This window comes from Strix aluco, chromosome 1 (assembly GCF_031877795.1).
Source record: "Strix aluco isolate bStrAlu1 chromosome 1, bStrAlu1.hap1, whole genome shotgun sequence".
NCBI classification, from domain to species: Eukaryota; Metazoa; Chordata; class Aves; order Strigiformes; family Strigidae; genus Strix; species Strix aluco.
Window position 1 is genome coordinate 86,004,471 of NC_133931.1, and position 72,089 is coordinate 86,076,559.

Here is a 72,089-nt window from a genome sequence, read left to right on the forward strand (position 1 = left end):
CAGGGGAGGTTTAGATTGATATTAGGAAAAATTTCTTCACCAAAATGGTTATTAAGCATTGGAACAGGCTGCCCATGGAAGCAGTTGAGTCACCATGCCCGGAGGTATTTAAAAGATGTGTAGATAGGGAGCTTAGGAATAAGGTTTAGTGGTGGATTTGGCAGTGTTAACAGTTGGACTCGATGATCTTAAATGAGTTTTCCAACCTAAATGATTCTACAATTCTATGAAATTCTAAGAATAATAGTAAAACAAGAAATTACAAAATGTAAATTTACAAAGGAACTAACTGTTTTTCAAACTATATATATGCCAGAATTCTTAAAATTCTGACCTTTTTTTTTTTTTATTTTAAGGATTGTGCAATATATGCTTGCAACCCAGAATGCCAACCATCTCCTGGGCTGCATCAAGAGAATTGTGGCCAGCAGGTCGAGGGAGGTGATACTCCCCCTCTACTCTGCTCTTGTGAGACCCCCACCTGCAGTACTATGTCCAGCTCTGGGGGCCCCAACTTAAGAAAGGCATGGACCTGCTTGAGCGAGTCCAGAGGAGGGCCACGAAGATGATCGGGGGCTGAAGCACCTCCCTTATGAGGACAGGCTGACAGAGTTGGGGTTGTTCAGCCTGGAGAAGAGAAGGCTCCAGGAAGACCTTATAGCAGCATTCCAGGACTTAAAGGGGGCCTACAGGAAAGATGGGGAGGGACTCTGCATCTGGGAGTGTAGTGATAGGACAAGGAGTAATGGTTTTGAACTGAAAGATGATAGATTTAGATTAGATATAAGGAATAAATTCTTTACTGTGAGGTGGTGAGACACAGGAACAGGTTGCCCAAAGAAGTTGTGAATGTCCCCTCCCTGGAAGTGTTCAAGGTCAGGTTGGACGGGGCTTTGAGCAACCTGGTCTAGTGGAAGGTCCCTGCACACGGCAGGGAGATTGGAACTAGGTGATCTTTAATATCCCTTCCAACCCTAACCATTCTATGATTCATTCTATGATTCTATTCTATGATTGGTGTGCTTGCTGCTTTCATCTATATAACAGTAGTCTCTAAATACTGTACTAGCAGATCATTAATGACTTCTGTAATGGTTGCTATTTAATCACAACTATTAAAGATTATGGGCCACTGAATCTGCTGCAGTAATTTTTTTTTTTTTTAAAGAGTAAAGGTGAAGATTGTTTGGGTTTTTTTATGATGAACTCAAGACAGATCAGCCTTGGGTTGTTATGATCCAACCATAAATTTTACATAGTTCAAAAAAAGGTGCACATTAAGAGATATCATAGATTGACTGTGATCTGTGTCACTGTTGCATACCATGTATCACTGCCATAGGAAATGCATTCCAAATCACCACTATCATATCGTGAAAATAAGAACAAATGTGTGAAAGTATTCAGGAAATTTGTGACTTTCTGCCAATGTTTTTAAAGGGGCTCTCCCTGATGCTTTCCTCTGTCTTTACCCATCAAAAGTCCCAATAGGAGTGTTTTCTCTCATACAATACGATTTCAAGCCCCTGAGGTTAAATCAAGTATTTCAATAATATAGTATCAAGTCCACAGTGACAAGCATATAAACAATTTTTAAACAGGAATCAATGAAAGAGCCAGACTTCTATTAAAAAAGTATTACATTACTTTTTCTTTCTAAAAAATGCTCACTGATTAAATAATAAGCTGATAAAAATGTAAAAAAATAATGGGGCATAGAGTACTTTTTTTCAGATATTTTTTATTTTAATTTCTAGAAAAATGATGACCATTCTATAATTATATGTTTAGACTTGTAATTTCTTACTATCACTTTGTTTTTGAAGTCATTGGCAAGTCTCACAAGCCATCACAGTCATCTGTATTCATCGCAGATGATTATACGTGAGGAGTCAAGAAGAAGCAGCCAGACTCTTCTAGTAGTATCCAGTGACAGGACAAGAGGCAATGGGCATAAAATGAAGTGTAGGAAATCCCTTTAAACCTTAAAAAGAACCCAAAAAAACCAAACAAAAAAACCAACCACAAAACAAAAATAAAAACCCCATGCTTTTACTGTGAGGGTGGTCAAACACTAGAAGAGGTTGCCCAGAGAGCTTTTGGAGTAGCCATCCTTGGAGACATTCAAAACTCAATGAGACACAGTCCTGGGCAACTTGCTATAGCTGACCCTGCTCTGAGCAGGGAGACTGGACCATATTATCTCCAGAGGTGCCTTCCAACCTCATTCATCCTGTCTGATTCTGTGTTTGCCTAGCTTATACCATTTTAGGCTTCAGCTTTCGTCCCTTGTTATAGATGGCATACCATGTTGGATCAATGTTTCGTTTTCCCAGATATGGCTACTCTGAAAAGAAGCTCTGCCTACAGATAATTCTTCCGCTTTAATCTATGTAACATTAGGTCAGATGTGAATATCCAGTGGCTGTTGGCTGCATGCAGCTCAAGCAGCTCAGCTGTGTGCCAAGGCTACAACATCAGACAAGGAAGGTGGTGTACAGGCAAAAGGGAATGAGTCATCCAGCTGTGAGAGAAACGAGCCAGCAATGACTGATGATAGCCAAACTGCCCATTGCCCTGGCTGCAGGCTAAACATTTGCACCTAATGTCGAGAAATCCAACCATGTCTCATTCTTCAGCAGAGTAGAGTAAGCTCTGGGAAACCATAGTTACCTCCTTTCTCTGAAATACTTCCGTATTTCTTTTCTGCCCATCTACATGGTATGAAGTAAGTCTTGTGTCTCCTGGTATTACAAAAACCTCAATACACAGCTCATAGGGTCAGGAGAATTAACTGATTAGGGACTGACAAAAGTGAAGTAACCCAAACTCCTTAACATTTCCCTCTTAACTCCCAGCAGATAATAGAAGATCATCAAGATGGAATAACTGTTTACAGTTCTAGAGAAGTAGAGAGGTAACCGGGAAATTTGACATTCAAGCTTAGGTCAAGTAAATTTATGCATAAACAGAAAAATTACACTCTTGGCTATAAATTTTACCTAAGGTAGGAAACTGGCACATCACTGGGAAAAAAAAAACAAACCAGACATTTTTGCAAGTTTGGAATATTAGAATAATTTAGCTACCAAGAAGCTACTTTAATGTCTGAATGCCAATGCTTTGTAGACAAATTCATAGCCATGATTGCTCATTTTACTGATCTACAATTATTGCACTTCAATAGATATATGTAATATATGTAAATAAATGGATGCATATATATGTTCAAATTTGCACACTATACACAAATATACGTACTATATATACACATATATATACATATGTAAATTATGCCTACATGTATATGCACACACACTTAGATAAGATGTAGTCTGATTAATACTAATTCTATCAGGCATTTTCATTTCCTGCATGCAGCCAGATAATAGTCTTGTGAAATATCTTCATTTTGAAAACAAATAAAATAAATAAACTTCATCCAGTTCCTGTAACAGATCATAATAAACAAATGATAAGTATCAGTACTAAAGCAAAATTATTTGTATATTCAATTTATCAGAAATTGGTAAATTATAACTGCTATTCACTAAAGCTGAATATGCTGAGTGTGCTAACAAAGTATATATTGAAATTACTTCTGTATCTCAGGTGTTGGTATTTTCACAGCATATGTATACCTACGGTCTTGAGTCTAAATCCAGTGCTTCTTGGATATGTATGTTTCAGTATTTCTTCTGTCTTGGCTTGCAGGCATATTCTTTTATACTAGTTGAATGATGAGGAAGTCCTGATGAGGAAATATTTGAATGAGGAAAGTATCCCTGGAACATCCAGCAAATTGTGCTGGTAATTCAGCTGAAAGAACACCTTGTAAGCTGCACCATACTTCCCATAGCTGAATGTGGGGAAGCACTGTGCTGAAGCGAATACCATTCTTTAGATAAACTTTTACCAATTCTATGCAGAAAAGCTTGAAGGGTGCTTTTCCTGACTATATAAACCAGAATAGCCCAGACGATATTCCACTTGGAATAATTATATTTCTCTTAATTTAAACCTCAAATCCCTTTTATAGTTTTAAATAGGTAAATTATTTTTGACAGGCCATCTTAAGTGCTAGAAAATCATATAATTTCCACTTAGACAGTGTTCATGTTAGTTGATTGAATGGGCTTATAGTGCAATTTGTGAAACTCTAAGATTCTTTGATTGGAAAGAACAAAATTCAGCATAAGATTGTATTATTGTTGGTTTTGTTAAGCAAGACAATTTTTTTTGTATGCACAGATTTTAATCTAATTTAGAAACTAAATGTGCAGTATTTTCCCCACACCCATACTTGCAAACCTTGAAATCCATTTCATCACAAGTCCAAAATGCCAGAAATTTAAATCTCCTAACCACAATAATTAGCAAAATAATTTAGATGTCACTTAATTTTTATTGGCTGTTGTTTCCTGTTTGTAGTACTCTTTAGTATCCATTTAGTATATCTGCTGTATCCACATAGATCATGGGAAATATTTGACATCTTGTTAAAGAATGAATACAGCTATTCTGTAAAGTAAAATAATTCTCCTGTCAATCATGATGTAAGGATTTTCAGTGCACTTTTCCTGAATTCTTCAATGTGTCAGTAATACTGTATAACTGACTTGTTTATACAGGAACTAATGCAGATCATTTTATCTATATGAAACTCCTGTATTTTAAAGAAGTGGAAGACTGTTTCCACCCCACTAAATAGAGCTCCCCAACCCTGATAAGACAGAGCCAAAACTTCTAGGTTAAATCTTGATTCAGATTTAACTAAGATTTTAGTCTGGAGTCAGAAACGCTTAACTGTCCTTTGAAATATTCCAGTTTGAGAAGCACCAGGCTTCCAGCATTTTTTGAAAGATTAATGGAGAATTCTACAGTTCCTTCTTGCCTACGCTTTCACTCTGCTTTAGGCAGAAGAGAAAAGCAGAGCTGTCAGATAAATATAAACTGTACTACTGGCCATCTTCTCCAATGCAGTGGAAGATCCAGAAAAATAAGAAGAATTTCCTCCAGGCTAACCTATGAACCTTTTTTCTGTCAATTTATATTTCTTCTTAGTTAAAAGGGATAGAACACCAAGATGAATCTGAAATATTGTACAGTTCTTGGAGAGGGAATTTTAATACTATTTTTACTTCCCATTCTTTTCCTAAAATTTCTTGTCCTTCATTCTGTCCATTCTTTTCAATGGGACTATTTTACCTGAAAAATGATCACTCCTGCTCAGTTGAAAATCACATTATGTGTGGGTATATAAGAACACCCCTTTAAATGTCTCATTATATAGATTCAAACTTGCATTCAAATGTTTAGTGTATTTCTGAAGCAACTGTTGATATGAACAAACACAGAGACACTGTGTATATGGAGTTTAGGTAGAGGCTTATCAAGCCTATGACCCGAGCCTTGAGTTTGAAAGACAGCACCAGGTTGCCAGCTGCAGCCTGAGCTCATCATATATGCTTTAACAACACTGTGCCACACAAGGGACTAAGTGCAGATCCTCCTGGATCATCAGGCCTTATGGGTTGTCAATACGGGGCTAAATAAGTACAACTCTTGGTCGTGACTAACCTGGCTAATTTTCATCACTCCAGCAATCAGCACTCTGAGATCCTGAAATTATAATACTATTGTACCCTTGAGAAAGGACAAAACATTAAACGGGTGAAATCTCAATAGATAACACTCTCTTAATGACTGCTGTCTAACAGAGCAATGTTACCATCCTGAACTGTTTCATCGTTGTCTGACCAATTCCCATTTTAAAGGCTATGTCATTTACAGTCTGCTGGTGTTTCAAATGTCTTGTTTTTAAAATCATTAAGACACTTCTGTAATTTGGAGTCATTCTTTTATTAATTTACCTTTATTATTATTTGTGCAATGTTTTCATCTTTACATAATTTGATTATATATATAATTTCTACCTATTTTAAATCTTTGCTACTGAATCCAACATCTTCATCTTAGCTTCCTGTTTCCTCTTCACAGTATCACATTTTACTACTTTACTTTGCTCTCATAAATTTAGAGATCAGTTATTCTTTTTAGATTCTGTATTTTGCCAAGACAGGTTGGATCGGATGATCCTTGAGGTTCCTTGCAACCTAGTATTCTATCATTTTTACAGCTGTTCCCCACTCACTCAAAATAATTTCCTTCTTTTCAGTGCCTTTTTCCTCCTTAGCCATTGTGGTACTACTTTCATATTTAGACTCCTGCCCTGAAAGGGCACCTTCTGAGGCCACTTGGATATGCCAGATGCTCTAGTTGCAAAGCAAAGCACTGTAACTGAGGACTTTATGAATTTAAGATCACAGAAAGCTTAGACAGGAAGACAATACCACAGAGAGTTTACATGTGACTTCATGATCAGCAAAATAATTCTGTAATTAATGGGGGAGATGGGGAGGAAAGAGTAAAGGAGTAATGTAACAACACAAAGTACTGCTGACATATATGGGAAATGATTATTGTTAAGTTAAATTCCACTTAAGAAAAGAGATTGAATTTTATATTTGGTAAAAGAAAATTAATGAAAATTTACAGACATTTTTTCTGAAACTACTTAGTATTCACACACACATACAAAATTCCAGCTAAGATGCATATATTCATTTTTTAAAGATGTACAAGAAATGTAAATGTTTGAAAAAAACAACAAAGCCATAAAAAAACCCCTACCAAATTACTCCTTTCTTTGAAAAAATTTCAAAATACATTTTTTGGGGGGAAGTTTTAATTTTGACAAATCATAAATAGTTCACTACATTTTCAAAATTTAAAGCTGAATGTATCTTTATCATAAGAGAAAACAACATGTATTTGATTGAAATTCTTGTATGTTGCATGAATTCTTCAAACATTCACAGTATGACTTACCTGTGTGGGCTACTCTACATTTCAAGTTCTCCTGTTTCCCAAAATGCTCAAAGTTCATTCATGATGTGGTAGCCTCAGTGTTGGCATACTTATCAAAGTTGAAAACACCCATTTTTGCTGCTCTTGAATGTTGTAGTTGATGAGACAATTTTTATTAATTTTTAATACTCAGTAACATTCACTAGTGTTATTGCTGTTTATCTGAAAATTAAGTTAGTACTGAGTTTTATGCTGGTCCTTACTGTATCAGAAAATAATACAGTTTGGTTTGAGCAGGAAAGAGAATCCTTTAGTTGCCCTTCAGCTAAAACCTGAATACATTCTCTGACACTGAAAAACTGTGTCTGTTTTGTAATTTAGACTGCTCATGGTCAGATATTTCAGATATAACTAGTCAACTGTCAGTTTATTACATTTCAAATCTGTTTATTTCTATCAAATTTATTTCAGCTTTCATTGAAATAAGAATGAATGCTTTCCTTACACAGTAAAGTGACTTTCAAATAGCATACCTTCTAGCACCATGAAGCTGTGTGAAATATTGGAGATTTAAAGTGGTGTGATAAACTGTCAGCTGGTCTTCAAAACATATACAAATAATAGATCGGGTTTCAAATGAGACTGACTAAAATTAGGTACTTAAACATCTATTTCAGAGATCTAGATTTTGAAGCACTTAGGAAAGATCTGAACTCAATATTTTTGTTTGCTGATACTAGAGCATAATTTCACACCAGCTATAAATTCAGACACTTCATGCTTCTTGAAACTAGGACAGCTACTGCCAAGAATCTGCAACAGTGAAAACTTAGTGCGGTTGCCCCAAAACAGTCTTTAATAATTTCTTCAGTTGAGGAAACAATTTGTTCTGCTTTCCTTGCTCATTTTCTTACTCATTACTGGATAAGCCCTCCTTAGCTTCTTTTTCCCTGAGGTCTACCAGGTCGCTTGGTCCCTGTCCTATACATGAATACATCTTGAACAATATAAACAACATCAAAAATTAGGAAGTGCTGCTATATGTAGAGGAGAAACTGATAGGGATCTTTGTGAAAGGAGGGAGAAGATCATTTATGTTGAAGAAAAAGCTGTGGGAATTTTCTACAGAACAGGTCAAAAGGGGGAAAATATAAGAAATTGAAAATACTACTGAATAATTAACAATTACATCAAGTGAGTTCTCAGAGTTTGAGTGTCACAAATGAGCAATGTGTACACAGAAAAAAGTGTGATACAGAGATGTGGGTATAAAACCAATAACAGAGTTTCACTGCTGATTCCAACATTACACATTTAATAAGCCAAAGCTCAGTGGACTAAGACTGATCAATGGACATACCATGTACTAGATGCCATTTGAAATTCTCTCACATCTTAGTATGAGTATCAGTGAATAAAGTGACATGTATAGCTGTATGAAAAACTGTATGCCAACTGTTTTAGACAGTTTGGTAGGGTAATTATCCCTCTTCTTTGGCATCTTTCTAAGGAGAATCTAGGGAAGTGAGATGTGCCACTCCAAGAGGCAGGGACATTCAGGTGTTTTAAGATCTTAATGAAAGTGTGCACAGACATTGTATCTTGCCTTTGTTAGGTCTGTAGGAAAGACAGATTTAAACTGAGCTCAAAAAAACTCTTTATATGTCCTCATCCAAGAAAGCTTCCCTGCTTTGTGGATTCACTTATTTATTATGGGCATTACTGTAGGGCTAAGTGGATGACCTACCATAACAAGAGAGATAACTCCTTATGCTGGGAACTGCAATATAAAAGCACAGGAAAACACAGTCCTGTTTGCTTGTCTGATCAAGATTCTTATTCAATGACCTAAGATTGGGTTTGCTGCCATTTGCACTGCCCAAAATTGAAAACTTACTTTCCTAAAACCATCAGGTAATACCACTGAAAAACTAATGCAAATAAACATAGAACCAAGCTGTATTTTCAGTCACCCAAAAGCTTTCAAAGCTATGACTTCTAATAATGCTAAACTTAAGTGATCATTTAGCAGCAGTTATTTCAAGGTAACTGAAATTCAGGTAAGGTGACCTAATGGATTTAAAAATAACACCTAATGCTGGGGGGGGGGGGGCGGAATACTTTTAGAGATAACCATTTTCTTCTGATTTTCTAATATCACTGAGCAGTGGTCACATTTATCTGTCCAGTACAGTGCCAGATGTATTTTCATTCTTCTCTTCCCAAGTAACAGTATAAAGTACATCATAGCATTATGGCAAATTGAGTACCAGTTCTATTACTTCACTTTAGCTATCCAGAAATTCTAAACTCTGAAATGCTAAATAACAGGGTAAGCACACATCAACAACACAGGGCCTCACAAACAACTGGATATTTACCCTGCAGATTAAGCACTCCTAAATGTATGAAAAAGAGAGTCTTGACATGTAAATTCATATAAGAAATATGATATGCTTGTGAAGGTGTGTGGTTCTAATTAAAAAGTGTAAGAAAAGGATTTTATCTAATATATTTATGCCCAGTAGATAAACAGCAGCTACCAGGTTCTTTTATGTGGCTTTGCTTTCTGACTTTTTTAGGAAAGCATTGCTCCAGAAATGGGAGGAATTCTTAATGACTGTGTGGTAAATTGCCTTAAAATGTTTTTATTCTAATTGTTTTAGTGTTAATTCTTGTTAAAACTGGTCGTTTTTACCAGAGACAATGTTGCACAAATGTACTGAGTGGATGTGTGCAGAGGTTATTGTTCACAGGAGTAAAATGCATCTTAGTCCTCCCAATAACAAGTTCCATAATAACTAATAATTAAAATCCAAATAGTCAACATTGCAGATAAAAAAACCTAGTGAGATAATTTAACTGTTAGGATAGCTTGAACACAAAATAAAGATTGAGAAGGATAATAAAATACCGACAATTTTCTTCACTTTCCATTTATTCTGCTCACTGAGGCTTGCACCCCCATGTGAGCTAAGGGAATAGGAACTTTTGTAGAAGTAGCACTTTTGCTGTTGGTTCATTATGGTCTCTACCTGTCTTTATTCCAGTGATGCCCTTCCAGGTGTAAAGCTTCAAGGGGCACGCACTCAAATACTGTTTTGAGGATAGCTGTGGTACAGTATTTGCTAACTGACATATTATGCCTGCAGAAGCACCCTCCCAGTTACTCTCTAGCTGCTGTACCATTTGTTCTGTTTCATTGCTACCTCTTTTTTTCTCAGTACTTGGTCCCCTGTAGAAAGAATATTATACAAATATGATAACAAGTATCAGAGAGAGAATTTCAGTTTGCCTACTGCTAATAAAAAGCATACTAACTGCTAATAAAAAGCATACTAAGAAAGTTATTTTAACTACCTGCACATTTGCATGGCAATACATACCGAACTACCTATAAAAGCCTTATTCTATTGCACAGAGGATAACTCTCACCTATAAAATGAACAAGTCAGGTAGTATGGAATAAGGAAGGTGATCTTAAATGTATTCCTTACAGAAGAAACAGATAATGCTTTTTTAGAAGTTAGGATGACCTAATTAAATTCAACATGAATGAAGTCAATGTAAAATGGAAACAGAAACCTGTTAGTATGGAAAAAGTGCTTTTTTGGGGAATTAAATACTATAGTAAGCAAGGGAAGGTAGAAATAACTATGACAATTATAGGTACAAAAAGGTATAATGAAATATAACACTACCTCTTCTGTGTTCTTCCTTTAATTTTTGAATTTACAAAGGTTGATGTTCAGTTGATTTGTCATTGTGACTGAATTATGAGTTCCCTTTCTTGTACGTAACAACCACTGTGGCATGTTCTCAGCACTTTTTTGAGCCTTCCTTGTGACCGAATCCACTTTTGCTTTGCCCCTTACCCAGACAGGCAGAAAACAGCATGAACTGTGGTTGCCTCAGACTATGTGTAAACTGGGCGGTCAGCTGGCTGCTCTCAACTTTTGAACAGGTGAAACAGAACAATCTCCTAGCTGTTGGAAGACCCAGTGAACTGGACTTGGAGACCACATGCTGCCTCTAACTCAATTTTTTTCCCCACTGCGAGAAATTAATTATTGTTTTTTAAATTTCTGCCCCTCTGTAAAATCATGTTAAAGATGCTAGATAATCTCAAACATAATAGGGAAATACATAGATGGATATGCAAAGACAAAATGGATGCATAAATCTAATTTTCTAAGGAATCTAAGCATAGCTTTTTAAGGAACAACACTGATTTCACGGTAGGAATTTGAATTCATTAGTGAAGAAGGTAAAGGCATAAAAACTACAGTGAGTTTGTAACTGAGTGCCAGCATATCACTGTTGCTTAAATTCTTAAGATATTAATGTGTCAGTTATTCCAACAGTAAGAAGATTACTGGATGATTAGTTTTGTTCTGCAGAGAAAAACTTATATTTCCTTTTCATAGACAGAACTTTTGTTTCAAAACCAAATCTTTTACTTCATAAGACAGCATGTTACCAAAACTTTGAAGAAATCACCAGGTTAGGTCTCCCTAAAAGTGGTGAAAGACATTCACTTCCGAAAGAATACTTAGAACAACACGTCTGTGGCTCAGAGAACAAAACCAATGCTCTTTCAATTTATCAAGACCAGAAAAAGCTACCATGTTTATGCATTTTTTTACTGTTCAAAGATATTGCGTTGAACTGAAGTTGCTAAAAGGGAAATTATTTTGAGAACTAAAAAGAGGAAATTGTTTGAGGCCACTTCTCTACATGTCAAATTTACTATTAACACATTCTTTATCTTTCAGGACACTGTGAAACCTATGTGGCATCTCTTCTTTCTCTTCACATCAGCCTGTCATCTTCTCTTGGGCCTCCCATCTAGTCAGGGATTAATAGTTTTCACCTAAGCAGAAATGCACAGGGAATTGGATAAAAGGACTATCTGACACATCTGTAGACAAGGCCTGTGGTCTTTGTCTTTTCAGTCTTAAGTAAGGCAGCAAATAAAGTGAAACATAATTTAAGGGAATTGGATAAGCGCTTCAGATGAACAAATAATTGTATAAAACACATTACAGACCATACTTTAAGTTAGGGTGTCCATATAGCCAGGGAAAGAATGAAAAACAAGACATCTTGAAACAATAAATTTGCTGTATTTCTAGAAGCACAGATTATATAACAATAATTAATAGACATATCTGCTTACTTTATTTAGGGAAGAATAATTCTCTATTAATAAAAAGTAATGAAAGACTCCAAGACAACATCTCTCTTTCCTTGAAATCACAGGTTCCACATAGGCTCTCACCTGCAGGCACAAAGATGTCATGAATCCTGATTTAGGATTCTGCTGACTATGCCAATTTTCAGAAAGAACATGATCTACAAAGTGTATATATATGATATAATGTATAACCCCTAGTAAAAAATTTGCTAATGTTATCAGTGTTAGGGTTTCTATCCTTTTAGCTTTCTATTATATATCCTGTGTAACTAATATCTTCAGCATCCATTCATGTTCATGACATCTTACTGTGTTGCTTTTCTCTTTACTTGCTCCCTGCATTGTGTAAATAAGATTTTAAATAAAATCAAGCCACATAAAGAACAGAGGACCTACTTTCTGTGACACTGTGCACATCTATATGGCCTCATGACCCTACCCTGCAGCTTTATTATTCCTAACTGCTTACATGTCTCAGGCTTCCACCTCAGGCTATGAAGCAGCATTTTCAGAATAAGCCAGTGTATATAAGTGGCAGCTGGCTCAACTAGATACTTTTTGTTTGGTGTCATGGGGACTCTACTATGTAAAAACTCATAGACACAAGGAAGTTAATCAGCTGCAGTCTTCTGATTAAACTGAAACTGGACAAAATCTGATTTTCAGCATATGGAAAAATAGTAAGAGTAATTATGTTACGAGTAATTATGCCAGATGGAACTATTAGTGGGATCTTTACAATACAGAATCAAATATATTTTGGAAAATATTTTCCAGCTGTTTTTAAGATATCACCAGTAAAAGTATTCTCCTCCTTTCACTGACTGACTTAGTTTGAACTTACTGTCCACAGGTTTTATCCATATAATCAAATGAAATATTATACAGGTCAAAATATAAACATATTCCATATGATGATCAAGCCACATTCAGAAAACTAGGATTTGGGGGAAAATAAACTGAGGATTGTTTTCCTTGGAGAAAAACTTTCACTGAAGTATCTGCCAGAACGCTCAATTAGCAATTTTAAACTTGCCAACTTATTTCTTTGCAGCCTCCATTCACATAGCCAAGTGTGCAAAACTAGATTCTCCTTCTCCATCTTCCCTATTTAAAACCTTCTTGCCCCATCCTATGTAGCAATACGGTAAACAGCATTTATTTGTTCATCTATACAAAGACTCCCTAAACTAAGAAACAATGAAATGGTCAACCTACTGGAACCATTTGTTAGCTATGTACTATTAGGTCCAGAATTACTTGGCTGAGGAGGCCACAGACCTCCTTGGAATCCACATGTTGTGACAGTCACGGTCTCAGTGACATGACATGAGAGATCCTGTGTGGCTCTGTAGCCCCATTTACAGCCAGGGGTTTTACAGTGTTAGGAGTACAATTGCAGCTAATATGGTTAGCACTGAAACAGTTAATCCTTTTCCAAGGCTCCTGGTTTTCAGTTAACATATTTCCAAGGACACAGGCAGATGGCATCACTTGCAAAGTTATTGTTTTAGTTAGTCATGAGACAGAGCAGCACCTGGAGAGCATTCAAAAGTTACCATCAAACAGCATAAATGCAGAGCCTGTATGTTTGACAGAAATAAGTTAAATACTTCAACAAATAAAATATTGCACATTTTTTAAAGACTGCTGAGATGTCTGAATCTGGAGATTTCAAACACATGAGCTTTCCTTAAACACATTTTGTAAAATCCCTCACTGCAAGGCTTGCCAAGGTCAGACAGGAGGTGCCTGAAATGAAAAAGTGCAATAAAAATAATTCTGTACCTTTTAAAAAGCATATCAAGGGTCTAGATAACAGGCCATCTTATTTCTCCTATTCTGGTTGCCTAATTAGTTGAGTGCCTTACAGCAACAAAAAATTCTTAGCAAAGTATGTCTTCTGTAGTGAAGGAGACATCTCATAATATGTAATGCTTTAATAGTCATCTGAATTAAGATTCAGCTTTGCACAATAAAATCCTATCAGAGCTTTTGAAGAAATCTGGTTACATTGACTACACATATCTGGGAGTTTCCACCTTGCTCCTTTAAAAAATTTTCTCATAGATCAGACCACACTATATGACGATTTTCATGTATTTACAGACAAAGATGTAGAGATATTGGATGTGTCTTCACATCCTCAATTCCATGGTGCAATGTGTATTGCTACAAAGTAGAGAAGTAAAAATAGAGGTGCAATTAAATAGCAGAGACATCTACTAAGGTACAAATATGATGAAAATGTAGATCACCCCCAAAATATTCCAGGTCTTTTTGTGCTACATAAAGCCTCAAGCTTCTTTCTCTGTATCTGATGTATTTAAGAACTATTGTTTGCTGCAGCTTTCTTGGAATGGAGCAGAAAGCTCCTTAAATCTAATATGGTAGCATTACTGAGCTACATTACCTCTTTTGAATGAGAGAAGGAAGATACAGAAAGACCAGAAGAGGTAGAAATTATTAGAAGAAACAAAAATATGCAAAAGAAAGAAAAAGCACAATTTAAAAAAAAAATCAAAAACTTAGGGGGGAAAAAAAAAAAAAGGGATAATAAGGACACTATCAGGATGGTGGGATAACACTCATGCACACATACACAGAGAAGATGCCCTGCACGTTATGGACAAGCTCTGCCTAAAAAAGAATGCAAGAAACAATCTTACTGCAGAAATAAACAGAGATAAGTACACAGTTTTCTGCCATTTTCAGTGATTCCTTGTCAATGACAGACTAGTGAATTAGTCATTTTTATGCGCTATTTGAAGCAGTAAGAACCAAAGGTGGCTGTACATAACTTGGTCTTACACATTGCACCTGCTTAATTACAAGGCATAGAATCAAAGGAAATTAAAATGAGTCTGTGGTTTGTTGCTTGAGGCCTCAGTGAGCCACGTAAGCTGCTCCTGTATGCAACTGTATTACAGAGAGATAAGCACTCTTCAATGAATTGGTTATTTTTTAGCCATAACCTCAAGAGTTTTTGCACCATGAGACAGATTCAAGATTACAGATCTTTCTTCATAGATTCCTGTTTCTTACTGTCTGACTTTTTTCTTGAACCATTTTAGGTCTACACTAATAGAGGAGAAAATAAATGCAGCCAAAATACATCACCTAGATTAGAACTTAAAAAAAAAGTTGTATGAAGAGGTGGTTAAAATGTACCTTTTGTCTATTACACTTTTTCAGACTTCAAGTGTTCCCACTCCTCACAGACAATATTGAATAATCTTTAAAGAGTCTGAAGATAAATTTTAGACCAGCTATTATCGCAGAAGGTAACACCTCCGAGATTTAGGGAGACCAAGGTTTAAGGTCTTTGCTTTGCCCAATTCAGAACAGAAACCCAGTACATCTTTTAAAGCATGGGTAAGTATTCCACCCACTGCACTACTGAGTCATTTAGAATTTCTGTCTCTACCAACAATCTTTTAATTTTTAATAAAAATTTAAATGACTTCCTTGGAGAGACTCAGGCTATCATAGCATGGAGGTGAAGTTAGTTAGTTACTTAAAATGAGAACTGGGTTAAAGTTTAAACCCCTATTTGCCTTGGCTTCATTTTCTTACATCCCAAAAGTATTCCTTAAGCACTGTGCTGACTTCTGCTTTGACGTCTTTCTTCCTATCTCTCTTTTCCTTCATCCTGGGCATACAAAACATCAGAAGAAGAACTAACTTTGACTAATCAGAATTCTCCACCCCTTGCACCACACGCACCTGTCCTGTTTGCCTCCATAGTTATCAGACTCCCATAAACAAATAAATACACTTTTTTCATATGTGCATGAATGTATCATGGGGATATAAGTAAACTTGATGTCACCCTTGCAAGAAAATAGCATGTACAAGCACATAATAAGGAAAGTTTACTTTCTCTCTCTGTCCTGTCTTCTTCCCCTAATATACATGTTCATTAAAACATAGACCAGGAATACAGGTAGTGGAAGCACACAACAGACATCACAGCATAACCAGACTGGTAAAATATAATTGACTTAAGACAAAAAAACCCACCTACATTAATTTTTGTACTCCATATTTAGACTCTGCACTGAAGCTACAACAACTTCAGAGCTGTGTTATTATCACCATTCATTTGGCCCATTTGATGCATTTTGATGTTAAGGAAAGTATGCAGAATGCATTTACGCAAGCCAAAACCAAAATAAAAGCATTGGTCTCGGGTGCAGTATTGATCTACTCTGGTACTCAAAAATAGAATATACATAAATATTGCACATTGAAAAAAAAATGTACTTTGTCATTTCAGAAGAGAAGCATTTCATTTGTTGTAATAAATTACTAATCTGACAGATTGCAGAAAGAGTAATGTTTACAATATTTTAAGGTTCATCTTGTTTCCTTGTTCTTTTGTGCTGCTTTGGCAGCGAGAGATAACCCATGCTTTCCTTTTTATTCCACTGTAATGGCAGTGCAGTAAATTATTTCTGAGGTTATTTTAGCCAATCAGAAACCCTGATTAGTTGTAGTCTAATTAAGAAATAATGAATGGGGAAGTGACAAATTTCCTCTTCCTCATTTATTCTTGTAATTAAATTGCATACTGCGCATCAATCAAATAATCTACATCATTAGAATTTGCAAACTTTTTTTGGAATCCAAGTGTTGCTTTCTTGGCGGGAGCATTTATCAGGTTTTATGGCCAGCTGTCAAGAAATCATAAGGTACAACATTAAGCTATCTATCTGATAAATGTTCTCAAAGAAAGATGGAAAATGATCAGCCATAGCTGCTACAAGAATGCTGGAACAGTGTGCAGTGTTTCCACTAAGTGGAGAATAGGGTCTGAGCTTGATGTTAAGAAAATTATTTAGGTTGTCAGAAGACAACTAAGGACTAATAATTCTCCCAAGCTCTTAAACTTCTACAATTTAGTTTGTGGTGTCATTTGTCCTTCTGTAAGTCTTGATCTGGAGTAAAGAAGTGATAGAATGAATTGAGTGCTGAATAAATTAGAGGTGAAAACCTCTATAAAGAAGATGGATAAACACAGCTTTCCACATTATTAAGTTCACAAGCAACAGATAAAACACACTTTGGGGGCTTAAATCTTATGCACAAAACGTGGAGTTAGGAAGTAATAAACAAGACAGTTTAGGAATGTTCAAAACACAGGGTTTTACTTTTGAAAACTTTCAGCTTTTCAGAGAAAAAAAGGCCAAATTACAAAATAGGATTTTAGCCAAAATGCTCGGTTGGAATATTTCCTTGATGTCATATGATCGGGGGAGTTCAAGATTTATAGAGTCTTCCTCTTGTTTTAATGGGACTTCTACCTGCTCCTATTTACTGTATTCCCCATGCTGTTACACAGACCAACACTTTCCTTAGTGAATGAGACTGTGAAGGACATTAAGGAGTATGTGGGGGGAAATGCAAACAGTGTTTCTGTCTTTCATTGAGAAGGAGCACGTGAGGAAACAACTATAACTTAAATGTCATGCAAACTTTCTGACGTAGAAGTTTTCCATTTTCATGCATTTGTCTGGGGAGTATTTTGTTTTGACTATTTATTTATTTATTTTGCATTTTCCATCATGAAAGCAAATTCTGTTTGCAAAATATTTTCTTCATCTGAAAATCAAATTCTCACTAGAAAAATAATTCTGTCAGGAAGGTTTTGACCAGGGCTTGTACAGCTCATCTTGAAGCTGACAAAACTGACTCATTCCCAGTAATTCACAACACCTCTCTTTTCAGTTACCTATCTATGAAAGGTGGACACTCACATCTGTACATTTATTTAGTATTATTAGGTAACAGTCAAACCTTTCTGGTTTTATGATTTCAATTTCCTTTTTTTAATAAGTATCTCATCATGCCAACAGTTATTGCAGGGGGATAAAAAATAACTAAAATTTTCAAATATAGAAATTGTCACATACAACATGGATGTACAAGGCATCAGGACAAGCTGCCTAGTGTCAAAAATAAGCTGATCTACATAATTTATATTACCTACAGCATTAGGTGCTGACTAGCCTCTCATATTACATAAATAAGTAAATTTAAGTGAAATGATATAGTGACATCAATCATCAGAAAACCACTACTGTTACTGAAATAAGGCAATTTTTTTCTCTCTTATCCATTCCCTTTACTAAGATACCATGGTACCATGTTTTTCTTGGAATTGTTAAATTATATCTGAGGCAGAAATAAACATTGTCCTTGTAATTTGAAATTAATTGGACAAGAAAGCCCCATGTTATAGTTCTAAACTAAGTTCATAAAAGTTTGAAAAGTCTTTTCTTCATAGAGGAAAAAGGACATGATATAAAGCAAACTCCAGGAGAAGCTGTGAGAGGAAGATCAGGTGTCTGTCTTAAAGTAGATCTAACGAGCTTCTTAACACGTATGACAGGGGTAAGTTTACATGTCTATGGGTATTTAGGGAAGACATAGGCAAGAGATATTTGATAGTTTCCAAAGTAAAAGCTTTGCACTTTGCATTTGACATAAAAAGAGTCATTTCTTGCTTTGTATTGATTCTCATCAAGGTTCAGTCTATATGATGGTTTAACAAATCCTCAAGAAAATCTGAGCACTTAGCTCCTACTTGAGAATTAGAATGCAACAGAAGGAAGTTATGGCCCTGAATTCCTCTGAGGATCATCTTTTTCTATTTAAAAATATCAAGAAATGAACAAGAACCCTAACTCTATCTTCTCAAAGATGATAAAAAGAATACTGACTTAAGTATGTATTCTCACCACATATTTTCATATAGCAAATAAATAAAATAGTTCACAAATTCCTATGTAGCTATTTTGTCATGGTGACATTTACAATTTCTTCTTCCTAGGGATGGATTCCACTAGTCTATATGAAAAATAAAAATAGAACCAAAGATTTCTTTCAAGCCATCTTTTCCACTGCAGTTTTTAACGTAAAGAAAATGACATAGTAATATAGATATGCCACATTATATTTACATATTGAAGATAAATATTAAAAAAAAAAAAAATAGAAAAATCCCATGCTTTTGCCTTATACCTGCCACACAATCTACAATTATCAGCATTAAGACAAACTTCAAAACATTAAAATGTCAAGCCTTTATGTTTCATTACAAAAATTACTCTGCTGTAAAATTGCTAGGTAATAGTTACAACTATGGTTATGGTTTGAATGACAATCTTTGCTTTGCTTGCAAAAAATGCCAATCGTTCACATGTTCCCTGGTATTAGTCTGCAGAGTTTGAAAGATGGGCCGTTGTAACAAGAATATGAACTAATTCTGAATGTTTCTTAGATACAATCAAAACACCAGAATTTTTTGATACATTTATCACTGGAAATGGAACCTGGGAAGGAAGGAGCAGGACCTTGGATTTTGGTCTTTGCAAATGGTGAGTTTGAATATCCTTTTAAATTTCAGTAAGCCCTATATGCTTAAGGAGGAAGAACACTTGAGAGAAATAAAATTGCATAACTTTAAGCTCCCAAACACAAGAATACAATATTGATGCTCGAGAATCATTATACTGTTGATGCAAGGGGAGGGAAACGGAAGAAAACATCTTTCTATTAATGCTTCAGACAGCTATCACAAGGGACTTCCAAGTCCTAAATTTGCTGCAACTCTCAGCAAATTAAAATATGCATAACTTTTCAGAGTTTTAGTGTAGTAAACATTTCAAAAGCCATTTTTCACTATTGCACTGTGAGTATATACCACCAAGCAGCTGGGAAATCTAATTTAGGTTTGAAATCTGCTTACAGTTTTGAGATCCTTGGCACTATTTCTGGGAAGGTCCTTGTATAATGCTTTTAAAGCAGAATAAAAATGTTATATAATGAGAGCCAATCTATTGTAAGGTAATGAAACGGCTTTACTCATTTATTATGAGTGCCCATCTTTTTCCCTTATTCCATGCCCGGCAGGTCAACACAGCGATATTATTTTAACCACATACAATTCTATTTCTAATGTCTGATTTAAGCAATCACCCCCCTGTATAGTATTTGAACTATTTAGGACATGTAGTTTTTATGTGTGAGTGGGTGAGAAAATAAGTTGAAGGAGTTAAAAAAAAGCATATTTTAAAATATTTAATCAGTACTTGACACTGTTGACTGTGGTTGTATTTGTCATTGTCTAGAAGCAGAAAAAGTGTAAAAAACAATGTTAACAGGTGCTTTCCATTTGGAACTTTCTCTATGAGTGTCTTTCCTTAGAAAAGTGTTGTTGAACCATGTACAACTATTCTCTCCTTAGTGACAGAAGCTGTTGAAGAATCTTTAAATTCAGCTACAACAAAACTAATTCACTTGAACAGCATTATTTCTTACAGCAATATCTTCTTTATCTAGCTTGCATGTGCAGATGGTAGCAAAGAAGTTCATTTTTTCTATTTCCCTAGGTCTTATACCTTTCTATAAGAAAATACAAGGAAACTATTATTCTGCCCACTCATGTTTTAGCTGTATTACATATTAACTAGAAGTGGTTTATGTTTAGGAAGGTTTAGTGCTAGTGAGGTTTATGACAGTTTTACTGGAGGCATTTAGCAAGATTCAGTGTTTGTCAGCAGCTGGACCAGTGAGCAGCCTGATGGTCATTGAGTATAAATGCAGTGGTAGGCAAGAAAAACCAGATCATCCCAACAAAAGAGAAATAAAAATAAACCTTAAGAACATTTTACAAGCATTTACAAGCACATTCAAAATTTCACTTCTTATCCTATCAATTAGATTGTTTTGAATCGCTATGCTTAAATGAGGACAATCCTTCAGAGTAAATGACAGTGTTGCAGTCCTGGAAAAAGAAATTACTGTGTTGGTACTTGCAGTGTATTCACAACTAGAAAACATACCCTTCTCAGTGTGGCTACCAGACTGAGTCTGTCCTGTGTGATATCTACAGTCAGTACAAAAGTATTGATGTGTTTTCTTCCTGTTGGAAATTTCTCCATCTTCAGATACTGAAGTGGAGAGGGAAAAAAAAAAAAAAAAAAGATCATAAGGCACTCAACTTGCAAATAATCTCTCACAGCAGGTCAGGGTCAGCTAACTTTCCTCACCAAAAAAAGAAAAAAGCAAAAGACAGAGAGAGACAGATCTGATTTCTCCTAATGTCCAGCCCGTCTGCTCAGCCAGATGGCCAATTGAATCACAAGAGGAAGGTGTCACAGTCACAGAGAAACCTGAGCCTTTCCTGCTTTATCATACTCTAGCCAAAAATAATAATTCAACAGCAGCCAACAGAACCCTAAAGGCTTTGTGTACTAGCATGCTGAGCTTTCCTGTAATCACTGTGATATCTCCAGGAGCAAGGGGTGGCATGAATCATTATTTGGATGTGATAACATGACCCATACAAACATTAGGGGATAATGGGCAAGTCTGCACTCTGCAAATCGAATCACACCATGATCCATCATTAACCTAAGTGAGCTATTGCTTTATTGAAGTAGCCCTGTAAATGAATAGGTCACAGTCTATTTAAAAGCTGAGAGATTTGTTAATGCTCCAAGGACTTATATTCTATTAGAACATACAGCCTGAGTATAACTGAGTATAATCTTAAAGGATAGGTAGGAAAGAAGGGAAAACCTAAGATTTAGACAAGAATAATTTTAGAACGTTCCATTGAAACATAGTTATTTACACATATATAGAAATGTATTCTTATATGTGTTTCAATCTAAATTTTGTCTTAAAGAGGAAGAAAATAACAACTAATTTCAACAAGTTTTATTCTTCACAAACTTTTATAGTGCAAGGAATTAAGACTTTGGGACTGTGCAAAAATTAACGCACGTCCAGTTAATCTGAATCAGCACTACAAGGCAAATTAACATTGCCCTTCAGAAAAGAGCTTCAGAACTCATCCTAGGAGGTTTTCAACATTAAGCCGTTTAATTGTTACTTTAGGAACTCTGGATTTTGCATAGACATAAGTTCAGGTGTTAATACGAGTTCTTTACTGTTCAGTTTAGATAACAGGACTGAGCTTCAGAACCTGTTAAGACAAACCTTTCAAAGATTTCCCCTCCTTTTTACTGCATCCTGGCAGCTTTACTTAATTGTGGATACAACAAAGAATTACGGACACCATCCTTTGAGACTGCTGAATCATAAATGAAGAAGGAATTATTTTTCTCCTAAAATTTCTTGAAATAAAGTTTAAATCAAGAATTATTTCTTTGCCAAAGAACATGGTTTTCTTTTTATCTTTACAGACATAAACTTATAGCAATTCTTTGCAAAAAGGGGAGTAAATAAATTAGTCTATCAAGCAAATCAGTATACAGTAGCAAACCAGTTTTGCCTGACAAAGGTAGTAATGGGCTTAGCAGTTGAGAGGAAGACTTCTTCTCTAGGAACTGTAGGAGTAATCTGAGAGGAGTGCATGCACCAGAACTTGCTAAATAGTGGAGAAACTGGTAATCCTAACACCTGAAAGCACTTTCATTTGCTTGCAGAAAGGAAAGAGTATTTGCTTTCACTTTTTTCACTTTCACCTTGAAAAATTAAAAAATATGTATGACTACTTCCCATGTGACTCTGCTATATAGCTGTTCTGAGTATCCTTAAGGTGTCTTAAGGGAGTCTGTCTTGAATTTTTTGTTAATTCCAGGGCACCCACACAGAATAACTTTGATTACATTTCTAAAGGTGTACCAGAATAAGTTACTAAATATTACTATACATGCTGTTTTGCTAATTTCTTTGTTGGGGCATACTTCACTTTTGATATGCTCAAATTATATATTCATCTCCTTCATACTTTCCAAGACCCTCTGAGACTTTTACCTGCTGGACTGAAATTCACTACAGCATACTACTTTTACTGACAAGAGCCTGAGTATAAGGGTAGACTTTTTTTTTTTTTTTTTCCCCCCCGTAGTCACAGCTTCAAGAAGGACATTCATATTCATGTTTAAACAACTCAGTTCACTCTACAGCTTTGGGAACCGAATCCAGTGAAATACATTTCCTGTGCATAATAACGAAGTCCCCAAGAACCACATACAGCTTCTGCTGAACATTAGACACCTGAGTAAACTACTGTATCAGACGCTTCTATTACTTGGAAGTCTGTCTTACACTTGTATTTCTGGAACGTACCTGATGATCTAATATGATTTTCTGCAAAATTTAAATAGTACACCAACTTTTATAGGTAGAAGTTGTTTACCCTTAAACAGTTAGGATTGTGTGCAGGCCACTGACAAGTTGTTCTTCCTGATTTCTATTTGATGTAGTAATTGAATAAAAATGCATTTTCTCAGTGTAAGGAGGCAACTGATACATTAGAGAAGACCATATAGAAATCAACACAACTCCTTAAGACAAAACTTAGAAATGCAGGACAAAAAAGCTGCAATCTATTCTCTGATCATCTCTCTCTGTCACAGCCAAGCAAATGACACTGATACTTTGTTCTTTTGAGTTACACACTGTAGAAATAATAGTTACATTGACCTGAAAAGTTCATTCTTGTCTCCTGGACTATTTGTACCAGTTCTCAGAACCCAGCATATTTCGTTGTTTTGGTTTTTTTTTTTTTTTTTTCTTCTACTACTGATACTAGTTTTTAAATGGATAGAATTAGTCTCTGCTCCTATCACTGAGAACAGATGTCATGCTATCAGAAGAGATAGAGAATGAATAGCAGTATTTTTATATGGTACATTTTCTGTAGACCTCACTTCTGTTTATATACGTCCATTACATACACCAGAAATCCATCTGTATGTCATGAACAGCTTTTGGCCAACCTTGCAGTTCATGAGAGTATCCAGTTTTCATATGTTAGCAGATCTCAACTAGTTCAATAGGTAAAAACCTAGGTTTCAGGCCACAAAGACACAATCTGAAAGACTTTTGAAGTTTCACATGGTAAAATGCATCCTTATTAAGTGGTATGTGGTTGAATGTGTCTGTCTTTTAACACAGAAAGATACTTGACACACCTTCCAGAAACTGCTGTTGGAAAAAATATAGGCACTCTCCTACCTACTTCTTTCAGTCTACTATAGGTGGATATTGTAGGTCTTATGCATGGGAGTGAGATATCCCTTTCCATGAATGCATGAAGTTCTTGACACATCGTGTGCTTTTGAGTCACACAGTAGCATCTTTAGATGCACTTGCAGACTTGCTTTCTCATTCATCTGTATGCTTGTGTGTGAAAATTCTTCTTCCGACAGTGGGCCAAAAGTACAGCTTTAGGCCTGAAGTAGGTTACCTAATGATTATGAGTTGTTAGAGAGAGAAATTACATGATAGGAAGGTCAAATCTTTGACCCAAAATATAGGTTATAAATTAGGAAAGGAGAAAGACAGGTGATAAGAAAATAGGAGGCTGGTATGAAACAAATCACCCAAGGCCATGCCTTACACTTTAGGTGAATTTTCATTAAGTTTACATGTTACTCTTAATTAGTGCTTAATTAATCCTTCATTTTTCTATATCAGCCCAATCAAGTGCAGATGTCAGACAGCAAAAATTTCACCGGAGAATCTGTTCTGACAAAGTCTGACACTTGAAGGAAGAGGGTTAGAGCCAGATCATTCTGATGTCTGTTGGTCCATTTCCAAGGAAATCCACAGTGCAGTTTCACGGCTTCCCTAAATCATACTAACTGCAGCACCCACGGGAGCTTTACCAGCAGGTATGTAATGAGCAGGACAGCAACATGGTAGCCATACTCTCTTGCCTGGCCAAATGCCTGCTATTTGCCAATAACAGAGCACTACTCTCTTTGTGACTGAGAGAGTCTCCAGTCAAGGTTAAGCCAGCTTTATTCCTGCTCTGTGCTCCCAAACAGGCTAGGATCAACCAAAACTGAAGCCAATTTCTACAGGAATAAATAATTGCTGCTGGAATGCAACATGAAAGATGCTGATGAATCAAGCCTGCCTTGCCTGTTCATAGAGCTGTCTCTTCAGTGAATCATGCAGCTTTATTTCTCTGACAAAGACAGAACCAGGGCTATTTCCATCAATGCCAGGAAAGTTGAAACAAAGAGGTTTTATTTAACTTTAGCTAGGTTTAATTTCTCTTTTTCTAGCTAAGTATTTTAAACCAAGAATGGATTCCAGTACTATCACTTCCCTATCTATCATCATTATTTTTTAAGTTCAATCCATCAGATCATTAACACATTCTCCATGAGACTAATTTTGTTATTTTGAACTGTTTACCTTTAGCTGAAGTAATTTTCAAGGTTCATCTCTAATTCCTCAGAAGTCCCATCATATTTCATGCTGTTGTCAAAGTTTTCAGTGGTTTGTCAGACATAATGTACAAAACAGAACTGAAAAAGAGACTACTTCTGTGGGTGAAAGCGTTGCATAGTCTGCCACTACCAGAGGACAGATGTTTGGTGAAAATCTGTCATTTGATAAGTGACAGTGGGAACTAAAAGACGGTAAGTGCAACAGAAGCATCTACTTTGAAGCTGTGGTCAGGGCACCTCAAAACTCATTTTATAAATAAATTTTGCTGTAGATAGTAAGAATCTATGTACTGAGACAAACCAGATAAGAAATGATGCAAAGCAAAAAATTAAGCAAAATATTTGTTACAGTATTTCAAAAAAGTATATAGCTATAAAAAACTATGAAAAGTTCACTTGATCTGTCAGGGAAATGCAACCCTTTTCTGGTGTTTAGCAAAGCAGCTATTTTAGAGTCCCTCACAATGGGTTTCACTGGATTAGAGAAAACAAAACAGTCAGGGTAAAACAATAAAGAACAATGAAATTAGGAAAGAGGATCCAATAAAACAAAGTACCCAAGACAGTATGTTTTACCCCTGTTTTATTCGGTAACAATGTAGGCTCTTCAATAATGAGAGACGATTAATATCTTGTAGTGCATTTCAGGAAAAAAAGACTACTTTCTTTAGTAGAGAGCTTCTTAAAACCATGCTGGTATAATATGGAAATTACCTCTTATTATTAGGCAGATTCTTAAGTGACGCCCTAAACAGAGGACAGACTTAACCATCTTTCTTAAACTGAGGTCTCTGAAGAGTAACTTGTATTAACAAGGGATGATGGAATCTGTAATCCTTTACCCTTGTTTACTTATCAGGTTTACTCTGTGGAATCTGATAGTATCACAATGCAAAATAATGCACATGTGAAAATACACCCCAACATTACTTCCACTACTATGACATGAACACTTATAAATATCATACAACTCCTAACTGTAGGCCATAGGAGTGAATATACTGAGACAAATTAATGTACCACAGCAGAGCCTAGCCCTCTCTGCCCATCAAAGACTTTTAGGAAAGCAAAATCTAGAGTGGAAAAAAAGAGGGGCCATCTTTCATATAAAATGTTATATTCCAGTCCCTTTAGTGAACAGTCAGTTGCTTAAGAAAAAGGAAAAATTACATCTTTTTCATAACACAGTGTTATAAAACATAACACTTCAGACAACATCCCTTCTTAGTAGCATTTGTCTATTAAGTCTCTGTTGCCACCATGCACCATAATTCATTTCTCTGTGATACCTTAAACTCGATAAGTGCTATAGAAACTCAACTTCTGTTCACCTTTCAGAACTGTCTCATAAAAACGTCTCCATTTAAAGGGTATGTATAAACACACCCAAACTTGTGTATACATACAAATGCTTTAAGTGGAGGCATTTTTATGAGTCATTTAAAAGCAGAATAGTATTTGGCTTCATGTAACAATTTTCACATTCAAGATCCCTCAAAGTGCTTTGCAAATGAATAGCCTGGAAACCAACCAATATACTGATGCTTAAGGTAAATACATATGATTTGAAGTGGAGCAGATAAATGCAGAGGTATTACAGTTTCTCCTCTTAACACATTAATAGAAACACCATGGTTAAATTAAGAAAAATCAAAGACACTATGGAATCTGCATTAATTTTTTTCTTGTTCTGTGTTTCTCACCTGCCTCTTCTTATTAATATTCTTTAATTTACAGGTTCAAACACATCAGCTGTCAGAAATGAATGACAATGTGGAAATGAGATTAAAATATGGCCATTTTACTCAGCAGCATACTGAAAAAATATCAGTCTATTTTATTGTTTAAAACAATATAATTTAGATCCTGTAGAAGTTTCTTTATGTATTTACACTAAAATATAACTGACCATGTTTCCTTTCCAGACTTTCACAAGATGATGACAGTTCTGCTGGAGTTACTCAACAATTTTTATTCATAGTTTATAGTTCAGTACATACACACACACATATATCACTGTTTGTCAATATTACAAAAAATATTCAGAAAACAACTGGTATTCCTAAAAGAAGGAAATAGAATTGTTTAATAGAAATGCATATAAGTGATTATTTTTCAGAATCTCATGACTGTGAATTGGACAACTGTGGTAACAATCAAAATGCAAGCTGTCACTGTACAATGACTTCACACTATACTCACATCTATACTATTAACTATGTATAAATAGAGCCAAAGCTTTTAATACGGTTATATAAAAATTGATATATAATGTTAGAATCAGAAGTAGAATGCATGACCAAGATACAGCTTTTAAAGTAAATATATCCAGACTTAAAACATATTACATTTCTTTTTTTTGTAACAGTTTCACATATCTAGAAAATAAAAATACAGATGTAAAGATTATACGTACTACCATATAATCTTTAAAAGCATAAAGCATAAACAATATATTCAAGAGCAAAAGGTATGATTTCCCTCTGGGCCGACACTGTCATCTTCAGAGTGACGTATGTGCAGAAATTCTTTTTATATACCCTCCTCAAGAAAGTTAATATTTATGATCAGTTATGCCTAATGAGAAAAATGTGTTCCAAATAACCTTTGTTCTTATATTTTCAGAGTCAGTTAACACATAGGAACCAAGAGTGATTAATCAGTTTTGTAGTAGAGCGTATGGTAAGAAAAGCCCCACTCTCTACCAATGAGATGGCTGCACCTACTTCTGTGGCTATATGTACAGAAGATACAAGTCTGTGCACCCACTCACTTGCCTATGTGCTTCGTTACATGAAAACAGTGCAAGTTTTTACCCTGACTTTATCCTCTCTGTTGTACTGTAACTTTTTACATTGCATGTGCACATCTGAATAATTTAGAAAGGTTAATATGGGACTAATAGATCCTATAAGCACATTAAAGACAATTTACCTGAGCTCTGGATGATTATATGAATATTTGAAAAATCTGATAATGATGTTTTGCACAGTTACATAAAACATACCCACTTCTCTAATTCTGTGATAATCGTTTACTTACTTAAACACAACTTCTTAACCTTTTATAAAGCATTTATAACCATACCTTTAATAGTGTGATAGTAATATCCAGATAAAAGCAATAAAGACAGAAACATCACACGATTTTCATATTACACAGGTGTCAATAATCTCTAAAACATTCTTATACAGGAAAGTATTTAAAATAATTTGAATAGTGGAAAAGCTGTCAGCCTAAAAACTACTTAAGGAAAAGCAATTTAGGAATTTGCTAGCCTACAAAATTTTTAAATCATCTCAAGCAGTACTATTGAACTAATGGGTTATTTAAGGTTGAAAGAAAGCAAAATAAGCATTTGCTTTCCTTCTGAATACTGATTACTAGTCATCTTTCTCTTCAGAAGAACAAAACTCCAACTGATGGCTGCAAAATGAGAAACTGCATACAGCAAGACAACCGAAACATTTATATTTGCCATTCTGTTCTCTATTCTATATTGTATGTCACTGCAACTGAAATAGTATTTCTTCTTATATATTTGGAAAAAAAATAAATACAAAGTATCAAACGTTTTGAGGGAATCCAGTCTATATGTTGTGAATAGAAAGGAAATTATGGGAGATAGTATTATCTCTATCTGGTATACCATTCAACACTGTAGGTAAACAAATACCATAGACCTGACATTCAGAACAGTTGGGGAGGGAAGGGGTGGCAGCAAATTAATCCAAATAAAGCAAACTTCAGGAAAAATGGCATAACTGTCATAAATGCAAAAAGACTAATAAATTACTTTTTAAGGAAGCAATTTCAAACTAGAGCATTTTGCTTCTTGGTTCCCCAAAAGTGAATCTGTTTTCCCTACCATCTCTAACAGGGACCCCAATCTCAGCAAAGAGCAACATCAGGTAACTAGTTTGATCAGAGGAGATGGAAGCGTTTGGTCTGCGTGCTAATATGTTCTGGAGCACTCAAATCAGTTCAGCAATTAACTGCTTAAGACTTCTGCAATGTAACCATCTGGCTTTCAGATCTGGGGAAATATTTTGTAAGAAGTCTTGAAACCTCTTAAAAACGTGCTGTGATCAATGAAAGGTCTAACAAGATGTTCAGAGCACTGAAATAAAGACATCCTCACCAATTTGTGAATTTCCTAAAAGCATGGTTTCATGGAAACGTTTTAATCCTGATTTATTTTGTATCTGAAATACAATCATATACACAGCAAAAGGTACATTATAAGACCTACTTAGTATTCCTGAATTGTTAGGCTTTTTGTGATTTATATTTGAACTTCAAAATAAGGAAAAAATGCCAGTAACCTCAACTGTTCATTGATGCTATCTGGTAATAAAATAGCCTGCCTTCCTATTTAGCTCTACATAGATATTTGCAGCTACAGAATAAAATAGTTAACCGTCACTCAATACACACAGAAATTATCACAAAGTCTATCACCACCATAGTGTGCTTTGAAAGGAATCATTAAAATACAAGAAACATGTATCCTCTTAATCTAGACTAAATATTTAAAACTGAAACACCAAAGTCACAAAGTCATACACATTAAAAAACATGTAAAATATTTATCAAGATAAGTACCTTCACACATCTCTGTTATAGGCACACTTGCAACATGATTTATAATTGAGGGCTAAACTCACCATTAAAATGTTTGCATGAAGATTATGTATGTTCTACTGCTCATCACATGACTAATTTGTAGAAGATCAATTGGAAACATTACAATAATAAATCATGTCTTGCATTTGAAAATCTTGTATGTCAGTGCTAAATTTTATTTCTCATCATTAAATTATTTCTGCAGTGCCTTTTTTTGGTTTTTCGGGTTTTTGGGGGGGGGGGGGTGGTGTAAGGGAGGAGGCTGTTCAGGTGCTTTCAAAGTTGCTTCAAGTCGAATTCCCATTCCTTACCTTCTTTCTTTTAATTGAACCTTATCACTTTAAAGGTCAATGCTGCAGAAATTCCGCTCCCCCCCCCCTTCCTGCCTTCCCTCACACACACACAAAAGACTGAGTGCTTAAAAAAAGGAAAAAAAAAAAAAAAAAAAAAAAAAAAAGAGATAAAATATGGCAAATACATTTTCAGTCCCACAAGTTTCACACCATCACTTATTTATTTTCCCTTTCAACTGAAACAAGTCTCCAATCTGGCACGCTGCATTTTCTTTTTTATCAGCACTGATCTTGCACATCACCACCAAATTACTTGCACCCGTACCTATGTGTTTCAGAGCCACTGCCCGACCTGGTGGAGGGCTGGACACCTGCAAAGCGGGAAGGGAACGGTGCAGCTCCTGCCTCTCCCTTCACTGCCCCCTCTTCCTTTAGGCACTGCGGACTTGCACACTTTGTTTAGAACTTAGGGAAGTTTTGCGATTCCAAACCGGGATAAGCAGGAAATACAGACTGCTAATCCACGCGGCCAGATTTCTCGCGTGTGCCCCTGCGGCTTCTCCGTGGAGCCAGCGTCTTTTTGCGCAGCGTTTCAGCCCCCCCCCCAGCCCCAGCCTCCGCGGTGCAATCCCAATTTCTCCTCCTCCCCTCCCCCGAAAAAGCAGCCTTACCTGCTACATGAAGCTGCAGCAGCACCAGCAAGATCAGCAGCAGCAGCATGCACAGCAGCAATACCTCTTTCTCTGGATCACTGTAGCAACAAACTGCCCTTTCTCGTGTTCCCCTTCATTCACAAAGGATCTCACAGGCAGGCAAGACAGGTAGAAACCACTTTCTTACTGGAAGAGGTTGGCTCCCTTCTCAGAAACGACTGAATCCCTCTCTGTGGTTCTCTACACATTTACCCTTCAGATCAATACTGCTCTTCAGCAGCAGCTTGAGCTCAACTGCAGCTGATAGAGACTAGCCAATTGGTATAGAGGATTCCCTTTCTGTAACCCCCTCCCACAAAAATACACAGTGTGCATTTGAAATTTTATTAGTTGTGAAAAGTAGTTTTAACCCTTTGCTTGAAAACCACCCTATGCTTTTGGATCTCCAGATAAGCTCTCATTTTCTTTTTGCATTAAGAAAATCTCTGACCAAAATATCCCCACCTGGACTCTTTAAAGCTGGGTAACATTCAGTGAGAAAACTAAAATATCTCAAACTGCAATCAACTGACTGGGAGGATGATATGTTTGCAATCTAGCAGATATAGCACATGACAAAACTAAACAAAAAACCTCAGAGAAACTGCATTGCAATCTTTCATCCAGATATCATCATCATTTTTTCTTCCCACAGTCTTCCTATATTTCTGACTACAAAACATGTCTGAACTACAATCAAACAAGAAAAAAAAATTTAAATTGTGGCATACACAGTCACAATAACATGTCTAGAGAAAAGAGATTTTTCTTTTGGTTAGTGCTGAAATTTATTTAATGGATAAGACTTTTTCATTTCATCAAAGATGTTGAATGCTTTACACTTGAAATTACTTTTAGACTCTCACAACGTATATACCACCTTCTTGTTTCTTTCTTGGTGTTTATTTGCAGGCAAGAATTGTAAAATGGGTTAAGTCTGAGAGCCTGGTTTTCTTACTTTAAAGCAAAAGGTATGCTACATGGATTACTGCAAAACATTTAAAAAGGACTTACATTAAATTTGAACAAGCAAACTTGATAAAACATACAAACACAGAGGTAAATCTGCCATGTAACCTTAATGCTGCCCCCTCAGCAAGGACAATGCAATCTTTGTAACATTTCAGTATCCTAAAGTTTGTACTTGCAAATTAGATAGCCTGCCTAGTAAAAACACACTTAGATTTCCTCAATTTAGCTGATAAGAGTGCAGTGCTATATATAACATAATACTCAGTTGACAGAGACAGGCAAATGAATTACAGATGCATGCATGGATTTTAAAGCAGCAGGCAGCTGCTTCCAATAAGGAAACAGGGCTAACTGCACCATGAAACACAAAGCAGCGATCACACAGTAGATGAGGTCTTCCTCTCAGTCCACTCACCTTTCCATGGCCAAAGCTGAAAATAAGTACCTCCTTCTGCATTACAAAGACACAGTTCAAAAAGATTTGGCTTCTGGCTCATGGGCCATTTCTAGCCTGTTGGGATAATTCATATGACCTGTACACTTAGTTTCAGCAGCCCTCTTTTCCAAAAGTAACTTGTGGAAGAGGGTATGGTGTACTGAGCTGTTCTGGCAGTGGCTCCAAGTCAGTTTTGAGTTCCCTGGCTCCCAGGAAATTGCTTCCTCAATGTGGTGCCAGTTCTGAGCATGGTACCTCCAACAGAAAAATCTGCCTGGTCCAAACTTCATCACTGGAGAAGCCTGGAAAAGTCTGTGTCAGTCTTCTCATGTGTGCTTCTCAGATCAAGTCAGACAGCATGTTGCAGGAATTAGTAAGTATGCAGGATACATGCTGCAAGAAGTAAAAAGTATGCAGGTTATCTGAAGCATACCAACATCATAAAGTCCAGAAGCGCAAGACCCATTGCCAGATTTATTATACAGCACCTATATATATATACACACACATACACAACTGGTTATACTGCGGAAAAGACCTTATATTGCTGTCCAGTTGCAGGAGATAGGTAGCCTTTCCAGCATGCCACTAAGTCAAAGAACCACAGATGTTAGGCCAAGCTACGACAAATTAAGTTTCTCTATCTTTGCCCATGCTTGATACTATTTTACAATTGGAGTCAAACTGCATGTGGCTCTGATACTTTACATTTAACTAAAACCAGATTTCTAAGATGATGTGAAAAGAGGGCATCCCTTCTCCCAGAGTTAATAGCTTGGGAGCTATCATGTATCTAAAGGAGCCTGAAAAAAAACAAATCTTCTCCTTCCAGTGAGCACCAAGCGCATCAAGAAGAAAGACTATAATATTGGTGGTAGGGGAATGGTCTTCTCCACAGTTGGTCAGCCCTCTCAATCCAGCCACAGTCCTGTCCTGTAGCTCTTTCTCATACATATACTAAAAGAAGACAGTGTGTGCTCAAAACTAATACTTGAGCTATTCATCACTGTTCAGCTTCCTCAAAAAAGTAAGTTACTATGTTGTACATGAAAATGCTGGTAGTTAACCAGAAAAAAAAGAAACAACCCCATGCCCTAAGGGCTGTTTATGAAGATTACCAAAGCCACTAGGTTCTCTTCTTACAGTGCTCTTCAGAAAGACAGCTAAGGGAGTCCTATCTTTGGTGTGGAGAAAGCTGTGAGTGTCATGACAGATTCAAATAACTCTTGGGGACTCAACAAATCAAACAATTTCTTTTCCTGTCCATCATGTGAATAAGCCATGAAAGTGTCCTCAAGTCATTGTACTTTGAAAGTGTAGTGACCGAAGAATAGTCTATGATATTCCACGCTCTAAACTAGCAGCAACTATAATTGTCATTGTAGTCAATCCTATTAACTGGTGATAAGGAAAACTCTGCTTTTCCTTCTGTAGCAACAAACTGCCCTTTCTCATATTCCCCTTCATTCACAAAGGATCTCACAGGCAAAGGGTCTACTGCGTTTCCTTTTATGATAACATAGAAGTGGCTTTAAAAAGTTAATTCATTCTAGGCATTTGCTTGATATCCAACTGGAAAGCAGTGATGAGTGGTGTTCCTCAGGGGTGGTATTGGGAATTGGGACCAGTGCTGTTTAACATCTTTGTTGATGACATGGACATAGGGATTGAGTGCACCCTCAGCAAGTTTACTGACGACACCAAGCTGTGTAATGCAGTCAACACACTGGAGTGAAGGGATGCCATCCAGAGGGACCTTGACAGGCTTGAGAGGTGGGCCCGTGCAAACCTCATGAAGTTCAACAAGGCCAAGTGAAGGGTCCTGCACATAGGTCAGGGCAATCCCATGAACAAATACAGGCTGGGTGATGAGTGGATTGAGAGTAGCCCTGCAGAGAAAGACTTGGGGTTGTTGGTTGACGAGAAACTCAGCTTTACCCAGCAACATGTGCTTGCAGCCCAGAAAGCCAACCATATCCTGGGCTGCATCAAGAGAAGTGTGGCCAGCAGGTCCAGGGAGGTGATTCTCCCTCTCTACTCTGCTCTTGTGAGACCCTACCTGGAGTACTGTGTCCAGCTCTGGGGCCCCCAACATAAGACATGGACCTGCTCAAGAGGAGGCCACAAAGATGATCAGGGACTGGAGCACCTCTCCTACGAGGACAGGCTGAGAGAGTTGGGGTTGTTCAGCCTGGCAAAGAGAAGGCTCTGGGGACACCTTACAGCAGCCTTCCAGTAACTAAAGAGGACCTACAAGAAAGCCGGAGAGGGACTTTTTACAAGGGCATGTAGTGATAGGACAAAGGGTAGTGGCTTTAAACTGAAAGAGGATATATTTGGATTAGATATCAAGAAGAAATTCTTTACTGTGAGGGTGGTGACACACTGGAATAGGTTGCACAGAGAAGTTGTTCATGCCCCGCCCCCCCCCCCCCCCCCCCCCCCCCCCCCAGATTGAACACTTCCAGGTTGGACGGGGCTTTGAGCAACCTGAACTAGTGGAAGGTGTCCCTGCCCATGGCAGGGGGGTTGGAACTAGACAATCTTTAATGTGCCTTCCAACACAAACCATTCTATGATTCTATGATTTAAAGTTTGGCAGCTGAAAGTTCAAAAGAAATAAAAAAAATAGACTGGTATTATTTAAACATACAAGGCTTTGCAAAGCCACAAAAAAATTATATTTATATATAGGCACATAAATTGCTAATTTTAGTCTCTAATTTTGCTCTATTTATCTATCATAAAAACTTTGTGTGTGTTTAAAATTCAACTTGTTTTTAAAAACATTTAAAAAAAACACTGAAGTATGAGCAGCTCATTTCTTAGCCTCACTCTAACGTGGAGATAGGGCTACTTACTTATTAGAGAATACTAAAGTTGAAAATGGTCCATGATATGTGGAATGGAGGATAATGCATCCAGAGGAACTGGAATTCCTCCTTTTTGAAAAGGTCCTTGCATGCAAGTAGAAGTAAATATGAATGAATCCTGCCCCTAACTCCCCTGCAAATTGTTTAAATATTTGTCCAGATAAATCAAGCCTCTTGCTTTCTCTGGCTAGATGCTCAGAGTTCTCCTAGGATCCTTCAAAGGTTTGTGTTAAAAAGATGCAGGCTGGACAAATACTCATTATGGAGTCTAAAAGAAAGCTTTCCCACTCTCGTCAAAATAAAGTCTGAGACTTTTAGCCTTGCAGCCTCATGAAGGACATTTATGTGAATAACTGATTTTTTTTTTTTTTATGGTGATACTTATTCACCTGACATGTAAGTGGCAGAAATTGTGGTTTAGCAATTTCTATGGAGAATTCACTCATCTGCAGTGTCAAACTAGGATTAAAAGCTCAAGTGCAGCATATCATAGGCAAAGGAGATCTGAGATTTCACTGGTGAACCTTCTAAATCAGTATTTACAGGTATATAAATATATAAGATCAGGCAAGCAGTCTTTGCCTGAGAGTTTGGGGTTTTTTTGGCAGCCTTATTCCAGACAAGATTCAAAGAGAAAGCTTAATTTTATTACTACACTTACTAGGAACCTCTCATGACTTCTATAGTTTCTGAAATTTCTGTAGTTAGACCTACTTAAACTTAAACCAGTACATTACATTAATAAAGTGGTAACCTAACTCTTTAAGTGGTACCCTACCTTGTTCATCAGTTATCTATGTAACCATCATACTTCTGCTTTTACTGGAGTCATTATTACACATTGTTATGGTGACACCTAGAGAATCCAACCAGAGATCCAGCATTATCATAGATAGAGCTGGATAGTATTTGAAGTCCCTCCCTAAAATCACAGGCAAAGGCAGCGACAGAGGTGTCACTTCCAGCTGATTTCTAATCTATCCCCAGAAACCTCTGAGGACAGAGAATTCACAGATTCTCAACTAGACTCCTCCACATTTTAGCTAGGTTTACAAGTGAAAGATTTTCCAGGTGTTTAATTTAAAACTGTCTGGTTGAAATTTAAGTCCTCTGGGTTTTGCTCTACATATACTATGGTCTAGTATAACATGGATTATTCTCTTCCTTTTTGATATGATATTTCATATCATGCAGATGCAAAATACAGATACATCATCTCTAACAATCCCCATTCCTTCCATCTCTCTTCACAGGACTTTTTGCTTCCTAGATTCTGATCATTCTTTTTGCTCTGCTCTCTTCTCTATTGAACAGATTTCCTGTTTCCTAATACTAGATACAATACAGCTGCTGTGCTCAGTGCTCTAAGGCACATCTTGAGGATTATTAGAAATGTAATGCCTTCAAATTTGAGCGCTGTCTTTATGCAGGGTCAATGCCATTCTTCTCTCTGTCATGCTATTATACTAATAATCAGTCCTTTCTCCAAAGAACTTGCATTTTAAATAAAAAATGAGAGGACTTTCAGGTGCAATCAGTTCAGTAGCACACTATGAACGTAACAGTCCAGGCATGACTGACGGTTTAATAGTCATTGGTGACACAGGAAATGAGAGACAAAAGAGGATGCAATAGTGTTTGCACAAGGTATTTTGAACTTCTCATATTTCTTATTACCTCCTTTCACAAAGCTTTCAGTTTGCCAGTGTCATTGTCACTACCTTTGTTTCATCTAAACTGCCTACTTTCCATAATGTCTACGTGTCCACAAATTGTAGGGCTTTTTATCCATGTACCCATTGGAAATGTTTAAGACACAAAAGCTAATCTGCACCACATTTAATTTGTGAATTATTTAATTTAAAATATCTATTTACCTTTTTTTTTCAACTATGCAATCCATAATTCTTGGAATGTGTTCTGTGGATTTGTTGATATTTTACTTTTGTATTTTAGATAATGACATAAGTACTGGTGAGAAAGGGAGAGTAGATTTCAGCAGCTGAATAGGTTTTTTTGCTGGGATTCCAGCACTGCCCCATTTTGCCTGGTCTACCACTGAAAACATGAAACAAAGCATAAGGACACTCTTCTTGAATCCTTCTGTTAAGCCTTATCTCCATTTAACACCTGCCTACTAATTCAGCTAGTTTTGCTCCCTACCACCATCGTCAACACACACAAATGACTACTCGTCTCACTTTCCAGTAAAACAGTCATGTTTTGATGAATTCATGGAAGCAATAAGCCAGACACAATCATCTAGCTAAATCACACAGTTATGATGTCTGTCAAATTGATGTCAACTAAAGTCCATCCATCAAAGCTGGCTGTGTATGAACTTGATTACCATCACCAGCACCAAATGGATTATCAACATGAGAGGCACTGTGAAGCCTATTGTACTTTTTAAGAAATACCAACAAAGTTATGTCAGTAGCACTGATGAGAACTGTATAGTTATCACAGGATGGAAATCAGCCCTAAGGTACATAGGCAACATTTCATAATATAGTTAATAATTTTTTAATATGTGTACAAACTTTGCTTTTAAATAATGTATTATATTGACTTACACTTCCTAAATGGTAAGTCTTCCACGTTATGTATTTTGATAGCATTGTTGATAGTATTAAAACTGTTGTGCTCTAGCATTATTATTGTTTTCTTCTGGGGATAAGTACATCTCCATAAATTGTTGTCACTAACCTTAGAATCTTGCAAGCTTTTTCACAGGAGTGCAATTATAAATACATACATATTAATGTCATACATTTTTAGTCATTCCTTATTTTACTGCATCTCTAACAATTTATTTCACTGCAAGGTAAATTTATTTTCCTGCAACTCAGAAACTCTGTAAATCCCAGTACAATACCTTCTCTAAACAACAGGCATTATCTTTAAAACAATGTTACATTTTGTTGTTGTTGCTTTAATTTCTAAGGAAACAATAAAGCGATCTTGCTATGGATTCTATATACTTATCTAGATGATATATACAGGTAAAGATACTGACAAGTACTTTTCTCTCAAGAAAAACAATAAACTTAACTGCTTCCAAATAAATAGCAGTTCTCTACACTTAAAAATATAGGTCTGCCTAGGCTAAGATTGCAACTATGTACTTAAGAGCCCTCATCCACATTATGTGTTTAATACTAGTATTTCACATTTGAATAACAATTTTATACACATAGATCTAAAATTAGTTTTCATAGCAATAGCAGCACTTTTTTTCACAAAGAACTAACAGAGAAAAAAAGAAAATTAAGCAATTAAGTATTTTCTATAGACAAAGTATAGATAAGTGTTAACGCACTGAACTGGAACACTGAGGCAGAGGATCAACCCTCAGATTTATCACTGTCTAGATCTCCTTAAGAAAATCATAGCATGTACTTGTTTGCAAGTCCTCTTAAAAAGAGCAGCATGAATTTCATATGTAACTATTTAAAGTGTTTTCATATCTACTGATGAAACTGGATGCAATTATTATGACCTCAAAAATCAACTTGCTGTTTTACAAGTTTCTTGCAACTTTTAACAAGTCCCCTAATTTGTGTATCTCAGTACACTAATGTGTGAAATGTGAATACAGACACTTTCATCAAGACAGAAACTATTCTGAGAGAAGATTAGATATGTTTCATAGTTAAGTATTAGGTACTGGAGCATTGAAAGTTGCCACATAATTCCCAGCTAAAGAAAGTTTTTTTTCTGGCAGTCAGCTTAGTAAAAACCCATCAAGCCTGAGCATATGTACACTGCAATGAAGTGTTGCCTCAGTGGGTATTCTGACATTCTCTTCGAGGGGCAGCAATTTCAACGGAGTACCTGCTTTCTCTAGTCTGTTCACATCCAGTTTGTGCTTTAGCATCAGTCAGCCTGAACAAGAGAGTGCCCTTCCTTTTTCTTCCATGGTATACCTCTACATCACCCTGAAATTCATTACCCTCTCCTCCTAAGGCTTTTGGAAGTGGCAAGATTTATCAGCTACTGGATAAGTGAATACAGTATATAGCATAGTAGTATTTCATTTGGTATTCTCCACAAAGATGCCTGAGAAACATCAAGGGACCTCCAACCCCTATGTTCACAAAACATACATTCACAGTCCACAAAACATCTATTATTTGGGAATTATTTCTTTGATTCTGTACCTTGTTTACAGCTGATGTACATAGGCTAGTGCATCCATCTATCTTGCTGAAAATAGGCTACAACTGCTAGATGAAAAAAAGTAGTAGGTTGGAAATTCACAAGTGTTCCTTCATAGTCCCTGCCAAAAATAAATAATTTATAAGGCTTAGAACAGACCCAAATTAATATTACAGAAAACAAGAAGGGAAAAAAGTATGTATTTTTCAACTTAAACTGTATGCTTACAGTATCGTAACATGTGCAAATTGTTATCTCTAAACTTATATATTTACATTTTTAAAATGCTTTATGGAATTTATTTCAACAATCTTTCAGTACTGTCCACATAAATTTTGTATATTTACACTGACTGCTCACTCCAGCTTCCAAGTGCATTAGAAGAAAGCACTGAAAAATAAGATGGAACAAAAATTCTGTGAGTGGTTTATATAGACATGGTCTAGATGAATGTTGCAGCATGACAAAGACAGCTGTCTATAGAAGATCATTGAAAGTACTATTAGTAGCTACAGATAGGAAACTACTACACATTCTGTTAATTTGACATTCAGAAATCAAAAAAATGTGGGATTTTTGTTTCTAAAATGCTCTATGCTGTCCTTCTCTCTCTTGCTCTTTCTTTCTCCACACACACTATAGAAACAGAAGAAACAAGCTGACTGTTATCTGTCTCAAACATTAGAAAATAGTTAATTTTCTCATTCCATTGTTTAACTGATAAAGCAGATTTTTTTTTCACTGACCTCCCCCCTTTTCCCTGAGATCTAATGCTATGCATAGCTCCACTTCTAAGGAGACGTGAAATTGTTCCATGATGTAAAAAACAATAAAGAGAATTTTAAATTATTAAGAAATGTAGATTTGTCATTCTGTTTCAGAACATTGAATCTATGTAATAAAAGGATGGCAGACTTCTTTTATCATGACAGAAATTAAAGGAAGTTACAGACAAGGTAGTAAACGGTGTGGTGATATTATTGTATAATCCTATGAAAACTGTAGTGGTAAAAAAAGACTGCTCAAAGTCTGGTACCTGCTCCCAGAAATGGCTAATAATGAATGCTACAATGATGAAAATGTATGTGCAACTCATTTTCTAATCCTGCTTACGTAGGGACATTACTCTGTGACTTCTCAAGTGAAAGCTGAGACCTTACAGTATTTGATTGAGCTGAATGGTATCTTGATAGGTGGCAATCCATATTTTCTTTTTACAAACTGCTACTGCATGTGTTTATTTCTGGGAAGGTTGTTACTATACAGAGAAAATCACAGAATAAGTGATTTGTGAATATGTGAACCATTTGTTTTCCTTCTTTCACCAACTGGACAGGTAGACTATCTCAGTGTTCATCTGTTCCCTTCTACTCCCCTTTTGTTTCATTATACTTTTCATCAAAAAATAGCCTTTAAGCAATGAGAACAAGTGAGTAGATGATAGACACAGACACTACTATAAAGTATTAACTTACTAGTGTCAGATAACGATAATATTGCAAGTAATTCAAGTATTTCAAGTAATACTTGAAAAACTGAAACTAGCAGGTAGCTAAGAAGCATGGATGGAGTGTGGAAGTTTGCTTTTTTGAAAAAGATAATGTTTTATTTGGAATTTCTCATACATTTTAGCACTTTACCTATTCAAATAGTTAACAGGGAGACTGTATTCAGGACAAAAAATTAACTACCAGGGCAAAGAATAAAAATAAAATAAATGGAAAGCAATACCATTTAAAATCACAGAATCATTCAGGTTGGAAAAGACCCTTGGGATCATCAAGTCCAACCATCAGCCCTACTCTGCAAAGTTCTCCCCTACACCATATCCCCCAACATCCCATCTAAGCGACCCTTAAACACATCCAGGGATGGTGACTCCACCACCTCCCTGGACAGCCTATTCCACTGTCTGACCACTCTTTCTGTGAAAAAATTTTTCCTAATGTCCAGTCTGAACCTCCCCTGTTGCAGTTTAAAGCCATTCCCTCTTGTTCTGTCACTAATTACCTGTGAGAAGAGACCAGCACCAACCTCTCTACAATGTCCTTTCAGGTAGTTGTAGAGAGTGATGAGGTCTCCCCTCAGCCTTCTCTTCCTCAAACTGAACAGTCCCAGCTCCCTCAATCTCTCCTCACAGGATTTGTTCTCCAGGCCCTTCACCAGCTTTACTTCCCTCCGCTGCATTTGCTCCAGCACCTCGATATCTCTCTCATATTGAGGTGCCAAAAACTGGACACAATACTCAAGGTGTGGCCTCACCAGTGCAGAGTACAGGGGGACTATCACCTCCCTACTTCTGCTGGTCACACTATTTCTCATACAAGCCAGGATGCTGTTGGCTTTCTTGGCCACCTGGGCACACTGCTGGCTCATGTTCAGTTGCTTGTCAGTTAGAACCCCCAAATCCTTCTCTTCCAGACAGCTCTGCAGCCACACCTCCCCAAGCCTGTAGCGATGCATGGGATTGTTGTGGCCCAGGTGCAGAACCTGGCACTTGGCCTTGTTGAAGCTCATCCCGTTGACGTTGGCCCACCAATCCAACCTATCCAAGTCCCTCTGCAGTGCCTCCCTATCCTCATGCAGATCGACACTCCCGCTTAACTTGGTGTCATCTGTGAACTTACTGATCATACACTCTATGTCCTTATCAAGATCATCAATAAAAATGTTAAACAGAAATGGTCCCAACACCGAGCCCTGAGGAACACCACTTGTGACCGGCCGCCAGCTGGATTTAGCTCCATTGACCACCACTCTCTGGGACCGTCCATCCAGCCAGTGCTTGATCCAGCAGACCGTTCGCTCATCCAGGCCATGATCAGCCAGTTTTTCTATGAGAATCCTATGGGGAACTGTGTCAAATGCTTTTGGAAAATCCAGGTAGATAATATCCACAGCTTTTCCCTCATCCAATAGTCGGGTCATCTTGTCATAGAAGGAGATGGTTTGTCAGGCAGGACCTGCCTTTCATAAACCCATGCTGACTAGGCCTGATCCCCTGGTTGTCCATTATATGTCTTGTAATGGCACTCAATCAGCAATGTCTATCGGTTCTGTTTCATTTAGAAAGCTTGGATTTTGATTGCACTGGAACTGCAAAACATTAAGAATAACTTGTCTAAGTCACGTGTGTAGAGCTGAATAGAGTATACTCTGATTTGATCTTTTAAAGGCATTTACCTTAAATCATATTTTTTATATATACATATATGAGCCCATCAACTACAATATACCTTAACATGTAAGCGACATCTTGTAATGAACTGCTTAAATAAATTTGTAAGTTGATGTTGCATCCAAAGCACAGTTTCCTGTCTTCAAGCCCGACCTTGCAATTTTTATGATGTTCTCTACTTCTTCTAAATAAGTATGTGAAAAAAAATTCTGATTAAATTAGCTATCTAGGATAAAAATCTACTCTCATGATGTTCTTAGTGTTTTAATGAAGTTTGAAGCAGAGAAAAATTTGGAGAAAATGGTTGACAGTAATTCTTAGCTACATCCTTCTAGCAAAATATGTGTTTAATCAGTAAAATGCTGATTTGGGGAGCTCACTAAGTGCTTTGATTTGGGGAGCTCACTAAGTGCTTCACTGAATCTGGAGAGAAACACAGGTAAGTACAAAAGCCTACTAAGATTTCGATGACCAAAACCATCTCCATAAAGGCAAATACGTTTTTTCAAAAAATACACCCGTAATAATGGAGAATGTCCTTCTTGCCAGGAGCAGTTAAAGAAGCAAAACTTATGTCTTTTGGCAGAAAGAGGTTAGATTCTGCTAAACATCTAGTCCAAGATGTGTGTAAAGGCTCACTAGGGACTATATATCAATCAGCTATCCTTTATTTCTAAGACAGAGGAAATACAGTAGCTCTTGAGCAGCTTTTTTGTTTTGTTTTATTACTCTCAGTAGAAATATGTCTTTAACTTGGAAAACGTAAGCATAAAGAAGCTATTATGGATACCAATAGGCCAGCCACATGACTGCAAGTATGTAGTAAGCAGACAGAAATGGATATACAAACAGTAAAACTAAACATAAATCTAACAGAGGAGGATTTAAAAAACTTTTTATTTTGGTAAGCATCAGTGCCTCTTCAAACTGTCACAACTATCCATTGCCAGAAAAATAATCAGCTCCTAACAAAATCTTTTCCTCTGTACACACTGCTACTTTCTTATGAATGTGTAAAGTTACCTATTTCTCAAAAAGAAAGAATAAAAGGAGGTATTCAGGCACTGCACTTTTCTCTCCTAGAAATGGCAGAAATATTTTTGAAATATCATGCTGCCATTGCTGGCTGAGATGTGAGGCAGACACATTCCAACAATATTTGACTGAATATAATGAAAATGTATGGAGAGAAAACATCAGTAGATTTAGTAGAACTGACCATCAATGAATAAAATAGTACTAACTTAAGCTGGAGAGAATGTATGTCCATTGTTATTCCACTGAAACTGCTGCAGAAGAAGAAAACTTTTACATCAGAATATTCTCCATAGGAATTTGTTTCAGAATTGAATCCTCACTAAAACAATGCAACTGTTTTCTTCTATTGTGACAATAAATAAGGATGGGATTTCCCACCCTTCCTAGGCTCCAGAGTTCATTTCAGCTGATTAGGCAACTGGAAGTGTTACGGAAATTCATCTATTCAACTTTTACCATATAACAAAACCAGTTCAAAAATTAAAACTGTGAAATCTATGCTCAGATTTTAGGGAAGATCCAGACAGAACTATATGAAAGAAGTACACAGTTCAGTATATTTACATAGCATCAAAGAATTTAAAAAAAAACAAACAAAAAAGAGAAGTTCTCTAATTCCGCTCTGATCAATTTGGAACAATAAAAATGCTATAATATAATCTTATGGGAACTCAGAACTTTTCTTCTTTACTGGTCTGACATGATATTTATGGGTCTCAAGATGATAATTTTGCATGCCAGCCAAAACAAAAATCTGACAACCAAGTTGCATTTCTCTTCTGCTTCCTACATTCTTACCATATGACCTTGCATTTATAAAGATTTATAAAGATTTATAAAGATAAGGCATAAAACTTTGTACTTTCTATAGTGTATTGGTCCTATATAAACATTTGTCAAAAATCACATAACGCATATATTGCCCACAGACAGCTACTGTTAGAAAGATTATGATATTTCACCTACTCTGTAGTATATATACAACCACATTTTAACTAAGGTGAAGATTTTTCCTCATTTTTTCTCTCCCTTACTGGTCACTGAGACAAAAGTATATACAGCATATGACAAAATAAAAGATAACTTTTTCAAATTCTCAGCATTTACCCTCTCTCCACTTGAGCTCAAATTTAAATGCTTGTCCATTGCTACCTCAATAGTATGATCTCATGCCTTGAACTTTCAAAAAGCATGGTTTGAATTTTTCAGTACTTCCTCAGAAACCTTTCATGAGATACTGCTTTAGATCGCTCTTGAAGCACATTTCTATTAAGAAACTGGAAATTGTCTGCAAACTAAATTTCCACAGGCTTGTTTGCTGTTTTCCTTTGTGATTATGTGTATAATAAAAATAATAAACTTCCCGAAGGAGGGTTTCAGCAACCTAGAAGCCTGGTAGTGAACTTTCTGATCTAGGCACTCAGTAATCCAGTTTGCTTGTAACTCAGTTTGGTTATGAGCAGAGACTATAATCTAATAGTTCTTTGCAATGTATTTTCAGAGATGAGATCAGAGGTGTTAGCTTTCTGAAAGAAAAGTAACCTTTTCAATAAAAAATTAAAATATTTAACAAATAATATCTATCCTAAAGATATGTTTAGTTTAAACAAATATTCTTGATTACAAGTAGCATAAAGCAATATCTGCAGTCACTCTGGGAGCTTAATTTCTCTTAAAATAGGAAATTAGCTTTCCACAGAGGTATATTTCAAGCACTGAATAACTCTATCTTCTTGTCTTAGCAAAATCCCATTCCTGACTACAAGTGACATAAAAGACTGATAATGCCCTATGAAAACCTGAAAAATGTGTAAACTGTGGGATTCTATGAAAAAAGATATTGTATTAAGAAACACAGAATGATTACAAAAGACATCATTGATGTATAAAAGCTGTATGAAATTATAGTAGTGAAGGCAAATATCCAAATAAATTGTGATGCATATTTGAATATGCTACCCAGTAAGTAATGGTGTCTGAGGGAGCTAGAGCTCTGAAGCTAGAAATCCACACTATGAATATGTCTAAACATGTATTTAAAATTAAACACAGTAACACAGAAGTTATTACTTTGGAGACAAAACAAAAATAATCAATCTCTTCTTTGCAGTTTTCTCACGGCTGTTATTTTTCATATTCTTTCGTGAAAGCAGTTTAGCATAATTAAATGAAAAGGAATTCAAACAATTGTCTAAATTTTGCAGTCAGTGTCACCACTAGTAGCCTTCAAGGGCTGGCAGATTAGTAGCACAGTTTCATTTGTGGCATGTTGCGTACAATTATTACTGCTTAAGAAGAAATGTTACATTCTAGTTGTTTACATCAGAAAGTGACAGTCTCCACAGTGCAGGGATAAAATCATCCTTTTCAGTCTCAACTTGATAAGCCTGGGGTCAACAGCTGCTGTTATTTCAGCTGTTTGTCTTTAAATGTGTACTTTTTGGTACCTCAAGATGCCATTTCTTCTTCAAGCAGGCCCCAAAGCTCACAAAGTCATCCTTCAATGTAAAGAATATAAATTCCTAACTGGTACTAAACTAAATAAATAACCACTAGCCTTCTTCATCTGGAGGTAGTTGATAATGTGCCGAATCTAAACCGCAGACAGTCACTTTCGTGTTTTAGGGTGCTGTAGTGTTATCTTGTACTATCTGGTGCTAGATAAAAAAGGGAAAAAAATATTGAAAATATAAATTTAAAATACAAAAAGCCTCTAATTATCTTTTCTACCAGAAACAGAAAATCACTTTTATGTGTCATATTTGAATACACAAATCACTTCCTTATTTCATGTCCAAGCAATTGCTTTCATATTCCTGAAGGCTGTAGGAAAGGATACAGTTTTCACCATCCAGATCTCATCACTGCTAAAAATCAGTTCATTTGAACTGAATCTCCCCTGAGGAACATCTAGAATTAATTAGAACTGATCAAACAGCAAAACTGTAATTTGTTGATGCTTTAGCAAATATATTTTATCAGTTAGCTCCATAATAGTGATAGGGCATGTTATTTGTTTGTAAATACTTGGACAGCTACCACTTTATTTATAAAAAACACTGACGACTTGTGAATTTCTGCATAAATTTTGATTAATTTCCATATCAATGATGCATTATATATTATTCTTTATTCCTTATTCCTCAACAGTTTTTTTCTTCTAAAAATTTAGGCCGCCTAATGACTAAGCAAATACAATGCCATGTGATTTAAGGGACAAATCCCATAACAGGAATACTGAAGAGCAAACAATTAAAGACATAACCACGTCAAAATTTCACAAAGAAAATTCTGGATAGTATTTTCATATTGCACAGCCAAGATAAATTAATGTTGCAGGTAACACACTGTCAGGAACAATTGAGGATGTTCAGGAGACTCTAAGTCCTGTTCATTCCTTTTACATACAAAAACATTCATCAGTGTATCATGTTTGTGTATCTATACATACATGAAGACGCTTCGGCTTTTGGGGGGCATAAGTTTTGGGGCAACTAGTGTAACCATGCATAATGCTGTGCAGGAATGCACAGTCTGACCTACAACAGATAAATAAATAGCTAATAATAGCGATAATGACAAGTAGGCAGATAGTAAAGGCATGCAGAGAAGATGGTGTTGTTGTCACTATAATAATAAGCTCTTCTATAAAATTCAGAACCTATTCATAAGCAATGTTTGTCAGCCTTTAGACTAGCATAGATATTCACAAATATTAAATATTAATATTTTAGATGTGTTGTTACAGTTGTTCTCTGACTTTTCTACAAGACAATGAGGATGACAGAAACCCACTCATGAAGATTATTTTGTTGCACTCAAGACGTATAGCTATTCAAAACACAAGGGGTCGGTAACTGCCTACAAACAGACAAGCCCCCACTGGTAGCTACAGCAGAAAGACATTGCAACATTATTATTTAAAGAGACTTTTGCTTTCCCAGGTCACAGCCACAACAGACGAAGCGTGAGGGAGTGCCTGAATGGTAATCTCCTCCTCCCTCCCTTCCCTTGACTCACTCGCTCCCTTTCTCCCTTGGATCATGACAACCAGCAGGTTCTGAAAGCAACCACGCCAATTCTGCTTGCTAAATATTGAAATAATAAATTTGGGGACTCATATAAATTACAGTATCTGCTGGCTGGAACCAATGGATCAGAAAAGGAGGGAGGTAACAATATGCTGACAGACCATAGATTAATGTCATCGTACTGCTTAAACTTCATCAGATCTATGTGCTTCAGAGGTTAAAAAAATTGCAAGCTAAGACAGTAATATCATCTTACTGTGTTAAAGACACCTATTAGTCATGTCCCAGGCAAATAGGGATTTATGACTCAGACATAATTCTTCCAAATATGCCTGCTGTTCATAAAAGGCAGAGATATATTACTCAAAAATAACATTGAGACAGGAATAATTTTACACTTCACTTTGCAACATTGACTTTCCTCCAGAACTTATAGCAAAATCTCCACGTTTTATGAATAGGTTTCTGCCAATACTATAGATTTATTGCTACAGCTTCCAAATCAGGTGAATTTCTCAGTCAAACAGAAGAGGAATAATTTCAGATAGAAGATAAAGATACATGTAGATCTTTGTTTTCTAAACAACTGTAGACTAAGGATAAATCAAATTACACAGAGTTTTAGGCTGGAAGAGACTTTTAAGATCAGGTCCAGCCATTAGCCTAAGTCCACCACTAAACCATCTCCCTAAGCACCACATCTAGACATTATTTAAATACCTCCAGGGATGGTGACTCAACCACTTCCCTGGGCAGCCTGTTCCAGTGCTTGACACTTTCAGTGAAGAGATTTTCCCTGATACCCAATCTAAATGTCCCATGTCACAACTCCAGGCTGTTTCCTCTTGTCCTACAACTTCCTACTTGGGAAAAGAGACCAACAGTCACCTCACTAGCTTCTTTCAGGTAGTTGTAGAGAGCAATAAGGTCTTCTCTGAGCCTCCTTTTCTCCAGGCTAAACAACCCCAGTTCCCTCAGCCATTCCTCACAAGACTTGTTCTCTAGACCCTTCACCAGCTTCATTGCCCTTCTTTGGACACGCTCCAGCACCTCAATGTCTTTCTTGTAGTGAGAGGCCCAAAACTGAACACAGTATTCAAGGTGCGGCCTCACCAATGTCAAGTACAAGAGGACAATCACTTTCCTAGTCCTGCTGGCCACACTATTTCTGATACAATGTCACATAGCCTCCTTTAAAATCCCCATTTTGTTGAAACAACTTGTACTACAATCAAAGTACATTCCCAGGACCTTTCCCTAATGAGTCTTCCAAATTCCAGTTCTGGTTTGTTTCTCCTCGAAGAGTGTGCATTTTAAGAGTGAAATTAAAAATGTACATGTAGGAAGAGATACACAGCTGCTGATTAGGTCTGTAACGTAACAAAACATGGACAAATGTTCTTTCACCAAACTGGTGTGACCAGTCCCCAGTACATGCAGTGTGATCCCCATGGCAGGCCCTGGACATCGGAGACCTGCACAGACTGCTGAGGGCGCAGGGGTACATCCTCTACCTGCTACATCAGCCCTGGTCTCCTTCTTATGCCCTAGGGCACACACATATACCTGCACTTATTCATGGACACTGTTATTATTTTATGAGTAGATCATTAGTATGGCAGCAAAATAAAACTCTTTTGAAGTTCACTTCCATCTACTTCAGATCACATCTTTAGGAGAGGGTTTGTTCCTTTTTAGAAATCACAAATTTGAAATGGCTTCACCTTCTAATAAAGAAAACTGCCTTTTTGTTTCAGATGCCAGAAATGATGAATTTCATAGATCTGCTCCTTCCTCAACACTTTTCTGTCCCTCTCCTTAATAAACACCAACCAACAGTGAAGGATAATCCCTAAGACACAACCACACAGCTGTGCTTGGCTGATCTCTTGGCTGTACAGGACACTCAATGGATGTGGATAAATGCTATTCTGAGATTTGAAAATACTGCTATCTGATAAAAATTGGGAAATTATGTCCATAAATCAACACTGTGTCATTCTTTATTTATCCCTCTTAAACAGCTGTTGTCCTTAAAGAATGTCACTTGTTCAGTTAAGAAGCAGAAATACCATGTAAGTGATATTTATCTGAGGAGAAAACAGATAAAGTAATACCCAGAAAGATCTCATGAGGTATCTTAGTGGCTAAATTTTGGTTTAACATATTTCTGTATTTCCTAGTCAAGATCTTTGACTGATGTACATTAGTACAGCTCTTAAAGCTTAGAGTTAAGTACTACCTTACTAGCAAAAAGCCTATAGAGTGCATTATTTTATGTAAGGTGTTCTGAATCTATTTCAGTGATCTAACACCAAAAATAATCCTCATCTGTGACAGTGTTTCACAGGTCTATACCAGTTTTAGTCCACAACAAAGGCTAAAAATTGGTGAATTGATCTGGCTTACAATCCAAACAAAAAACATGACAGAGATCACGATCACTGTGCTGATTTCCCAAACTGCCACAAGGTCCCTAAGTTACTCAAAGTGCCATCAGATGCACAACTAAATGCAATATACAGTCAAAGGTGAAGCCTAATGAAGAACAATGCCACTGCTGCATCAGTTTCCTTCTGCTGAAATCTTCACTAGTGTCAAGCATAATTTGTGCCCAGTGCTAATGGCAACACTCTATTACGACCTCTTGTATAGTATTTCACACTTGAACTGGTTGAAAACTTAGAAAACAGCAGAATTTGAACAACAGTTAACATCAGGTAAAAATATACCAAGAGCTGCCTGGCTTGACCTGCTGCATACTGTGGAGGTTGATACAGGCTATGGGATGGGGGAAGTGCATCAGTCTTCACTTTGAAGGGCTGTGTCAGTGTCCTCGTTGGTATTTGGTGGCCTGCAGTGCCCCTTTGGCCCAGCCCAGCCCAGCCCAGCCCAGCCCAGCCAGGTGCATGGTGAGAGGGATCCATGACAGGCCTTGGCAGGGGCCTTCTCCCATGTTTGGGAACTGCCTCAGGGCCCTCAGCACAAGCCATGGGCCTCCCCACCCTGAGTGCCTGTCTCATCCAGGCACCTACCTCATTGCTGCCACCACTGTCTCGCCTGGACATCACCGGACAACAGCTTGTGGGCCACGACCATGCTCAGCTCTCAGGGGCACGGTGGGACTGTGCCCACCAGGGAGGGTAGAGGAGGGCATGGTCATGCCAGCCTGGGGGCAGCTGTTGGCCCATGGCCCATGCTGGCCCCTGACACTTATGGAGCAATTTTCCCCATTAAGTTTATATGTCATCTACTAATTAGCCCAAGCCAAAACATCACATTTTTTACAGCAAAGAACCAGTATGTGGTGAATCCTCCGTGAGCCTGTTGTTGTGCTGGTATGTCTCCAATTTACTGACTAGCTCCCATTCAAACCAGTCCTCAGCAAGGTCAAAGGTTCAGCAAGCACAGCCAGGCTGGGTATACTCATGTGACCTCTCATAATTTTGTAGGTACAAACCTCTCCTGTCTGTTGTCTGAGTCTCCTGTCTGTGACTAGCACAGAGTCCAACATACTTCCATAAAAATTCAAAAATCAGGTTTTAAATTCCCTCATCCACAATCAGACAAATTAATGTAACATGCTGCTTGAATTTTGCTCTTTGATAATGTAGTCATATATTTGTTATCACAGCATTAGCAGTCCCAAGTATTCAGTATCAGCTTTCCTCCCAAAATCTCAAGACTGTTTTAAAAGTGATGAAAAAAAGGATGGCTTTAGAGTTCTGCAGATTTCTTTCGTAAAATGAAAACAATGCCAACAAACCCAAATGAAAAGTCAGGATACATTTTAGGTATGCTTTCATTTGATCATCCGACACTTCAGGGCCTAAAAGTAATTTAAAAATTAACAACAAATTTTCCCAGAAAATAACCAATCTGAAAACCTGAAAATTTCCCAAAATCATGATTCCAGGACGGGGGGGGAGTTGTTTAAAGAAAATATTGAAAGAGTTACAATATTGCCCTGGAAATATATCAATGATATTTTTTGCAATTTTTGTGATCTTGCAGTCTAGAATCACCTTTTACAGTCAGTAATGGAAGTTACAGAAATCTGGTCAACCACTCATGTGAAGAAGCATGGGAGGACACTCAAATTTTGCATACTTCTACTGAAGTAGCTCAGAGTCCTTACCCTGTTCTTCAAGGAATATGAACTTAAAATGTTGTGTCACTGTGACAAAGTAAATATCTGCAACTGCACTACACTTCCAAGTTTATGATGAACTGCAAACATTTATTTAAAACCCTCTTCAGGGTCTTGCTTTGTAAGAAACCACAGTAGAGCACTGTGGTCTATGGATTCAACAAACTCTGTAACTAGCAATTACAGAAGACAAAATGGAGTGCCTTCCTCTATACTATTTAGTTGCTGAATGTTTTTTTCCTTCCTACACTCTATTTGTTACTCTTCAAAGCTGCTATTTGCATTTACAGGACCATATTAGTGCCCTACAAATAAAAGTTCGACTGCATCCATTAATTGATATATTTTAGCAAATAATCAAGTTAGATCAAGGACCTAAAATATTACATGATTTGGCTGCCCTTCTAAGTCCACAGGACCCCTGAAACCCTGTGCTGCACTTCCTCGAACCATCTCTACCTCGATAGGAATCTTCCAGTTCTCTCAGTCAATCTGGTGAAGCCACTGTGCAAGACTATAAAGTGATACGAGCTATTAACCACCCAATTAACCATACAAAGCTATTCAGCCTTCCATCTTCTCTCCAACACTATCTGCCCCCATCTGTTTCTCCTTCCATGCTTTTTGTAGGTATTTTTGACAGTGCAAATTAGGATAAAGATAATTTTTAAAAATTAGTGAGAGGAGAAGGGAGAGAGAGGAATGTTCCTTAAAAAATCCCTTACTGGGTATACAAATGGAAAAAAAAGGTAGTTTGCCTGTTGCCTGCCTGAAAGGCTTTTATCCAACTAATTTTCTCGCTGCAGGGTGAAAGCAAAATTGGCATGCACTTCTCTGGCACGAGCCTGAGTGCCCTGACTGTCAGCCCCTCCTCTTCCTCCTGCAGGCTGACTGCCAGCTTGTCACTGCCTGTTCTGGGGAAGCTGGGAATACAGAAAACTTGGGGAAAACGTTGAGACTGAGACCTCCCATTCACCTTTTACCTGCCAGTTAAAAAATAAATTTAAAAATTTAGGAGTTTATTAAAATTAGCAAGAGAAGAAAGGGTCTGGTAGAAGAAAATCTAATTGGTTTTAAGGTGTCTGAGGCTCACTAATGACTTCAGAGAAAAATGTTATGTAGATTTACTTCCTTAGAAAAAATGACATTATTTTTGTTAAATAAACAGATACTTAATGATATTTTGATATGGATTCAAATTAACATGATAAATTAACCAAGTGTATTATCCTGTATTTACTGCCAGGTCCAATATATTATATACAGAGAATTAATAAACATGAACATTTTCTGATTTGGAAAGGAAAAAGGACAATAATTTTTTTTTAACAGTTCCCTAAAGTTATATCTTAATATCATCATTTTGTGCCTATCGTATCAAGACTGTAACCATTAATTTGTCTGAACTTTTATTTATTTTATTTATATAGTTATCACGCATATGGCTTGCCAATATGACTCCCTAAAGTAACTTTTGTGTGGCTGTTCTGAAAGACTTAATGAATTTAACAAACGTACAAAGAACAATCAAAACTTTAGGAAAAGTTGACACTGACCAAGTTTTGTTTACTCTTCTAATTTCCAACCAGTGAGGTGGAAAAGTTCCTAGAGGCAGAGCAGATCAAGTGGAAAGAAATACAGTGTCTGATGTGGTGAATGTGGAAAAGTTAGTAGTTTTTCAATTGAGAATGGATTAAAGAAAGTGTTGGCAGTCAGTGGCTTAACTCACTGCTGGGGTGAATGAAGAAATCAGTTAGCCCTCTGATAAAATCTGGAAAGTGGCAGTTCCACCCAGCTCATCCCGGTGTGCTGTCCCCTGTTTGATTTTTCAGGTCACGAACAGTTTCCGTATGTTGGACTTCTGATATTAACTATGGAAATGGACAATGAGTGTGAGAACAGGCACCAGTAAAACATGCAGTATGTTATGCTTTAAAATGCCTTTTTCCTGCCATTGTCTTCAGGTTGAGCGGCTGCCTTAGTGGGGTTAAATGCATGCATGCTTTGTATGAAGCTTCCTCCAGCTAATGCATGTCACTATTCAATCTTTGATCATCCAGACATTTAGAGCTGAGTGACAGAGATGGCTCAGTGAGATTGTTGCTGCTCTGAGCTCCTTATCATTATTCTTACTTGCTTATCCTCATAGCTCATATGCAATACTGCTTGGCATAAGACCAGAATCTGTGTGTGTGCTGACTTAAGGGAACCTTTCCAGCTTCAGCACTGGCTGCACACGATCCACTCTGTACAGTTTTTACCTCCCAATGAGGTTATATTGGCACATTGTGGAAACAGCTGTTCAAACTGCTATCTTTCACTCCTTTCCCCAGAGGTTTCTGTCAAGTCCATGACAATGCTTACAGACTATGTTGCTTACACCTTCCTTGCTTGATTCCTGAGGTTTGTCCCTGTGTTCTGATGCTCCCAATATCTGCTGTACCCTTTTATCATTCATAATAATGACTCTTAAGCAGAATTTCTCTTTTGAAGCTGTTTTAAAGAGAGTTAATCTAGAACTCTGAAGTGTCAACGTGTTGACAGTCATATATTGAGTACATTGTATCAGGAATCTCTTTAAATCTCTTGAGGTTTTAACCTATGCAACTTTATATGATTTGTGGCCCAGTTTCCCAGGGAACTGATAGTGAATCAAGTTACTGTGGCTTACCAAGCATCAGCTGAGCTACCTTTCATATACACTGTATGTTCTTACCTTCCAACAAATGTGATATAACAAGATTTATCTGAACTCTTTTACTATGGGTTAAGCTATACTATATATGAATTAAGTGTGCAAACATATGCCCTTAGTTCAGTTCCTGCTATATTTTGACTGCAAGTGTCAACATCTAACAGAGTAAGTATTTGCTACCATGTTAGTGAAGGGGAAGGGGAGAGAATATTTGAGCAAGAGCTCCCTTGCCCTGAGAAAGAGAAAGCCATCAGCAAACTGAGCCTTTTGGTCTACACTGGGGAAGCAAATACAAAGAGTACATCGGGGAAGAGGCACGTCACAGTTCCTGTCAGCCTGCGGCACAGTCACAAATGTGGCTGAGTGTACTGGAGCTAAGATTTACAGCTCTATCCTGAAGCTTATTTTTACTGCTAGGAATGTCACACAATAAGAGGTGGAAGAATACTATTGTTATTCCTTCTGTAATGATATTTCTTTCTATGTATATATTTTTTATTATTGGGATTCCATGAGCCATACATTATATTATTGCGGAGTACCCAACATATAAAATGTATGTTAATTTATAATAGGTAAACAAGTAATGGTTACATAAAGTATAATCTAGAATGAGGATTTTAAGATCTCCTGTCTGGTCACTGCAGTCTTGATTTATATAAGTACTTGTGATTTTGTATAGCATTTGCTCAAGGCCAGTGCAGGAAGAATTTCTTCTCCATTCATCTGCTGTCTAGACAGGCATACTTTTAAAGCTGTACAAGCTGTTTCTGGGTTTCCCTGCTAATGACTGTATCAACCTTGTTCCAAAAGAACTGCAGTGAACTTCAGTGACATTTATTGCAAGCATGACATCATTCCAAACATTTTATGAAATTTTAATAGAATGATATTTTACTGATCATCTGTAAGATGATTAATAAAACATCAGCACCGAAGAGGCAGTTAGGTAAATGTTTGACTTTAAACAAGGTCTAGCATGTGATTAAAAGAACATTACTAAAAGGTAAAATAAGGCCTGCATATTACTTTGGGGTTTTTTAATGAGTCTTTTGCGGAGTTACGAATTTAGCCCCAGCAAACCCTGGATATTTCCTTCTAGTATATATTTTCTATAGTAACACTCACTTTGGAACTAACATAATGCATATTCAGGTAATATCCACTGTAAAAAAAAAAAGTCTTTTTCAACCAAAGATTAAGTGACAATTTAAATACATCTAATTCTATGTATGCTTAAGAGAAGCCTTATAAAAGGAATGGAATCTTTATGAGATTCTAACCCATGCTCATCTGTTAGTACCTACCATATAGGCACAGGATGATAAACACTAGGATCTTAATCTACTTGATAAAAACATCATTAAACCTCAGCTATGTGCAGCAAGGCAAAAAACCCCAGTTGTCTTTATTTTGGTTTCTCCTAATTTTTAACACTACCTAAAGAAAAATTCATTAGCAGCAATCCTGAAAACTGTTATATATTCAAAATAGTTTTTATAGCTAGCATATATCTGAAAGCTACAGAAATGTTAAGAATTCTCATTTATTTTCTTCATCTATGTTAAAAAATAATTTGTTTGATCAGCCTCTTATTAACATGCATTTATTTTGTTTGAACTACAAAACAATAATCATGCGTTACACAATTTCAGACCAATATGTAACAACCGCTTCTTTTTATTAAAAGAATTTGTTATTCTTTGTTTCTCTATCAATAAAACTGAGAGCTCTCTAAATTTCCAGAATAAGTGTATCACACATCCAGCTCCCAGTAATAATTAGGTTGTCAATAACACCTTTCCTTATGTCCATTTGACTGTAAACTGAATCTGACAAATATCGTGGTTTTCATTTAGCTTTAGCAGGCAAGTATTTAAATTAGTATTCAAAGAGTTACTTCAGTAATTGTTTTAGTTGCCATCAGATTCTAAGAATAACCTATTTTTTTCTCATGAATTAGAAAAGAAATCTCCATAGATGTAGTCAATGCAATGGTAGTGATATTTTTGTAGTGCTCAGCTTGATACAGAATCACTTAAGGCAGATTTGGATCAGCAGATACATTTTTGAACAAAATACCATTCTCTGACTCATCATTCATAATAATATACAACCAGGAAATTCATAGATTTAGTTACTATATTTTAGCCAAGTAGGTCACAGAAGTCACCTATTAAGTCTCATAAATAGACTTTTCACACATGACATTTTTCATATAGTGCATGTAGACTTTTTTTTCCATCTATGATATTCTATTTGAACTTCTTATTTGCCAATGGAGTTATACCTACACAGAAAGGAAACTCTGTAACAGAAATGATTACGGAGGGAGAAATCTTAAGAGCTTTATAAAATTCTGTACCTTTGATTAGCCATGACTGTTAGTCCTTCCTTTAGATAGGTTGAATGAATTGATTTATACTTCATATAATTCACTGTTCACTGGGATATCTTTACAAGATCCTCTACATATGTGGTCATTTGTTGTAATTCACTACTTACTCAGACTACTCCTGTCAGAGACATTAACATTCAGCTTTAGCTCTACATACAGAGCTGAGGTTCTCACCAACATCTGCAGAGATACCTGTATCAGGGAGCAGTCTGAGAAGGGTTATATCATAATTAAACTGTACAGCTGGAGCATGGGTTGAACTTGTTTGAGGAGGGAAACCCAAAATCTTCCCAGGAAAACTACATAACATCTCTGTGCTTTGCTGCCCCTTCAGTAGACCTGACATTAAAAACAAACAAACAAACAAACAAACAAACAAACATGTGTTCAAGGCACTTAAATACAACAGAGTGATGACGAAATAAAAACCTGTCATGCATGTGAGTTGTTCCACTGTAGGTAGCTCTGCATGCCTTACCTACTCTCAGGCTTCAAAGCATAACAAAAATAACCAGAAGGCTTGTCCTCCAGAAGAGGAATGTCACATTTGAGAAAACTAATTCTGACTGTAGCAAGTAATACACACTGACCCCCTGACTGCTAGCACTGTAAAGCCTCACATAGATGAGAGGACAACTCTCACAAGAACTTTAAGCCAGAAATAGCGTATACCATATATATATATATACACACACACACATATTTATATGCAACCATATAGATTTAAAAAAAGTATGAATCCATACAGATCTACAATTATTATTGGTATGAAGGCAGACGAAACTTGAACCATATTTTTATATCCATGCACACGTTGCGGGGAGAGCTGCAGTTTGCCTTTAATTTAAAGGTACAGCACCACCTGCTGTTAGCATATATCATTATATGTAAGCACTGATTTCATGTATTCTAGTTCATTTTAGTTGATCTTTCTTGGAAGCTTGTATAGTCTACAGGTATTCTGGTAGTATCACTAAAGTCAGGATGACATGTCTAAATTGAGACAGAGTAGTTTTTGCCAAATAAAATTCATTATTTCGATTTGGATAGGACAGAAATGAATGCAGTGAATGAACTCGTTAGCATGTGTATGAGATTTAATTTGATCTTGAGAATGATTTGCAATAGTAATTTGACTCATGAATGCAAAAAAAACCCAGTTCCAAGCTTAGGTAAGATCTCACAAAAAGGAGAATTTTCAACATATTTTCATATGGAAAGTAACTTAATGTTTCTAGAGAAGTTTGTCTTATGTTCTCTTAAAAATAATGTTTGTAAATATTTACTTCTTAAATTAATAACTGTGACATCTTACTATAACACAATGTCCATCACTTAAAAATTATTTTTATAAACTAATTTTATAATTTAAAATGTAATAATTCTGGATGCAAACTATATTCACATTCATACACATTTCTTAATACTTAAATACCTATTATGTAATGAGTATAAAATTTCACTGATATACTTTAAGTTAGCATTGTTGAAATTTCAGACTATTTGGATTGTGAGCTCTACACAACAAGGATTACCACTTTATTATATGTTTGCTTAGCGTCTTCCATAATGGGAACCTGGCCTGGCCTCAGTTTCACACCAGGAAAGAAAAGTAAACCCAATAATAACCAAAAAGTGTTCAGCCCTATTAATCAAACTTTCCTAAAACTTCTAAATCCAGTCTCTAGATCAGCTTCATAACCCCTGACAAAGAAAACACAACTTGCCTGCCCCCATTAAGTGTAGTGGAATATCACTTAACTTTTCAACACTGCTAGAAGGATGACAATTCATTACACTGATAAACCAGAAGCTAGCCAAATAGCATCTCTGAATTAAAATAAAATTTTGTTATTTCATTTTTTCAAGCTTCTATCTGAAATTTCAGGTAGGTAAAATCAGTTAATTTTGCCAGGTTCTCACGGGAAGAAATTAAACTCCCTCAGTGAAGAAATGATGGAGTACCTGATAACCCAAACTCTTCAAAAGGGCTTTTTGCTTGAGTCCTGATAATTCCCAATTCAGAATGCATTTCTTTTTTTGATTATCAATGTATTTTAGCTATATCTTTTTAAGTGCCCTCCTGTTTCGCTAGTCACTCAGGATTACTACCATCGTCACTATCAGCAAATGTAATAAAGCCCGCTGAAGTTGCAAGTACTGTATTCTTAGTGCATGTGCTCAGTGTGAGAGAGAATTGGCAGGATACAAGCTGACCTGTGCCAACACCGTTATTAATTCTTCAGGTAGTGCTAGTAGCTTCAGGCTACAGAAAAATAATTTACTTAGAAAAGCAGTAGGGACTTCTGTAAAACCTTACAAGGTGAACAGCCATTTCTAGTTCTAAATACAGACAGACGGTAGTTTCCAGGGAATAAAGCACATAAATCTCGAAGTAGCAATTTATTACCTAGTGCTTTATTAGTGTATCTTTTGTGGAATTATATTTATTACTATGCGTATTTTAAAATCTTGTTAGGAAACTGCTAATTTTCATTGCCTGCTGTTCTAAGTATCCTCCCTGGAAACTGAAGGCTGCACTAGAGAACTTCCTGAACTTTGCAACCACATAGGATTGTAGAACCTGTGGAGATACACCCCATACAATAGTTTTAAGTTTGAACCTTTTCTCATAATTCAGAAATAAGACAGCAGTGAATCGGACATGCACATAAAGTGAAACAGCTAAATCAGAATTAATTACAGGGAATCTATGTAGAATTCAGCAAATATTTTTGGCTGAGAAAAATTGGGATAAATATAATAATATCAAATACTATTTTTTCAGATGTTCAGAACAAAATCTTTCAGATTTCAACTCAAAAAGTTTGCTTTTTAAAATAATTATTGGGTGGAGTTCTTTTTAGGTAACTTCACAATTAAACACAGCTGATCACAAGTGATACTTATATTAATCCCAAATAACTCTGGGTTTCTATAATTCAGATACCAAACCAAATTATATTCTTCATATAGATCTGGTCAGAAACAGAATTCTCTAGATACAGGTATTCAAAATGTCTGTTTCACCAGTGTCACTGTATTATATGATTATGACAGTAAGTCTTGTTCAGTGTAAATACACATAACTGATGACAGTCTGAAAGATACAGACTGGCCAGAAGTTAGACTCTGTGGGAATACAGGCAAGAAACAAATTCAACTTCAATGAAGCATTATAAAATCTAAGGTATTTGGAGGTTGCTATTGAAAACCAATGTTCTGCTTCTAGTCAACAAGTCAGACCAAGATGTGATTTAAGCAGACATGCTAATGGTTAATTAAGATTTTTAGCCATATTTGGGTTTAAATTATTAACTATAGCCAGGGACAGTTTTTCTGAGATGAGCAGACTAATAGGGCTGGAGTCATCAGGTTAACAGCAAAATGCATAAAAAGACATATTTTTAATAGAGCACATGATGAAGGAACAAACACATGAGTCTTCAACTTTCCCCAGTCCAGAATCTTCCCCATCTAAAGAGCAGCTCCATTGAGCCCTGAACGTGGTTGCTGCCATAAACTGCATACAAAATTGGATCATTGTCACATTCAGAAGGTAAGTCCAAACACTATGTAATGGATATGAAGAGTTCTGAACCTTTTTCTTTTGCTAATTTTGTATGGCTGTGTTTTAATTCAGCTTGCTTTTTCTATATACCTGGTTATAGCAATGTAAGAATAGTAAGAGATAACAAAGAGACCAAACCAGGTCATTTGGGTATAAAGCACAACGTAACCTGTAGTATTCAGAACTCATTTGGACGTTGACTTCACAGATGGATATCTACTGAAATCTCAGATTCTCAGAAATTTCAGCCAATATCACAGAAATATTAAATACTCAGCACTTGCTTGTTTTAGGGAACAGCTTAGAAAGCTGTATTGCAAGGTAGTAGTAGGTCTAAGAGATAAACTTGATCTTTATGACTAAAAAATTTGATGACTAATGACCAATCTTTAATTCAGTATCATATCTACAGACAACCAAAGTAGAGATTTGAGGATGAAATTAATGTAGTAGCTTAAGCAGGTATTTGAGCTTCACATGAGTTTTGTATGTATTTAAAATCAAGTGCATTTCAGAAATTTAGTGAAGGCTTGTAAGTTAAGAATTTTGATTAGCTTTACTGATCAAAATCTAAAATACAAACCAATAAACCAAAACTCAATTTTTCCTTGATCAACCAGTATACAGTCCAATAAAAAGGAATTTTTTTTTTTTTTTTAATAATAAGCATCACTTTGCATTACAAAAGGAAAAGAAACCTATATCTGGAAGATTTGATGGTCAGGATATGCGTTAAAAATAAGAAAGATTTATTTATTATTTTACAATGGATGAACTTTCATGTTTTCTGGTTTCCTTGCATCTATACATAGAAAGAGATCATCATGTGTTACTATTTCTCAAAGATTGAAGAGTCATGACATGGACAGAAGAAATGGGGGGGGGTGGGAGAGGGGAGAAAAACATGTTTTCTTAAGGTTTTAACTTATTTTTCAGAGAAAAGTATTTTAAAAGAAATTTGAAAGCCCCTCTAAAAGTTGCATGGCAATCTAAATTAAAGTTCAACTCCAAACTTTCCAGGAATAATTTTCAGTATTTTGGTTACTGTGTGGGAAAAAAAAAATGAGTAAAACAAAACCAATTTCTCCGTATAAACAAGAACATTTTTAAAAGATGCAGGTCAGGATTCAGCCTCCCTAGTTAACTCCCTGTGTTTGTATAATTGGGTCTTCTCCCAGTACTGAGTTGCTAATTAAATCTCAGTAGTAACCAACTCTTCAGCATGGATTCTTAGTATAGATGGTTTCATTTACCAAATTCTCTTTGTCCTTGTTTGCCTGTTGCAACTCTGGAGGTTTCCCCACTTCTGATCTTGTTTTCTTTTTTTTTTCTTTTACTATCTGACAGAAGAGAAAAAACAACTGGATATCCCATCCTTCATACAAGATAATGATTCTTAGAACTAGCTCTTTCTCACATAATAATACTATCTTTTTTATGGTCAATGTTGCTTTTAGCACACAAGATTAACCCTGTAACCACCTTTGTGCTGATTACAATTTCAATTTCTGCATCCCTACAGAAAGAAAAAAAAAAAATAAAAAGGATTTGTGCACTAGAGCAACAGTAATTGAGCTTCTATTGGATTATAAAGTAATCTTCAAACTTTTCTGCCATTATTTCTTTTTAGATTTTTTTCAAATTTACATCTAGAGAAAGACAACTGACTCTGAAATATCTACTTCACAACTAAGGCAACCTTTTCATGAAAATCACTTACAACACTGGTTTACAACATCCATAAAAGAAATGGTGCCAGAGTATTAAAATAGACACTTCCAGAACTATGAAATCTATTTGTGCATTTTAATACATACCAAGTATTCCTCTATAAATTATTCTGATTCTATGTATTATTGAAATGCAGAAGTGGGAGATACTCTGTCTTCTGAAAAAACATGCAGAAATGAAAAACTGTAAATTGCAATACAATTTTAAAGTATATATATGTTTAAATTCTCAAGCAACTCACATGAGATAGCACTCTCTTTGTACAAATTTCAAAAGTATTATCACCTCAATTACAAGAAGAGACAAGAGCATGGAACAAATATCTATGAGTTATTACCTAGGCAGAAATAAAAGAAGCAGAAACCTGATTGTAAGTATGTCAGCTGTATAGTTAAAAATCTTGCATAGTTTTCTGGGTAGCTCTTTTATCGTTAATCAAGTCTTTATTGGTGTTCTGGAAAGAGCAATTTTGGGTCTTTTTCAAAAGACACATTCTTCCCTCAGCACTTTGTACATATATATACCAGACCCAAATAAAAATAAATTCCACTAGGAATTACACTTTAAAAGCAGGAGCTTCAAAACAGCAAGAGAAATAAGTGATAGTGACTTGTTGGCAAATATATTTCAAAGAATACAGCTGGACTGCAAGAGTTCATGTTAACTTGTCACAGAATCACAGAATCATCTAGGTTGAAAAAGACCTTGAAGATCATCTAGCCCAACCATTAACCTAACACTGACAGTTCCCAACTATGCCATATCCCTAAGTTCTACGTCAACCCCTCTTAAACACTTCCAGGGATGGGGACTCCACCACCTCCCTGGGCAGCCCATTCCAACGCCTAACTTGTTCTGTAGAGAAATGCTTCCTAATATCCAGTCTAAACCTTCCCTGGAGCAACTTGAGGCCATTACCTCTTGTCCTATCGCTTATTACTTGGTTAAAGAGACTCAATCCCAGCTCTCTGCAACCTCCTTTCAGGTAGCTGTAGAGGGCGACGAGGTCTCCCCTCAGCCTCCTCTTCTCCAAACTAAACAACCCCAGTTCCCTCAGCCGCTCCTCATACGACATGTGCTCCAGGCCCTTCACCAGCTTTGTTGCCCTTCTCTGGACACGCTCGAGTAATTCCATGTCCTTTTTGTAGTGAGGGGCCCAAAACTGAACACAGTAATCGAGGTGCGGCCTCACCAGTGCCGAATACATCAAAGATACATTTTTTTCTTCTTTCTTAAACTCAGCAATTTTACCAGTTTTCAGATATTAACAACTGCTCACAGAGCAACTGCATTTTATTAAACTTATTTTTTTCTGGGCAAGTGAACTTCTAAGAACTATCATGGTTGGAGGTTTGATTCACCTTAACTTCCAAAGAAGGATATATACATTGACAAGGAATGTTTCTTAACTTTTCGTCTGTTTTGTTTGGGTTTTTCTGTCTTGTTGGGGTTTTTCCATTTGTTCTGGTTTTGGTTTTTTGAGTTGTTTTGCTTTGGTTTTTTGGTTTTTTTTTGGTTTTTTTTTGTTTTTTTTTTTAATTGATAGGAGAAATATGGTACAGCTAAGAAATAAACTAAGCAATTTTTTGCTCCACTATGGGCAAAACCATCTGTGCTGACAACCCTGTGGTCCTCACTGTGCTAATTTAAAGGGGGTCTAATCTGGACCCAAGGAAGGAATCCCTGCTTGTGGATAGAGCACCTGAGGCATGTTTCCAGGATTTATCTTCTGTCTCTTTCACATGAAAAGGCATAGGTTCATGAGAGTCTGCCCTAGAGTACAAACAAAAGCCCAGTAAATTGGGGACCATTAGAAGATTCAGTGCAGATGTGCACCCTGGGTCTGAGCTAAAACAGTGATAGAGAAACACCTAAAGACTACTGTAGAACAACAATCAGAATGACAGTGAATACAAATAGCTTGCACCCAGCTTTGCCCACCATATTCAGGTTAATATTTCTGTTTACTACATTTCAGATTTCCAATTTCTTAAAAGAAAAAAGTTATTTTGCAGGGTTTTTTAAATTTTATTTACATAATATAGTGCTATATAACAAATACATAATTCACTCCTACATATAAGTATAGATAAAATACATAAAAGGTCTTACAAAATTTAACTGCCTGAAAAGATGGAAAATATTGAAACAATATCATGCAGCACAAGAAAAATAACAGAAAAGAACATAGTAGCTACTGTACCTAATATGTGACTATTTATTTATTTTTTACAAGGATAGAATACATACAAATTGCAGGAATTAGATTTGTGCACTTGCCACTTATGGATATTTTAATCTCCTGTTCTGTTTGGAATCATGGCTTTTTACTATCTGTAAAGAATCAGATTCTTAAAGATGTAGCTCTTACAGTCAAATAATTATGTCAGTCAAACAGTAGTGTACCAACTCCTATTTATATTCTGTTAGAAACACAAATTATTAAGGCTAAGAAGATTATGTTATATGTCTAATCTCAAGAGTTTTAGGTCAGTTAATATGTTCTTTGGAAACTAATAATTTTTTTTTTTTTAGGACTGACAACAGCACAATGTTGGAAATGTAACTTACTATCAAACCATCCTTCTGTGGCTTGTGGAAAAAAACCCTGGTTATTTCAGAGTTCTGTGTTTATCACAACAGTACAAAGTCAATGCAAAGAGAAATCTTGCCTTCTGGTCATTTCAGAAAAGATGTCAAGCCACATGATAACCTCTATTACATGATGCCTTCAGATTAGAGCTGGTACTTTATTTTGCCACAGTACTAAGAAATCTAGTGTTTTGATAGCTATTGAGCAAATCCTTCAGAGAAAGAACAGGTTTTGTCTTGTGGCTTACCTACCTATTTGTCTATCTTTTGATAATCTTACTTATGCCTGTATTACCCATCTAAATAAATGTGGATACTCCATTGCTTTCATTCTTTGAAATTCTTTAAAATTTTGAAACATCATCTCAGAGAATAATTCAGCAAAAGGGAACCTAAACTATTGTAGATTAATCTAGATACTGCTGTAATATTTCTCTTTTGCAGACTTCCTTCACACAAATTCCTTCAAAAAAAATTTGTGTCATTTTGTTTAATAACAAATTGCAGATGAACTTATGTAACCATGTTAGATGTAATTTATTTGTAATTTCTAATTGGCATTTAGGCTATCTGAAGCAGGGTCTGGGTTTTTTCTTTCTTGTTTGGCTGGTGGGTTTTTTTCTCCATATTTGTACATAGCAAATATCTGTAAATGAATAATTCAAAACCTAAACTTGTGCAACCACCTAAATTTTCAAGAAACATGATATGAAATATATTTTCATGCAAATAAAATGCATTTTACAGAGTTCTGTTTAAAATTCCATCTTAATATGAACCTTTAGAGAATGTTTAAAAATGTATTTTCAGAGATTTCTCTGTCCTCTGTTGACTCTTAAACAAAGTAAATATTTAATCAAGATACCAGGGGAGAAAGCCACCTGGGCAACATAGGCTATTACATTTCATAAAATGTTAAGTAGCAACATTTAAGTAGGGGAAAAAAGTTTTATTTCTGCCATGGGATATTAACACTTTTTATCTGCCTTATATTTGGACAGGTTTCCAACCTACACTTGCTCTTCAAAAACCTGAATAGCATGGAATTAGAAAGTGTACAAGCACTGTCACACTGATTCAGTATGGATATCTGTGAATTATCAGATGCATTGAAGACATTAATTCTTAACAGTTCAGCCTCAATATCAGCTATCATCCACTAATAAAGAAAATAATAGCAATATGGATTAGATATTGGTTTGCAAAATTCTGAAGTCGGCAATGGTTTTCTGTGTGTGAAAAGATTCAGTCTTTGGAGTGAGTGATTCTTAGTGCTAGAGAATTAAGGTTTTAGAAAGCAGATACTGACTGGTAAAGTATGGACTTTAAGGAAATAGTTTAATTGAATCTGCTTTTCAAACAAAGAAATTAGGATAAAAAAATCTTTGACACTCCTGGCAGCCACTAAACATCCTCCCCAAGGTACAAAGTTTGGGATGGAGTAACATCAGATGGACTTTCTTCTCTCTTCCAAGTCACCAAAGGAATACCTGAATATCTGCATGCCTTGAAGTAAGACTCAGAGGAAGACATAATGAATACTGAGCAAAGCTATCCAGTACTGATCTTTCCAGTGTCCAAAATAATGAATACTCTTTCTGACCAACACTAAGTGGTTGTGCCATTAATGATTTTATTCCTCTTTCTTCTGAGACAAGCTGAAGTTCTGAAAAATATTACAGACACCTGCCTTCTTCTTCTTGCTATCATCTTTCTATTTCTTTCCAGAACATCGAATCACTGGATTTGTATACTCCAACTTTTTTCCACTATTAAATTTTCCAAAAATTATAGGTGCTTTGAAAGTGACAGCATACATAGTAAAGACAATAAACTATGTAACTAGGCTAAAATCGTGTTGCTGTTTAGACCTAAGGTAGATAGGTTCTTACATAAGTCTTTTGTGGAAGTGAAAAGTAAACCTAAAATGATATAATAATATTGTGACATTTAAAATGACACATTAGAATCAATATATAACAGCTGACAAACTTATTTGTTAAAGACAGTATTCTTACTATTCTTTCAGTAATATTGCATTACTATCTAGGTATAAAGTCTCAAATCTCAACTATTGTCCTTTTGAAACATATCTAAGAAAAGCAAAAATCTCCTTATCAAAAGTTCTGCTCTGAAATTAATTTAAATAAAGGCTTATATTTAATCTATTTTAGATAAAATTATTGTTCTAACATGTACCTCATCTAACACTAATATCAACGAGTTTTTCCATCAATTTACTGTTTTCACAACACATGCTGGTTATGTATGTTATTTATAAAATATATATTAATATTGATTTAACAAAACTGTATCTTATAAACATTGAAAAATATTTAAAATTTGTTTCTTTTAAACAAAGAGAAAACTAAGTCCTTTCATATAGCAGTTATGGAGTTATACTGTTAACCTTGTCTCACTTCATAGGACTGTAATGATGGAACTTGAGGAAAACAAAAACTAACGCACATCAAGAAAAAGTATGCAACCACTGGGTGCATCTACTTGAAACTGGGAAAGATAAAAATCACAGTGAAAGAGAAAAATTCTTAAAAAAAAAAAAAAAGCTGAAGAAAAAAAAGACTCAGAAAGACTGGAGCATTCATGAAACAGATTACAAGAGTCTTCTATGCTCACAAATGAACAGTCTTTGAAAAACAAGCAAATAGGTAGAGTTTGAGTGGGGAAAAGTTAAAATGTTCATTTGATTGAGGATATTAAAAAAAAAAAATGAAGCCCTATTCTAATGTATTAGTAAAAGACAAATTTTCAGCTCATTAAAATTCTGATAATCTTCTGAGACCCCTCAATTGTCTTTTCAGTTGCTGCAACAACAAACATGACAGTTCCTGATCTGAGTATAAAGGTAATTCTTCAAAAATTACTTGTTTTCAAAAAAGCAAATACGTAATCCTGCTGGAGGTGGGTAGGTCATAAGAGAAATGGCTATATATATTTTCGTATAAAATTGTTGGTTTTATATGTCTGTCACAGACTGGAACACTGTGATATGCCTGTCTTTAGCTGGAACATTGTATTCAAAGAAAGTACAATTTCTCATCTTTATTTTTAGTCCAAGTTCTGTCAACATCTAAGATTTAGCTTAGAGAATTTTATTATAAGAAATGTTCTTAATTTCTTTCGTCACACAGTTTTTTAATTAGATCTCAAGTTAGTAAATATAGTTAATCTCTCACTCAGCATTCCTCAGGCTGATAATGGCCATGTTATACTGAGATTAAAATGTCTCAAAAGTTGTTTTTGTTTGTTTGTTTGTTTGTTTTTTTACTGGCTTCAGGCTGGAAAGCCTTCGGCAATGCCTTTAGAAATATGGACTGCTTCCTGATTCTATTTTATTTTTTCTTTTATTTATTTTTCTTCAGTTTATAAAATATGCAAACTAACTACATTCCCTCAGTACATGAGTAATGAAAACTATACAGTTGTTAATAGCAGTTTTTGAATGCTGACACAAAGCCAATTTTCAGGACTTGACTAACAAAAATAGATCTTCCAAACAACAATTACTTCAAACTTCCCTTCCTTCCTTGCTCAGACACCACACTGCGAAATAAAATATGGTACTTATAAGCAACCCAGAATGGCAGAAGAACCTGGCTCTACGAAACTAAGCAGGAATGACTTGCACACTGAATGGTTTCTTATTTAAAAAGTTTTCCGTACTTCTGATTTCCATTGAAAACTGTGTGCTGTTTCTGTATACAAAACCACTAAGTAGCAATAAGAAAAAAGAGGTTCTCAGATGAATTGTGGATGATGGCTTTAACTTAAATCTGTCTTTATTATTTTCTTTATTAACTTTTAATAAAAATCAGTAGTAAACATTATTATTTCCTATAATAAAAGCTGCCTTTTATTCTATTTATAAATTTTAAAACTGTCTAAAGCTTTTAACGCTTAGTCACATGTAGTTGAACAGGGAAAAAAAAAAAACCACCAAAAAACAAACCACCATCACCCTTCAGTTGTAAATCATGTGGGTTTTCACTTATCAGTAAACTATCAGGATAGCACACAGTCCCGTTCAGAGACGACTACTCCATTGAGCTTGATGCTGTACAAACAGAGATTAAAGATGTTCTTAAAAGAAATTTCAAATTGAGTAACTCATGGAATATGATCTTCAAGGAAGCAAGGAAACTACAGGAACCGCTGTGGTAGGCAAAAGCACATGACAACCATCAAGACTATTAGCAACTTCATGTAGGCAACACATGACAAGAAAAAACTAAGGAGACATGCGAGGTAAAACAATTTAAAAACTGTTCATGTATTTGTAGGTAGGCTGATGGGCAGCAGTAGAAAAAGCCTGGCTGTGCTTATCTGAGCTGCATGATGGAAACTGTCAGCATAGGCTGGTGGTCTGCAGCAATATTCTTGTCACTAAATTACAGATGACAGGAAGGGTGGGAGATGGACTAGCCCACCTCAGAGTGAAGGTGAGAGGCTTGTACCACTTTATCATAAAAAGAAAGGGAGCAGTGAATGGATGGAGATAAAAGAGTAATGTGAAGAAATTTAAATGCTTGAAAAGTTATATGGTATCAGCACTGAATGGATAGACAAGAAGTAACATTGTATTTGTCTGCGCAAGAGATGAACTTATAAAAGCGATTGATAACTAACATCCTGGTATATTAGGTTCAGTCTCATTTTCTCTATAAACAATGAATAACCAACGAATTTCCAAACTTTCTGTATTGGGTACGGCTGAGATGGAGTTAAATTTCACCATAGCAATCCTCATAGTGCTGTGCTTTCTACTTATAGCTAAAATGATGTTGATAATACGCCAATGTTTTGGTACTGCTCTGCAGTGCTGGCACAGCATCAACGTTGTCTCTCTAACCCCTCCTCAGAAACCAGTAGCCTGGGGATGGGCAAGAGGTTGAGAGGGGGAACAGGCAGAAAAACAAACCCAAACTGACTGAAGGGATAGTCCATACCATATGATGTCGTGCTCAGTAATAAAGGCTAAGAGAAAGGAGGCAGATGTTTTTAGTGGCTGTCAGGAGTGTCAAAGACTTTTTTATCCTAATTTGTTTGTTTGAAAAGAAGATTCAATTAAACTATTTCCTTAAAGTCCATACTTTATCACTTTGTCAGTGTCTGGGAGAGGGAGTGGGGCATTTGCTATAGAGGCATTTGTCTTCCAAAGCAACCATTATACATACTGGAGCCCTATTTCTCAGGAAGTGGCTGGACATCACCTATTGATGGGAAATAGAGAATAAGTCCTTTTGCTCTACGTTGATTCATTTTGCTTCCACATGTGGCCTTTACTTTCCTTAATTAAACTGCCTTTATCTTGATCCATGTGTTTTTCATCTTATTTTCTGCCCCTATCTTGCTGAGGAGGGGGAGTGACAAGAACAGCTGAGTTGGGACCTGGCAGACAGCCGAGGTCAACCCACCACATTTCATTGCTCTGTTTTCTTATTTAATTATTATTTTTTGAGAAAAAACTGTCTTACATCAACAATGATAGATTTAAGAATCACTCTTCTAAATTCCTCTCATCTCTGACATATTTTGTAGTGATGTCTCAGTTTTCCACATTAGCATTTTCACAAGCAATGTAATTCTCTTTCCTGGATCACTTAATGGGATCATTCTGGAATGATGAGTCTTTGAAGATTAAATTTTAAAAGAAGAGGAAGTGCTGTTATAGCTGTGCCTCTGCAAGTGATTAGAAAGCCCTGTAGCAGAAGAGCAAAACAACATAGAGCTCTTTTCCCAAAGCTATCCAAGGAATTGGTTGGTCTACCTGGCTAGGCATTGTTAAATTAAAAAATGGAACATCTCCTGAGTCAATAGGTCCCAAAGATGACCCAAACATGACTAGGAAGGATCCAGATATCCTGAACTCCACCAGGTAAGAAGACACAGGATTGTAGGAAGCAGAATTCACTAAATTTAAATCTAAATGCTGAAATTTCATCTCGAAAACACAGAACATAAACCAGAAGAGAAAACCTTCAATGACTAAAAATTTATACATAATTCTGTCCTTCACTGTCTTCTAATCTTTATCATTATAAATCATTCAAAAGTCAGAGGAAGAAATGACAGAGGAAGACTACTAGTTTCACATAAATTTCCAAAAGAAAAAGAGAATGTTGGAAGTTGGAAAATGAGAGGAAGGTTTTCTTGCCTTTAAGGTGCAGTTTTGCCAGAGTAAAGTAATCAAACATATTTGTTACAGCAAAATAAATTCATGCTACAATATATACACAGGGTAGATTTTCCAGCCTGTTTCATACAAAAGTAATTAATCTCAAAAATATAAAAATAAGAACTGGTTATACCATGCTTCTTAGAACCTAGTATATCTTGTATGGTACATGTCAATAGGAGTACAGTGCAGTACATACTACAAATATATCAGGGCAACTCAATGAATTGTCTTGTTATAGAGCCCAAAATAATCTCATTGAAGCTACACTTAAAAGCAAAGTACATAATTTCATTGTGGGAAATATGACTAGCAAAGATTAGATTACACTGGTGGATTATCATAAAAGGATGCATTTTCTCATCTATTCCTTATAAAAGAACATACACAAGTTTAACAGAGAATAAGAACCGTAAGACAGTATATAAGACAGTATAACACAAATTATCATTCTTTAAATTTATCCAAGACAGATTTTAGAACAATACAGGATTATAATCCTTCACTGTTTAGTAAATCACCTGGATTATTTGATGGAATTAGTTTGTGTCTTGGCTTAAGAAAAAAAGTCCTTAAATTTAAAATTTTAAGTAGAATGATGCCAGTCTTTTATTATGCCCATACTTGATTCTTGGATAGAAGAGCTATTTAAACTTTCACACATGTAACCCTAGGTTGCATGCATTTTAAAGTTATCCAGAGAAGTTATTTGACAATTTCTTCCTCTCTCTGATACTTTATGTCATTCTGGTTGGAGATTGTCTGTGCCTAATAGTAGTATTTGGTTCTCCTTCAGCCCACAGCTGCAATTATATTCAAGGACAGGAATTTAAACATCTGAAATGGGGTGTGCAAAACACCAACTAATTGTACACAGTGTACATTTAAGGAAATATAAGTAATTTATAGTCTTGACAATTCTTAATAACTTCATTCACACAAAAAATTTGCATAGGTTCTTACATCGCAAGTTTTCAGAAAATGGAAATCCAGACTACTGCTCACAAAACTTCAATCAGTGCAAAGGCTACAGAGCCAATCATTCTTATGTTACTAGAAGCATTATCTTTTAAACATAAGAGCCATTTTCTGTGAAAACGCTATAAATCTATTAGCACAGTACTTACAATAGCATTAAATTTTTTGCCAATAAAGTCCTTAAAATC